This window comes from Triticum aestivum, chromosome 6D (genome assembly GCF_018294505.1).
Source record: "Triticum aestivum cultivar Chinese Spring chromosome 6D, IWGSC CS RefSeq v2.1, whole genome shotgun sequence".
Lineage (NCBI taxonomy): Eukaryota > Viridiplantae > Streptophyta > Magnoliopsida > Poales > Poaceae > Triticum > Triticum aestivum.
Window position 1 is genome coordinate 136086329 of NC_057811.1, and position 72089 is coordinate 136158417.

Below are 72089 nucleotides of genomic sequence, written 5' to 3' on the forward strand. Positions count from 1 at the left end.
CTAACCCGGCGCAGCAGCAAAGTTACTGACGTTTGTTGAAGAATTTTTGACCAGTCAAAATATGAACCATGCGCGTGATGCCCCTCGGGAATGATTGCCTTTGAAACTTTTTTAAATCTCAACCAACAAACTCCTTCATCCGGTTCTTCTTCTTTTATTGGACGAATCGCGAGCTCATTGATCCCTGAAAGTGTTCCCTTCAAAAACTCAACACCAACGTGTGCAGGCCCCACGGTAGGCGCCAACTGCCGTGGAATTGTCATGGCAGATGTCCTAGTGTGAGGACTTAGTCGTGAGGCTAACGCATCTATGCGGTAGCTTGAAGGGGTTAGTTGAAATCGAGAGACGCGAGGCGGATCAACACACAAGACAAGGATTTAGATAGCTTCGGGCCCCGAAAAACATCATCCGGTAACAACCCTACATGTTGTTTGTGGCTAGGTCTCATTATCATCACGAGGGAGTCGCCGTAAACCGGCTCTCCTAGTTGTGTCTAACCCTTAAGATCATTTCTCCTCTTGCTTGTCCCTCTTTAGGGAGCCCTGCCCCTCCTTATATAAGTTAGAGGGGCGGGTTACATGTGGAGTCCTATTAGGATTAAGACTAGTCTACCTTCTAATACAAACCGGATACAAGTTCGGGTCTTAACTCCTTGTAACGTAAATATTCCTCACGCCTTTCCTCTTAAACTGGCCCACTATTAACATAAACCGGCCTTCTGGGCCTTGGGCCTTATCATCCGTCTGTCCCGCCCGTCGGGTTACCAGTGAGCGGCCAACCTCCGGGCAGCTTACAAATGAAACGCCAAGTATCAGCCGGGTCTCTGGTGAGTCGCCAAGTCCGGCCGGGTTATACTTCCGGCCAGGTTACGCCGCGGGATATATCGCCGACAACACCTATACTCCCGCGTGGATCCTGGGTGTGCTTCATGCAAGAACACAATTTTGACATCACATTGTGTTGTGGCATTAACACGTCAGATGTCCTAGGTGTAAGGACTTAGTCGTGAGACCAACGCATCTATGTAGTAGCTTGAGAGGGGTTGATTGGGATGAGAGACGCAGGGCGGATCAACGCACAAGACAAGGGTTTAGACAGCTTCGGGCCCCGGGAAACATCATCCGGTAATAACCCTACATGTTGTTTGTGGCTAGGTCTCATTATGCTTATGAGAGAGTCGCCGATAAGCCGGCTCTTTGTGTCTAGCCCTAGAGATTGTTTCTTGTTTCCCCCCTCTCTTTGGGGTGCCCTGCCCCTCCTTATATAAGTTAGAGGGGCGGGTTACATGTGGAGTCCTAGTAGGACTAGGACTAGTCTATCTTCTCTTACAAGTTAATTACAAGTCCGGGTCTTGCTTCCTCGTAGAGGAAATATTAGTCGTCCCTTTCTTCTTAAGCCGGCCCATCATAAACCTGAGCCGGCCTTCTGGGCCTTGGGCCTAGTCTTCTACCTGACCCGCCGTCGGGGTCATCCGTGAGTCGTCAGGCTCGTGAGTCGTCTGACAGTGAGCCGCCAGACCCGTGAGTCGTCTGACAGTGAGCCGCCAGACCCGTGAGTCGCCAGTCCTCTGACGGGTCACGGTGAAGCGCCAAGTCCGGCCGGGTCATACTTCCGGCCGGGTCATTCCGCGGGGTATATCCCCGACATTAGCCCCCAGTTTAATTTGGATTTATCCATGTTAAACTAATCTGCAATATAAACACAAGAACAAATTTGACAGGTTGTGTTCCGGGTTAAATATTCTTTGTAAGCCGGCACTTAATCATCTTTAAGTCATTGTCATCTTCCTTCTTGATATCTATCCATAATCTCATAGCAAATCTCTTTAGCAGATATGTTCAAATTTTGCCAATGCAAAAAATCCAGATACTTCCTTTGAAAAATCCGGGTCAACAGGCCAGCTTCAGAATCAATTTGCTGACATTGGTCTCTTGTTGAGAAATATTGTAAGAGATAATCCACTTGAGTCCGCTTTCAATGCTCTGACTTGACAAAAATATTGGTCTTCAAATATTCAACTTATATTCAGCCGGCTTAAAGATATAAAACTTGCCGGTTTATGAGTACCAAAATTGCCGGGTTATAAATAGATGATGCCAAGTCATAATTGTCGCCGACGCCGGTTTATGATTTTTGCAGACACCAGGTCAATTTGATTTACTCACAACTGAGAATTTGAAGATATTTCTCCCTTATATCCATATTACCTGTAGCCCCCAAGGGCCGGTTTAATCAGCATGAATAAGCCGGGATTTATCACCATGGCTTTAAATAAAATCCAGTTGTGTAGCCCCCATGAGTCGGCTATAGTCATAATAGTGTAGCTGGGTCATCCTAGAATTGTCTTGAATTGTTGCCAGGAGCAATTGGTAGCCCCCAAGGGCCGGCTCATTACGATGTGATGATTCGGGTCTTCAATGAAGTGAGCAAAAAATGACTTTGCATTAGCCCCCAAGTGCCATGGTGCATGCTGGCAGTGACATGGGACTTGCATATTTGATGTAATCTCAACTTGAATAATGTAGCCCCCAAGTGCCGGGTTGTAAGCCTGCAGCGACTCGGGACTATTCCTTTCATTGTAGAATAAATCATATCCATTGATAAAATAATAGCCATTGCGCCAAAGCGACTTTGAAAACTTCAATCATAATATTAGTTACTGATAACCATAATAAAAATCCAGCCATGCTGGCTATTAAACATTTGAATAACCCGGTTTGAAACCTCAATCATTCAATATCATAGTGAAAATCCAGCCAAGTTTGGCTATTTAAAGATTCAAATACCTTATCTGTTGACAAGTAAATCCGGAGTTTAAATACCCGGCGACTCTTGGCCGATGGCGATTTATTACGCCTCCATTGTAAGCCGGAAATTTTATAACCCGGCGGCTCATAGCCTTTGAGAAAACCAAGAATTGACAACCCCTTTGAGACACCAATTTCAATCTTTGATGATGGGCTTGAACTTAATCATTTATGTAAGTCATAGCCCTGTAAATCCTGCACAGAGTTTAAACAACATATGCCCTGGCGACTTAACGTTAAAAGCCAGGGCGGGTAACCACCCAAATGTAGTCTTATCCTGCACACAAGTAGATCACAAGATCCCTTGGCGGTTTACCGCAGGGCGGGTCATAATATCTCACATATAACCACTGTGATATTGATTTTGTACTGCCGGTTTACATGACCTGTGCAGTAAGGGTGATAATCCGATCCTTAGAAGCCAATGCTTCCACATAGATGATGATTGTCATAAGCTGGCGATTTATCATCTAAAATCAAGCCGGGTTAAATAGCAACCACTCATATACACTTTAGATATGATAAAAGAGCTTCAAATAAAATCCAAAAATTGTTTGCAAAAAGAGACTTCGAAAAATTTTGAGGCTTCTGATTCGAATACGATCAGAAAACCATCCCAAAGGGGTTAAGCTAAGATTCGAATACGATCATATAGCCCCCAGTGGCTTTGGCGTTGCCGATCAAGAGGGTACCGACAGCTATGTTCTCTTTGGTTCGAATACGACCTATGTTTGAACAGGAAGCCCCCAAATGACCTTGAGAGTTGTTTAACGACGCTAGCTGATTTGAATATGATCCACGTCGGTTCCCAAAGGGGGTTGAGCTATGGTTCAAATATGACCAAGAAACTCCCCAATGAGCTCGGCAGTGTGCCGATCAAAAGGGTATCGACAGCTATGTTCTCTTTGGTTCGAATACGATCTATGTTTGAACAGGAAGCCCCCTAGTGATCATGATAATATTTAACGACTCTGATTCGAATACGATTAGGGTCACGCCCAAAGGGTTAAGCTAAATTCGAATACGATCAGCTCCCAGTGGTCATTAAAGCAGGGTACCTATATTTGAGTTGTGCCTTGAAACAGACTCTCTTTGGTCCCTTTAATTTTTCCTGAGAACTCGAACTTTGCGAGAGATAAATTCTTTTTGAACCGGAAAAAACCGGATATTGAAAGTTTCAAAGCTTTGTGATAAACAAATTTACCTTAAACCGGATTTTGAACCGGATTTGAGAGCTTCAAAACTTTGTGGCAGATAAATTTCCCTTGAACCGGATTTTAAACCGGATATTTAAGAGCTTCGGCGCTTCGTGGGAGATGTCAAGTCTCTTGAGCTGGATCTAAACCGGAATCCTTCTTTTTAAGCCGGAAATTTTCTGACGGCCTTTAAACTTTCACCAATATGGCGGCAGCCTCCGGGACCGGGTTATTTTTCCCTCCAATGACCCGGAGTTCTTGAATGCATTGAAATCAACCAATGATGCCGAGTCATATCATTGTAGCCCCCGAGTCTCAAGACGACTCGAGGAGTTGGCTTTGAGATTCTCCATATTGACCATGACATAAGGTGTATATCATTAGTGTCGATAGCGCGATGTGAATCCACAGAAAATTGAGGTGACTGCGGCGGGTTATAAATGACCCCGTATGAGCCGTGTCAGCAACTCGGACAATGGTTCCTTCCAACTGGATGTTTTGAAGTTAACCAAACTGTAGTGACGGCGACTTGTGTGCATGCCCATTGAGCCGTCCAGTGCCGACGGCGGCTGATAACACATGGCAATTTTCCTCCAAGCTGTTGGAAGAAAACCGGGCTTCCCAAGTAGTGACCTGCTCATATTCAATAATCCGCTCATGCAGACAAATGCAGTCCTGGTGTGTCGATGTAGACCAGGCCGCGAGAGGCGGACGGAAAAAACGACCTTAGCATCAGAGGTGGCTCAGACAGATGAACCGGCCGCGGTGTTGTAAACCGGCGCGGTCGGGCGAGTTAACCACGTCGTTTTGATGTAGTGAACAATTGTCCTGCATCAACAATATTGCAGACCAAGACAAAGATAAACTGCTCTTTTGATAAAAAATAATATGTACCAATAAAATATTTTTTAGATGGATATCACCTGATATGCCAGGTCGGAAATAATCCGCCATGAAATTAATGATTGCTAGGTGAAGTTGAAGTCGCTCACGGGTGAGCCGGCCGCGGCGTGGTAAACCGGTGCCGACGGGTGAGTCGACCGTGCCGTTGTAAGCCGGCGCGGACAACGAGTCGGCCACGACGTTGTAAGCCGGCGCGGTCGCGAGAGACGGCCACGGCGTTGTAAGCCGGCGCGGACAGCGAGTCGGCCACGACGTTGTAAGCCGGCGCGGACAGCGAGTCGGCCACGACGTTGTAAGCCGGCGCGGACAGCGAGTCGGCCACGACGTTGTAAGCCGGCGCGGTCGCGAGAGACGGCCACGGCGTTGTAAGCCGGTGCGGGAATCCGTTGAGTAAGGACAACCACCTATGCCAAATAATGTTTGGCGTGTCTCCATCTCCGCGGTATAATACCACTTTGTGATGGATAATTTTCCTGCATATAAAAGACAACAGGGCAAAGTAGCTCTGCTCGGATGAATTAATATGTGCTTAAAAATAAGGTGAATGGCACCTGGTTTTTGTCGGAGGTTGATCCAGTTGTGATAACAAGCCGACCATAAAAATCACCCGGTAGGTACAGTCAGCCGCGGCATTGCAAACGGTGCAGACCGAAAAATCAATCACAAGCACAGTAAGCCGTGCGGACGGCGAGTCAATCGCGGGCATGGTCCCGGTTAGTTGATGTAACCGGGTCATAAGGACGGCGACTTGTGCACGTTCGTTCAGTGGGCAGTATGGCGCGGACGAAACGCCGGTACAAGAACATTGCCAGTGCGCTCTATACCCGCAGTATAACGCCTCATCTGATTTTGTTCGGACGACTGATGATCCGTTCAACGCGACAGAAGCGGCTCAACATAGTAGGTGCAGCTTGACACAGCAGAAGCGGCTCAACGCGGTCCTGGCCGCGGTTTACAAATTTCCGGTTCAAGGCCGTGCCGGTCTAAGCACGCGCACGCGCAGGCATGCTCCATATCCGCAGTGTAACAATACTTTTGCAATGAATAATTTACCTACATGTAAAACACCACATGGCAGTGTAGTGGCGCTCACAGGAAAAAATATATACTGATAAAATATATAGGAAGAATAACACCTGATTTATTTAGGCGATTGCTCCATATGTAGACCCGGCGCCTCATAGTATTTGACCAGATAGAGAGTGCGGCAATGCTCCGAAGCGCGGGCGGGTCACTCGGCGGCGGTTTGGCCATGATCAAGGCAGTGCAGGCCCGCAGCAGAGGCAGAGGCGGCGTGATCAAAGGATCAAGTACTTGGCAGGCCATGATCAACTCTTCCTTTGTAGGAACTCCGCCAGTAAGGAGGATCGCTCCGTCCGTGCCGGAGACCGGCGGGTCAAGATGGCCATCAAACGCCACACAAAGTGGACTCTGGCGAAAAAATCTTCTTGCCCTATTCCCTAGTATTTCCATCTCCAGTAGATTTGAATAAGCTTTTTCCTGCATCGCGGCCGGTCATCGAAATAAATAGCAGCCGGTCCCGCTTGATGCAAAGGGCTTCACGTGAGTAGCAATCCTAGTCCGAACAGGGCAGTGCTTTTTCAATTAATACAGCCTTGATGCCTGTGCTTATCAAGCAGTACTACTAGCAGTACTATGGTCAATTGAATAGTCTTCGGTGGCGATTTTTTCCATCAGGAGGGCGCAGATATTCCTTTCAATCGCTGCCTGTCTTTGTGCAGGGAGCAACTTCACAATAACGTGGCGACTTGGAACGGCAGCACGGGCGGCCGATGACATCAGTCCGTGGCCGATTGGTTTGAGACAGACTCAACTTGGACTAGTACTTCCCTCTGGTCTGACGGTTCAACCTCGTCTTCCCAAAAAATTTCTTAATCAGAATCTCGTACCTGCTGCTCCAAGGTTTAATCATAATTCTGATTTCCCAACTATAAATTTGCCGGCTCTGTCCATAGTTGTCCGATGGCTCACACGGTTGTTCCATGCTGGCTTCTTTCATCTCATCAATTACGAGCTTCTCGATCCCTGAAAGAAATCCCTCCAAGAACTAAACACCACCGTGCACAAGCCCCACGGTGGGCGCCAACTGTCGTGGAATTAACACGTCAGATGTCCTAGGTGTAAGGACTTAGTCGTGAGGCCAACGCATCTATGTAGCAGCTTGAGAGGGGTTGATTGGGATGAGAGACGCAGGGCGGATCAACGCACAAGACAAGGGTTTAGACAGCTTCGGGCCCCAGGAAACATCATCCGGTAATAACCCTACATGTTGTTTGTGGCTAGGTCTCATTATGCTTATGAGAGAGTCGCCGATAAGCCGGCTCTTTGTGTCTAGCCCTAGAGATTGTTTCTTGTTTCCCCCCTCTCTTTGGGGTGCCCTGCCCCTCCTTATATAAGTTAGAGGGGCGGGTTACATGTGGAGTCCTAGTAGGACTAGGACTAGTCTATCTTCTCTTACAAGTTAATTACAAATCCGGGTCTTGCTTCCTCGTAGAGGAAATATTCGTCGTCCCTTTCTTCTTAAGCCGGCCCATCATAAACGTGAGCCGGCCTTCTGGGCCTTGGGCCTAGTCTTCTACCTGACCCGCCGTCGGGGTCATCCGTGAGTCATCAGGCTCGTGAGTCCTCTGACAGTGAGCCGCCAGACCCGTGAGTCGCCAGTCCTCTGACGGGTCACGGTGAAGCGCCAAGTCCGGCCGGGTCATACTTCCGGCCGGGTTGTTCCGCGGGGTATATCCCCGACACATTGGGAGCACGGGTTAGTACTAGGTCTAGGTGGGAGCATGGGTTAGTTCAAGATGGAGCACATGTTAGTGTGTTGGGAGCACACATGTTAGTACTAGTTGGGAGTGTAAGTTGGGAAGCACAAGTCTACTAGGAGTACGGGTTAGCTCACGGTGTGAGCACAAGTTAGTGTAGTTGCAATCACAAATTTGTCCAGAAAAACGTTCTTTGAGGCCTTTCAACACGGAATCTAGTTTCAGAGACCTTGATGCGAGGAACGCAATGATAAAAATGATTCATGATTTGGATGCATGATTCAATATATATATATATATATATATATATATATATTATTTAAAATAAATCAGTTGAAAACCCACAAAACATACCCACCCATTGATCCCCGTGCCTCAAAAGAAACCCCACCAAACTCACAGTTTGCGACAAATGGCTACCGGATGTGTGCCACTTGTCACCATCAGAGGAAATGAAAGTGATCTTTGCAGGGCCAAGGGGTACCCTTTAACTAGTGATTTTGGAGTGCCATGTTATTTTTGTTTCCCATGGAAACACGTGGGACTAAATCAACGGTCCAAGCTTTGGTTGTTTATAGGAAAACTCTTCAATGCAGTGAATTGGTCACAACACGAGTAGCCGCTTCCATTGCACACCGCACGCTATTGTGGCTTGCTTCCTCTTTTTATTCTTTAAAAGATGTGGCCATGAGACTCGTTCTCTCTCCTTCACAAAGTGATGCCACGTCGCCGCCCAACCTCAGTCTCGTCGCAACATCCCTCCACCATGATCTTCCTCCTTTCCTCATGTCTCTCTCCTGTCTCTCGGTCCATCCCTTGCCAAGATCGGCCACCAGGTAGCTGCCATGATACCGCTGCAGCCTGCAAGGGAGGCATGTCGAGTGTTGCAGACCGGCCATCGGGGGACTCAGGGTGCTTCCAGGACAGCCATTTGTGTTGCAAGGGTGCAACCACATGATGATGGAATTGACAAGCACTGCTGCTACAAGGGGGCACCACCGTTTGTGCTATGAATGCGGTGGCCACCGTGAGTTACGAGCAACTAGCACTAGATGCAATGTCGCTCGTGTTGCAGAGTGCCTGGTGCTTCGCTCATCGGGACTAAATGGAAGCGAGCACGTGCTGCAAGGACTTAGCTGAGATGCAATGTCTTGCATATTGCGGAGCACCTGGTGCTCCGCACATTGGACTACAACATTACTGGTGTTGCGCTCATCGGATCATAATATTTTTTATCATGGGTGAGATGGATTTCCCTAATAACATCACGTAAGTCAAGGAGTGCATGAATGCACTGATAGATCAAGGGTTTGTGATGCCAAAACACTATTCGGGGCCTTAGCCATCAGAAGTATTGCTTGGATATAAGAGCAACCATGGCTGCCAAGCTCCAGGACAATGGAATCCATCAAGTTTCCATTGAGCCATTTATCACGCCAAAAAATGTGTTGAAGCCATTACCTAGAGTAACACGTGCACCAACGTTGAAGATAAGATTGTTGACTTCCTCCAGGTATACACCAAGACTTGTCTCTAGCGTAATGAGCGATCCATGCTCATCGAATTCTTATGACGGTGTACATGATGACTAGGTTGGTTACAATGGGAGTATCATAGGTAGTATCATGCATGCCAACTAGGCATTTTTGCTGAAGTGGCACACAATTAAATGAGGAAAGAGAGGATTGAGTATCATATAAAATGATATACTAGTATGTGTCATGCATGGTAATAAATGAGATCATCATGATACCAGCCTATTGCACTATGCACCATGGAGGTAGTACCATGATACTCCCCGCTGCGACCAGCCTAAGCCGAGGCCACCCCTTTCCTTGGGGATTGCAACGATTTGCCACTTTGACAGGGTAGTGACCACTAGCAACTGTGTTAGAACCTAGGCATGACAAATCTTATTCATTATTTTTACGACCCATGGGAGAGGTTTAGGAGACATGACGTGGAAGATGGGAACTGCCATAGGATAGTCTGAACTAGGATAAGACGACCACTTTATGCCTGCATGACAACCCTCAAAGAGGCGAGCTTATCTCTAATTGGGTCAAGCAAGTGTTGGAAGTTATATTTCTTTGCCTTCTTGCAACTACATGGAAGGCTTACATACTTGGTAAGAGATCAAACTGGTTGTTAAATAAATTGCAACATTCTTAGACAATGCAGTGAGTGTGAAAGACTGAGCTCTTCTCAAGATTGCAACCCAACTCATAGGTGCCTTTGAAATTTTAAAAATCTTAACTTATTATTTACAAATAAGTAAACGCACACTTTATTTGCAGCTATCTCACCAATCAAATGTATTAAATAACATATTACACATATCATCCAAATAAGTACTCATAGAAAGAAACATCTATATTTGTCTTAGTGGAATCACAAGGCAATGAAAAATACTTAAGGAAGCCACACATCCAAACTGCCATCGATAGTGTAAGTGCCCACTGGAACATATAAGGCGTCATCATTGCATGTAGTCAAAGTTTCATGGATCCATCGCCAAAAATAGAACTCTGGTTTGATCACCTTGCACTTCATGTCATACAAAGTTTATTTTGGGTACCTACAAGCAACGAGATCCACACGAGAATGAGCAAAAACAAGAAAATAGGTGCACTAACGCATAACAATTCACTGTAATTGCTAAATCCATTGCTTGTCACCTATGACTGGCCAAACGATGGAGCAGGAATGGATGTTAAGTAGGTTCAACTCATTAAAGATATATAAACAAGACTTGGTTTCAAATATTTCAAGCCATGTATTAGTATTCCTAACTGGTTATACTCCATTTACCAGTAAGAAAATGAGTGACCAGTGGTACACATGATTTTTTTAGCAGATGAAACAATAGATAAAATATATTCAAAATGACTTTGAATAGAAAAAATTCACACATGAGACCCCTCCATGAGATTTATACACAAGATCAACATAATTTTATATTTTTCATGGAGATATACCATCGCCTTTCACCTTTTCTTATACCATTTTATTACCAACAACTGTTGTTCTAATGTATCGATTAGTACCACCATACTAGCCTAACAATATAACTTAACACACTAAATTCATATATGGTTTCATATAGGTCATTGCGATGCATATGTTGGAACACTATTTTTACATATAGCCAGCAAATTTAAATGCATACCATGATTATGTTATGTCTTGGGGGGGGGATAATAATGATAAACAATCATGTGTGCACAATTCTTAAGAAATTTTTAGCTATGCAAAGTCATTGCAAGATTATACATAAAGATATTCATGGTTGTTACCTAATTTGATATGAGTCAACTTAGTAGAGTGAATTACTTACCAAAGAGTGTATACTTCGTTCATCGCAAATGAATTTTCAATCACGTGCACATAAATACTAGGAATTTCCACATTTACCATATCTTGGCTGTCTAAGGTATGAACAAGGAACTTTTCGTATTGATTGTGCATAGCAACAAAAATATGAATAGAACGATTGGATGGCAGATCACGTTAAAAATTTCTAAGTTTTCTACCAACCTCAAGTACTGGGTTTCACCTACAAACATGATGCAAATTTATCTATTTCTGGTTGACACTCTAAATACTATGTGTAGTGGCATCACTAGGTGGGGTTAATATAGTGTTGTTACAATATTGCTAAGAGGGAATGAGATACATGTTAATTGCGTTCTGTACCTTTATATTTTTTAGATCAATGTGCATGTCTCATGCTCTTAAGTCATGATAGTGTTCAATAGTTGCCTTGACACCCTCCTAACATTCAAATACATTGAAAAGTATTAGCATATTCATATAGTTAAATAGTAAATACCAAGAAAGAAAATTTAAACCCAACAAATTGTACTGAAGTAACAACCTGGAGAGAGATGATTGGTTTGTAACCAAGTTCCTGAGTAGCTTTGTTGCAACTAAATGTTCGATTCAACGTAAGATACTTAATATTTGTGAGTGTTAGCATACGAGGTTGACACATTCCGTAGTGAGAGAATAGTTTACTGTAGCCCCAGTCTAGCACATATGCTATTGGCACCAGAAGATAGGAAGGTATTCTTATTTTGGGCCCACTGCATCATAATATGATAAGTTAGATATATAATTTATTACAATATGTGTGTGATAAAAAATAGTTATCTTCCTCTCTAGCAGGAAACTACATCAATCGACCTTACCTAAATTGTATATAGCTTATTAAACCTAAACTATGAGGCATGATATATAGATAAAATTATGGTTCATATACTAAGTGCTTGTGACTATTTACTGAAAAATGCAAACCAATATGCATAGTAGAAACAACTCACAATAAATAATTTCCTAGGACAACCTTTCATTTATGATGTATTCAGTCTTTTATACAAGGGGAATCACATTGATAATAAGTGTAACAAGCAAGGAACCAAGGTGTTTTATGGATAAAATAAAACACACTACATGTTAATAATCCTAGTTAGATTAAATATCCATAAAGTTCTCTGTAGACTAGTGCACATATAGGAACATGTACATTCACATGTGAAGGACAATGCACCTTGAGACCAATGTGACCTTTTAAATTTAAACCACATTCATGTTTTCCAATAATATGGAATTCCTTGCAAAATTTTATGGCACAAATTTTACGGCTCGGAGAGTACATGTATGTACCAACAAATACAAGTGGGTTTTCCTTTTTATTCAGAAAGAAGATAAAATTCGAAGCATGAAATGTACCAAATTTTGATTCTTGAAAGATTAAAGAAAGATCACCTTTTGTATCCAAGTTCTTCCAAAACCATATATTTAAAGTCCCATAAATTCATTGGCTCTGTATTCGTTATAAAGTAAGCCTAGGAAAGATAAATGATGTTACCAACATCATAATGATAATCATTAAATAATTTGGAAGTTCAAAAGATAAAATACACACTTTGCCTCCAATTCTCCTTGCACCCTCTTTTGTAGAGAGATTTCTCTCAGCACAAATGTGACCGTGCACAACGTTCTCAACATACACAAAATCATCATCATTCTTGCCATCACCAATAATGAACTACAAGAATGTATAGGTTAGGCACTTCAAAGTTGATGGCAACAAGTTCCATTTTTAATTTAGTTGCTTATTCAAGGATATACCATCGTATGACATAGATGCATTAATATTTAGCACATGCCACAAGTTCACAAGTTTGGTTGGTTGGCTCTAGAGTTGGAGTCGGTGCACACGGTCATACTTTATTGGGACATTTACATGTATGCCTTTAACTCGAACCCACTACTCATATTTACCCCTAAATTTTTGTTGTGCTCAAATTTGCCCCTAAAAAAGCATTTTAGGTCACTAGAATGCCCTTTCGTCTGGCCAAAGTCGTTTGACCATTACTTTGAAAATTCATATGAACTCATAAGAATGCAAATAAGATATCAATTTATAAAAATATCACCTATACGCGCATGTCATTTACGTTCATCACCTATAAAACATTTATTTGCATTAACCCTGATTTTTTTAGTGTTCTCATGAATGCAAATTACATGCACATATAGTTGATGCTTCTCTGAACATTTTGATACGATATTTGCATTTTTCTGAGTTGGTATGAATTTGTTATGAATTTTCAAAGTAACTGCCAAATGACTTTGACCAGGTGGAAGGGCATTCGGGCGACCTAAAATGCTCTTTTAGGGGAAAATTTGAGCACATCAAAAAATTAGGGGTAAATTTGAGCTGGGGGTTTGAGTTAGAGGCACAAATGTAAATGTCCCTTTATTGGTTTAACTTCGTATTTGCATGGAAAGTAATAACCAACGTTGGCTTTACGGAGCCGCACCCATGTCCAACACATTAATAACATGGGAGGGTGTAAGACACAACCTAATAATTTAATACAATGATTTTATGAGAAAAAACATATCCGATTTAAAACATTGCTTTTTAAGATGAATATATGTGATTACCATAGTCGGCTATATAAATTCTGGATCTAGCATTAGTCCAATATTTCAAATGTGCGCATGTTTTCATTATCTTATTGTATCATATCAGATTTCACATCTTAATAAAGTCAACTTGATACTCTCAATTATCTTAGCAAAGGTCAATGGAGGTCTATTTGGTTATCATACGATCATTATTTAACTGAATTAATTCATCATGAAGAGTGCGATGATCCATAATGTAAATATATAAAATCATCTCAAAATGTGATCACTGCGACATCATGTTGGTGGTGGGGGGGGGGGGGGGGGGGGGGTTAAAGCCTATTAGTAGTAAAATAAATATATACACTTTTTATGATATGATTATATATGCACGTTATATATACATAAACATACCATCGTTGCTGCATAAGCAGCTAAATATGGCACCAATATACCCCCAGGACCAAAAATGGAACTGGGACGTATACAACAAGTGAGAAGGCCACCGTTTGTGTTGGCCCTCATCACTAGCTTCTCAGCTTCTGCCTTAGTATGTAAGTATGCGTCGGGAAACTAATAGCAAACAAACAATAATATAGTTAGACAAAGCACAGACTTCATACCACATACATATGCCAACTTGTGTAAGCAAGAAAAAAGTGCTAATGAAATAACAAAATTTTGGATGGGCCATATAACCATTCTCAATGGTACATACATATGGATTGCATAAAATGAGGAATGATAAAATTTAAAATGAGATACAATGCGAAAGGTATGACTTTACTCTATATATATTATGCATACCAATTTCTTTGATTACTACTTTACCTCACAATAGTCGTTACATATATGATCTACAATCTATGGAGCAAATTCTTGTATATATAATAGATATATAGACAATCTATGACTTTTTAAGGTAGATAAAAACATTATGAATAAAGAAAATATCAACAGAAAATGTTCATTTATTTGAAATGAAAGTGTTCTTACATAAAATAGATACTATTAGAAAAACAATCATACATACATGTGAACATGAAAAGTTCTTAGCTGAACATCCTTTAAAAGCACATAGAATATCTCAAACAGGTGAATATGTGGAAACAAAATTATAAATAAATAAGCCATATAGACCGATGAATAGAATTGCCTAGAAATTTTGTGTAAATAACATCCCTGGAATTTTTGCAATGATACCAAATTGTGTTGGTGGAACAAATAAAAAACTAATAAATGAAATAAAAATAATAAAATGGACCAAATAATATTGGAAAAGGAAATTAAGAAAGAAAGAGAAAAATAGGGGAGAAGGGAAAGGGAAAAATTTACGAAAAGCGGTCCAACTAATCTAATTCACCTCCCCTTCCTCTGTATTCACAATATCATCGATAATAAAGTGTTATCCTTGCCACAAAAAATTGTAATGGAACAATCAAGCAACAAACTTCTTTGTCCCCCTTCCTACACACACCCATCTCTTTCTCAGCACGAGGCTAACCCCTATTTGTTCTATGTCCCTTGCTAGAGATGCACTCTATTTTTCTCTATCTTACCTAAGAAAGTAACTCTTCGTCTAAGAAGGCATATCACTCACAATTTACAATAGAACTTGCTTCTTAGAAAATATGGAATAGACTTTTGTATCTTTATGAGAGAGGCATTTTGCCACAAAGTGCATTGGGTCCCTGAATTTTGACAACTAATAATCATGTTTTATAGTTGAAATTTTGGAAAATAAATCAAATGTACATCTAGGTATGATCTACGTGCTTGTAATTTTTTTTGTTAATAAATGGTTTCTTTGTGGGCTGCACAAAAAAAACCAAATATATGGAACTGTAATTGTAATACCACATTCTATTACAGACCCACACATATTTGTGTTTTAGTGTGTTGCCCTCAAATAAAGATATTACTTTATGAAACTTTACATGTGCGTCGAGAGGGTATATATGTACTTGTGAAATAAATTTACAATTTTTCAAAAAAATCATCTGCAATTGCCAAATTATTTTCACTTATTTACTAGGTTATAATCAGGTTATAGCCATATACTTATCAAATCATAGCAACTTGGTTACCAAGTTACTGAATGTTATTTTCCATCCATGTAAGACTGGCATGATACTATTTAGTTATATGATACCGCCTTTTATATGTTGGTATCACCCAAATACTTATTCTCTAGCTCTACATGACATTACAATGCCTAAAAACATGAAAATTGTTACCTGGTAACCAGACAAAATTATTGTGGTAAATGTACGTTTCTAACATGGCAACCACTATACTATAATGTGGCAACAGTGGCACTAAGTTTTTTGTTGGCATGTGAAGTTGGCTCGCTAATCGGATTAACGGTTTGTGAGGTAAGTCATTTTAACAATTCAAAAATGCAATTAATGTGGCGATGTAAGCATGAGGTGAAAGATTCTTGCATACATGCATGTACACGGGGGAGGTGTTTTGGCTCCCGGGAGCATTTGCACCCGGATGAATAGTAATGCAAAAAAAAAGTAGTAAAATGTTTTCAAAAAATCCTGAATTTTTCTGTGGATGTTTTATTAGTGTCACAAGCATGCTTGACAATTTTCATGCAAAAACGGAGTAGTAGTGTTTCGTTGGTGAAAAAAATAAATTAGGAGTGACATTTTGAGATAACATTTGGTGTTCAATTTGTTTTTTTTTTCTAAAACTTCGCAGGTAGCATTTGGATGTGACTACGAATACGCAAGAATTTTGCTGGGGTTTTCTATGCCATTTCAAAAATCATTTTCGAGCCAGCACGTGCTCCCGGGAGCCAAATTGGATTTCCGCATGTACACTCTCTATAGCAGGATTTCCATTAGAAATGACCATCACACGAAGACTAATTTACATATCTACCCCACTTGGAATTTATAAAAAAAATCTCGTTAATGCACAAGAAGAGTAATAGGCATGAGTGTTTCTTACCTTTTCAGCACCACTAATCCACCACTGATGATTTAATGGTATGCCGGAAATTTAAATGACAAACTTGGTGCGGTATGTGTATGATTCAATATTAAGATGGTGATGTTCAATCGAACGCAGATCCTCTAACTTAAATCACTTGACTTTGTTTCGCTGACATGTGGGTCAGCCTGTTGTGGGACTCACATGTCAGTCACTACAAAGGCAGGTGAGTCCTGTTCAATCAACATGTGAAATTTCAAGTTCAAACACAAATTCATTTATGAGGTTAGAAAGAAAAATGAATAGTGATGTTTACTGTTCGGTACTATCATTGCCGAATTTCTTTTTTCGCACCTCGTAGCGAGCATCCCCGGGAAAAGAAAACTGCGCAGCGAGCAAGGTACTAAAACTGATTGATGCATTTGATTTTGCGGGTAACCTTATCTGGATATGGCGTTGATTCATCCACGTCAAAGAGGCCGTGCACTCCATCGAATACAACACAGCTCGAACTAGTGTATATGAGCCTTTTAACCTTGCATGTGGTACAAGCTTCGATGACATTCTTCGTCCCTGTGCACGGGGAAGGAGAAATGTCTAAGTAAATTGAGATTGCATAAATCATTTGTATGTCCACAGACGACAGTATAATCTGTCCTAGTTTATTGAGTCGGCGGGCTAGCATTCCAAACTACGGAGTAAAAGGACTGGTTTTTTTGGCCCAGAAAAAAGATACTACACGTCCTTTTAGGCGGTTAATTTGACTTACCCTCGACGCTGACCTTGTAGTGAAGCTGGAAGTCGTTCTTGCTAGGATCAGGCGCAGCCGTATGGAAAACAGTTTCTACCCCTTCGAAAGCTGCAGAGTATAATATTATATAAATTAAACCTTCTAATTAAGCATGCTACTTTGGATCACAATGGTCAATCTGTTTCGCCCATACACTAAGTGCCAGGGCCGGTCCTGAGATTTTGGGGGCCCGGGGCAAGACAAAAAATTGGGGCCCCCCTAATATATATAACCAGTAATACTTTAATGCAACCAATTTTGATACTATTTTCGTTCAATACTTTCTACATATTATTCTAAAAGTTTCTTCTAGAATCCCGCTGGCCATCCGGAACCTAGTAGTAAGGCCATGATTCGTGTCAAGAGATCAGTCATTCTTCTGTAGGCGAAACATGTTAGACATCCGTTTATCTTGAGAAACATTCGAATAACTAGGCTACAGAACGACTAAGCAAGTCAAGGAGAACAATATATATAAGATCTTGTCTCTTAAAATAAAGTCCTGCGTGGCTGCGTCCATGTACTCGAGCTGCCGGCGGCCAGCGACTTTTGATCTAAAATTCGGGACCAGGGAACAGAGAATAGGGCAGTGGATTAGGGATGCGATCTCACGTCGCAAGAGTTACGCCGTGATTGCGTGCGTACATCAATGTGGGCCTAGTTTTGTTTACTTGAGCTAATTCGTTTCGGGAGAAGAAAGTAATGAATTCCTGATTGCGTACTTGCGCCTAGGCTGCTACCTCTTTCCTTTGTTTGAGCTAATTTCATTTCAGGAAATGATATGGGCCTATGGGCTATATTCGTACCACATCTGGGAGGGGGCCCCTGGATTTCGGGGGCCCGGGGCAGCCGCCCCCCCTGCCCCCCCATCCGGGCCGGGCCTGTAAGTGCATGCGCGTGCATCATCCGGACAAGGAGTTTTTCAGCCTATTGTATAGTATTCACTCCGGTCCTTTTTAGTGCACATATATAAGTTTTGTCCGAAGTTAATCTACATTTACTTTGACCAAGCTTATAGAAAAAAATACCAGCATTCACAATGCCAAATCAATATTGTTAGATTCATTATGAAATATAGTTTCATAGTATATATATTTGGTATTCTAGATGTTAGTATTTTTTAACATAAATTTGATCAAACTTTACAAAGTTTGACTTGATAAAATCTAATATGCAGAGTAAAAAGGACCGAAGGGTGTACTACAGCTCATACGGTCAGATGTCCGGATACAAATTATTTACATTTCATTTTAGTAAAGATAGTCATGAAGGCCTGCCCTAAAAAACAAAAGGCTGTACCAAGGATTTAACTAGTAATTATGCACGTGTCTTGAAGAGCTTACCTCATCGCCTCCCACTCCCGCTACTCTCCCTTATTCTTCTAGGAAGCAACTTCAGTGACTTTGAAGTCACGCTGCGCCTTAGCCCCCAACATCCACCATTCATTCCACATCCAACGCTCAGAATTTATTGGGAAGCATCCCCTAGTTTGTTTGATGCTTTGAAAATTTCAATGGTATGCTATAGAAAAAGAAATTGTACACTGAATGTTTGATGCTTTCAAAATTTCAATGTTACATTATTCATTTTTTCCTTCCTTGGTTGGTTCAGACTTTCAGTGTTTTATTCTTTTAAAATTTCGATGATACGCTACAGATTATACACTGAAGGTTAAATGATTGCAAATTTCAATGTTATGTCATTCATTTTTTTTCCTTGTCTACTGAGATTAGTTTTTTGCATTTTGCAACCATTTCAGTTTTTCGTTTCATACTATGTTCAGGGATCAAATATTTTCTAGGTTGGAGTGTCCAGTGCATCCTTGCAAGCTGAAAACTATTAAGTCTGGGTATTTTTTGCCTTGCGTGAATACTGAGGATTGGATGTGAAATGAGTGGTGGATGTTGGGGGCTAAGGCGCTGCATGACTTCACTTCATAGAGTCATTGAAGCTGCGTTAAGAGCAATTCTAGCAGAGCCCGCATCCGTCCCGGACCCGCAAAATAACCGCCAAAATGCGGGTGCGGGCCAGAAAGCCTGCCGGACCAGACCCCGCATCCCACCCCGGCCCGCAAAAAATTTTAGGGGGCGCGGCAAATTTCCGGCCCCAACCCGGGAAAATGCGGGTTTTCCCCTCGCGGCTGCGGTGCCCTGCATCACAGAGAAGCAGTTGGCGGGAGGGATATTTCAGCCCGCGCTCTTTTCCCCCTTCCTTCCGCCGCCGCCCGCCCTTGCTTCCGCCCGCCCGCCGCCGGCGATTCCGGCCATATCTGCGGGCGGAATCGCTCCGCGGGGCCGCCCCACACCCTCCCGCGCCGAGCCGCTGCACCGCCCCTCCGGATCCGGCGAGAAGAGCCGCCCCCAGTCGCCGCCGCTGCTAGTATCGACCACCGCCGAGCGCACCACCGGTTAGTCCCCTTTTTGTGATTTTCGCGAGCTGTGTAGTAGATTGACGCGCCGGCGTGCGTGTAGATGGAGTTGACCCCGTGCGAGAAGTTCTTGCTATCCGATTCGTCCGATTCAGACGACTCGGGTGTGGAGACCATGCTTGCGAACTTTCGGCAGCAAACATTGGTCATGGCGCTTGCCGTGAAGGAGCATGAAGACGAGTACCGAAAGAGGAGGCGAGGATCTACTGTCGGGCGTCTGTGCATTCCGCGGAATCGCCATCTTGGAAACGAGATGTTGATGCAAGATTATTTTTCGGAGAATCCTACATATCCTGCACACCTCTTCCGCAGAAGGTACCGAATGCGCCGATCCCTTTTGTGAAAATTGTTGAAGCTTGCGAGGCAAATTGCTGGTATTTCACTCAGAGAAGGAATGCCGCTGGCTTAAAGGGATTTAGTGCATATCAAAAAGTCTCTGCAGCTATGCGGGTGGTTGCATATGGCGTCCCCGCTGACTATGCCGATGAGTATCTTCGCATTGGTGAAGATAGCACAATTGAGTCTGTGCGTAGATTTGCGAAAGTGATCGTCCGTGTCTTTGGTCCCGAGTATCTTCGGGCACCAAATGAAGATGACACAAAGAAATTGATGGCAGCTAATGAGAGGAGAGGTTGGCCTGGTATGCTAGGTAGCATTGATTGTATGCATTGGAATTGGAAAAATTGCCCCAAGGCTTGGCAAGGAATGTATTATGGCAAGTCTCGTGATGCAACAATTGTGCTAGAGGCCGTAGCATCCGAGGATTTATAGATTTGGCATTGCTTTTTTGGTATGCCCGACATACTCAATGATATCAATGTGTTGCAACGCTCTCATTTGTTTGCTAGGCTTGCTAGTGGTGATGCTCCTGCTTGCAACTACATTATCAATGGGCATGAATACACAAAGGGGTACTATCTAGCAGATGGTATATATCCTCCTTGGTGCACATTTGTCAAGAGAATCAAAGAACCCAAAAAAACAATGTGAATTTGCAAGGGTGCAAGAGGCAGCCCGAAAAGACATTGAAAGAGCATTCGGTGTTTTGCAATCTAGGTTTGCCATTGTCCAAAGTCCTGCTCGTTTTTGGGATATAAGAAAACCCTGAAGAACATCATGACTTGCTGTGTTATCCTACACAATATGATTCTTGAAGATGAGAGAGGAATGGACTTAGAATTCTTTTACGATAATGTGGGTAGCCGTGTCAAACCAGCTAGAGACCCAAACCGTATTAGAGCTTTTCTTCAGACATACAAGGAGATTGAAAATGCAGACACACACTTTCAACTTCAGGAAGATCTCATTGATCACCATTGGCAAAGGGCTGGACAATGACTAATTTTTGTATTCATTTGTATTTGTATTCATGACAAGTTTTTATTGCATTATTTTTAGTTTGCTACGGTGATATGAATAATTATTTGTAATGCGGATGATTATTGTTCTATGTTTGATTTGAATATTTCAGTTTGTTTTTTATTGTTGAATTATGTTGGATTTGAGATTTGCGGGGATGCAGCGGCGCAAAGAGCATAACCCGCATAGCCGACCCGTAAAAAAACATATTCCGCGAATATACTTTTTTACGGGTCGGTTTGGGAGGTCTGCATCTGTGCCAGCTCGTGCCGGCCCGCAAAAACTGTTTTGCGCGAACTGCATACACGTTTTGCTGGCCGGCGTTTTGCGGGGTCTGCTAGAGTTGCTGTCCATAAGATTTGTCCGACTTGGAAATCCAAGCTATGCCGTGTGCTAGTTTGGCGCTAGTCACTTTGCACCGGTTGCGGTCCCGCAGGCTGCAGCGGCGCTTTCATTTCTCCACTCAAAAGATGGGTCACGTCCTTCATTCTTAGCTTCTTGACACGGCAAGGTCTTGATGATCTGATGGTGATGTGACGACGTTGGATATAGATGGTTAAATGACCATATAAGATCATTTGGATTTATCAAAATCATGCTTTTATAAGTGGTGGTAGACTAGTCATCATCAATCCCTGCACCAACACGTACTGACTAAAGATTTCTAGAAGTGCGTAGAAAAATATGTTTTCAGTACTAGCGTTTATTTCTACCAGATTGTTATTAGATTTAAAACACTAAAAAAATTGATGTCAGATTTGTAGGCATTAAATCTAACTTTTCTATAGTAATTTATATTGACGCGGTATGATAAATTTAATGTGCAAGCACAACAATTTTCTGATGAGAAAATGAAGTGAGACAGATTTATCATGCTCGGCAACTAAATATGCCATCCTCAAAGAACATACGTGAAAAATGTTAGATTTGTCATGGTCAATAATCAATAATGCTAGACCTACATAATCTTTCTAGGTAAACTTACGCCCTTTCCTTTCTAAACTAATGAGCCCCCTGAGTTTCACGGCGTGGGCCTGGGCCTAAAGTTTCTTCCAACCAAATTAGGCCAAGTCAGTCAGGACGTAAGTTACGAAAAGAATTTGCGTAGGTGTAGCAAAGCCCGTCAATAATCATAATCTACACTACTTATACAAGATCAAACATAATCTTTTCTAAACGCACCCCACAAAATATACACGGACTAATTACCACCGTAAGATTAGGCCCACTAAACTCGATCTAACGGTTAGTCTTAATCTGATCCGTTTTCTGTGTGCAATTAGCAATTTAGGTTGACTGACCATACTCCACCCGCGGAGAAAAATATTCCACGTCTCGCGTCCGCAACTCCTGCAATCACACGTAAAAAAAACTCCTACAATCATGCACGCCATCCAAACTGCCATCGGTTAACCTCTCTCCCTTAATTAGCGCCCACCTCAACGGATCCGGCTTGCCTGCTCCCTCTCCATGCTCCCATCCGTGCTCCCACTTCATCCTACGGCTGTTCTTTTCCCTTTTTCTTTTCTAATCTAATCATCTCCCCCCCTGATTTTCAGGGGGTGGGGCCGGGCCTTATTTTCTTCCAATCAAATCAAGCCACGTATGCGGGAGCACGGATGGGAGCATGGGAAGGGAGCAGGCAAGTCTCGTCCCACCTCAACAAATCCATCCACGTACGAAGCCTCCACATCACAGAAAAGAGAAAATCCCCAAAAGCATGAAGGCCGCACTGCCAGCGGGACGCCGCCGCCGGGACGCGCGAGCCACCGTCGTGGACATGCGAGGGCCGAGGAGGAGCTGTGCCTTCTTCCAGGCACCAACGCGCGCGTCGCCCGATGCGCCGCGAGTTTCGGCCACAATGCCTCATCTCGCCGCGCCCAATCTCCTCTCGGGGTCCGAGTGATTCCTTAAATTCTTGCGTGTATAATTTCTGGTTTTTTATTATCAACGAAAGAAATCTGCAATCTCTTGTATCCCGCCTAGGTGTCTCAAACCCGAACCTCTTGGCATTATCCTATTTGTCATTACAACACTGACAAGAGATTCAAACACTCAGTTTCATGATGCATCTATGGGTGAGTTTTGAATTTTGTTCAATTTGCTCCACGGTGATAGCAAGGAAGTCCAGTGTCACCTTTCTTTCTCTATTCAGGTGTGCTCACTTCGGTTGTCTGTTGTACTATTTTGTCTACGTGTTGGTAATTGTTATCTCTGTAGTACTTCATCTGTGTGCATTTTGGTAGGAATATTTCATGTGTGATTGCTACAAGTTCCACTGAAAATCAAAAGTCTCCAATATTATTGCCACTTTACTGCCAGGGATTTACATTATTTCCCTTGTACATATTTGTGCTACAGATGTTAAAAATTAGTGATATTCATGCTATTTTACAGGACTCCTGGCACTGTGATGCATGAGTGTTGGCAACTATAATTCAGTCAGCGTTTACTATGAAAGAATGAACTACAAGATTTTTTTTGTAGTCGTAGGACTTCTTTTGTTACAAGAGTAACTAGCAAGTGTTAGTTTTGAGTTATGTTGTTATGATATAGGAGCCATATGCAAGGGTCTTGAAGTCGACTCTGATATTTTCAGGGTTATAGTGGTAACAAGTGATTTTACCACTTTGATGTTAAATAAGTGTATTTCCTCTTGACTGTCATAGTGCCGTGTAAAAAAAACATGAGCTGTCGAAATTCATAGTTATAATTACTTCTGATTTGGCTCAACGGTATAAACAAATTAACTTGGTTTACACAATCATTTTTAAGAGTACAAGCATGTTTTCTGCCTTGGGATGAATGTAACAAATATGTGGTCGCCTAATATTAAGAGAAACATAGGCATACATAAGAAGTTTCATCGCCATGTGAATCTTTTGATCATGGGCGTGCTATTCCAGAGTAAACCATGATGTTATCCTTTAGCTTCTTTACCAAAATATGGTAATGTCTTTTTGGTTTCCAGAATTTGGTTGTTTACTATAAAAAAGAAAATGAGTGCATTGTTGGCTACTATAGATGGTTTATATGTTTATATAATTTAGAGGGGAGTTTGATTGTCAAGAGAAGAGTGGTATGGCATTATGATGATCTACTACCTCATATAGCTTGTTGATGTTATATTTGTTTTTCAGAAAAGTCCTAAACTGTGTATATATTTCTGAGTTTGCATCAAAAATCTGATATGCAGGCATGTTCGCTCGTCCATGTCAACGAATTTCCGATGTTCCATACTACTCTGCTACCTTGTAAGCCAAAGTATGTTTTTGGTTTCAGCACCAGCGACGTCTTTTGTAGAGAAGAACTCACATTAATTCTCTAATACCTGGATATTGAGACAAACCTTTGATATCTTTGTTATCGTTTTCACTCATGTTTGAGCTGGCAAGATCTTTCCTTGCATGCTTACACTATTATTGGGTGGAAATGGTTGGCTCATTTAACTAGCTATCATGCACTCATTGTATGTGATTTGATAGGTTTCTCTATTGTATGAATGAGCTGGTTAAAGAGGTGCAGAGAATAAAATCTTAATGAGCGGTTCGGGACATTGTTGGGTGTCCCGTCTCCTTTGAAGACTTTTCAAAGGAGATGGGACAATGTTGTACAAGTAAATTTATTGGACTTGCTTCGTTTCTCTATTCCCTTCCCGATGTATTTTTACACATAATCAACTTGGAATGGATGATATCTCACACTCAAATTTGAAGTTACTCTTCCTTGCATATTTTATTTGAAGCTACTCTAACAAATTCATAACATGGTTGGGCATTGTTGTCCAATGCATTATGTTCCATTTTCTCCACCATTATATGTGCTTTATTTGTGGTAGTATTCCTTTTACCAATTGTTTATTTATTTACATTATATTAATTTTCTTCTTGTAGTATCTTCTCTCAGCTATATTGGACTGCATGCCCACCATTGTTCTTCCTTTGAAAAACTTTTCATTGTTGCTCAACATACATGATGATAGCGGGCCAAATATGGTGCCTAGCTTTATCTTCAAGTGTTGTGAGTGTCTTTAGTTGGATCTTCAAATTCACATTTGGCGTGGTTTACTTATAAGGGTGTGTTTTGTGGAGTAGTAGACGTATCTTTGGAAGAGCATTGGTCGAGACGTACATTGCACGTGCAAACTTACTAGTATAGTGGAGTAAAACCCGATAATGCCAGAGCTACCGAAATTACTAATTGAGAAGTACTCCTTTCAAAGATCACTCTCACCTCTCTAGGTTGTGACAAGTGGCGCTACACGTGCGTCACTTGTTGGGGTTTTTCATTTTTTTCATAGATCCATTTATTCAAAACGTATTATCTCTTAAACTATGCGTCCAAATCTCGAATTGTTTTCACTGTTGGATTCCTTGCGTCGAGGTCTTCAAAACTAGATCCCATGTTGATAGATTTTGATGATTTTTTCACAAAAAAGACAAAAGACGAAGCGGGAGCACGTTTTTTCCCTTTCCGAAATCCGTTTCCGAGAGGCACGGTCATGCCTCTTGCGGAACAAATCCGTACCTCTGGCGGAAGCAAAAGCGTGCCTCTCACGGAAAAAACGTATTTATTTTCGTTTCCGAGAGGCATGGCCGTGCCTCTCGTGGAAGCAAAAACATGCCTCTCACGAAAGGGAAAAAGAAAGAGAAAACACATGATTTTTTTATTTCCGATAGGCACGGCCATGCCTCTCATGGAAGCAAAACCATGCCTATCACGAAGAAGAAAAAGAAGTGAAAACACGTTTCTTTTTTCCATTTTCAAGAGGCACGACTGTGCCTCTTGCGAAAGCAAAACCGTGCCTATCACAAAAGAAAAAAAGAGTGAAAAAGCAATTTTTTTCGTTTCCGAGAGGCACGGCCGTGCTTCTCGCTGTCTCTCGCGGAAGCAAAAGCATGCCTCTCGTGGAAGCAAAACCGCGCCTCTTAAGGAAGGAATAAAAAGAGTTTTTTTTGCGCAAATTTTTTTCTTTCGAAAAGCTAAGAAATACCGATGGAAACCCGAAAAGACCATCTAAAAAGCAGAAAACGCGTGAGAAAAAAATTAAAAATTACGAAGGGAGCGTTCAGGGCGCGACACGCGACGGTGGCTGAGAGCGCGCCACTTCCACCGCAAGTGATCATTGTGAGGCTCCCGAAGGAGCGCTCGTCAACTAGTTGCTCTCCAGAGCTTAGTGGCCCCTAAGAGCATCTCCAGCCACGCCCCCAACAGGCTCTCCCCAGGCGTTTTTGCCGCGCCGGCGCCGAAAAAATGGCCCAGTTGCGCCCCCAGAAGCCTGTTTTTCGCCGGCTCGGGCCGAAACTGGTGCCGGCGGACGCAGGCCGAACCCGGCGCCCTGGGGGGCGCCTGGGGCGCCGGCACAAGCAAAAAGGGCGCGTGGGTCCGCTCTGTCGGCGAGTCGAGCGCCTCTTCCCGCTTTTCCCCCACTTCCCTCCCATTCTCTCCCTTCCTCCCGCCAATCTCCCTCCCGCTCGCCTCCCAGTCGGCCGCCATGCCGCCGAAGAAGTACGTCGTCCCCCGCGCCGCGGCAACGGCGACCACCTCCGTCGCCCAGCCGAAGCAGAGGAAGCCGAGGGCGCCGCCGTCCAAGCCATCGGGCATGTCAAACGCCGACTGGAGGGTGGAAGTTTAGCGACGGGAGGCTATCACCGCCGACCGAAGGAACAGGGCGATCGCCAAGAAGGCCCGTGACAACGCGGCGCGTGCGGCTGCGGCTTCGGCGGAGCAAGCAGAGGCCGAGGCGGCTCGCTCGGGGATGATGAATCCGCCCGGCGGCCACGCCCAGTACGCGCCCTGGGGCCAGCAAGGCGTCGGCTCTCCGTCGCCGCAGCCATGGGGATCGCCCTCACCGGGGTACGCCGACGGGGACGCTGTGACGCCCGGATAATTATACTACAGTAAACCTACGCTAGTGATGACACGTCACCTCTGTTAGTGTTGATAATCTTGCGTTAGTTCAAAACCGGATCAAAATTCAAAGTTCAAAATCAAGCAAACAATAAAAGTTTTCAAATACTAAAACTAAAATGTTCAATAAATAGTAGATAAATCAGAGGCTATGATAAAATAGTAAAGAACATTATTGAAATTTGATAGGTGACTTAAACATCCTCAAACAGTGGCTGAAAACATTAATTAATAACCTTTTTATTAATACAAAATAAATATGAAATGATATTTACCCCAAACTAGTTTTTGGTGGTAAGGTATATTGTGCTGTGATTTGTGGGCCAGCTATCATATTTTAGAAAACTCACTTGGTGCCCAGACAATTAGCCAAAACAGAAAAGGAAAAAATAAGACAAAGTAAAACAACAAGAAAAGAAAATGACCCCCTGGACCAGACGGCCCAGCTCGCAGCCAGGCCGGCCCACCTGGCCCATCCGCCGAACCGGCCCGTTCCCCCCCCCCCGGTCGCTCTCTCCCCTTCCCTGTTCCCCCGACCAGGGTCGGAACAGGCGCGCGTCCCCGCCGGACTCCCCTCGCCGGCGTCGAGGAGGGGATAAGATCGCCAGCGCCCCCGCCTCCACTGACCCCTCCCCTCGACGCCTCGGCCTCCTCCCCACCTACCTCCACCAACTCCTCTCTGCATCTCGGCCGCTCTCTCTCTCTCTCTGGTCCTCCCCTCGCCCGAGCGAGATCGCCGCCGAAGCCTCGTAGGCGTGGCCCCGACCACCGTTCGTCGAGCCGCCGATGTCCCCGAGCTCCCTCTACGTCGTCCTCGTCGACCCCGCGCTTCAGGACGAGCTGGGGTGCCCTACAGCGGCCGGGTCAAGCTTTTCCCCAACCTCGGTCGCCGCCGCCCGCCGCGATTCATCCCGCCTCCCCTCTGCGCTCCCGTTCACTCGAGGGCCTCCGTGTGCCGCGCCGTAAGCCTCCACCCCTTCCTCTGGTTCCTCCTCATACACCGTAGAAGGCTCGCGGTGCCGCCGTCGCCATTGCCGCATGCGGCCTCGTCCGCGAGCTCGTTGCGCTCACCCCGTCCATCTCCGAGCCAAGCGGTGGCCTCCGTCGAGTTGCCGGAGGTCCGTAGAGCCCGCTAGCGTCGTTTGTTAGCTAGAACGCACCCCGTAGCGTGGTTTTCGGAGATGCCCGTAGTCCGGCGCCGCCCGCGGTCGTCGTTGAGCTCCACTCCGGCCACCCCCGCTCCTGGGATCACTCTAGATCGACGCGGGACGATCTACTCGTTCGAACGCCACCGAAAACGCGCGGAATGGTGCCCTGTGCTGGAGATCCGAGCAACTCCGGCGAACTTCCGCCGCTGGAATGGTCGCCGGCGTGATTCCGGCGACGTCACCGACGTGGCACCCACGTGGCACCGCCTGGGCCACTGACTGGTGGACCCAGGTCCCCCATTGACTTGTTGACCGCAGTCAACGAGCTGACTGGGCGGCCCCCAGCCACTGACATGCGGGCCCCCCTTCTGTTAATTAGTCTAACAATTGTTTTATAAATAAAAATAATTAGATTAACTAATCACTCACTGACATATGGGGCCCACCCCTCTAATTAGACTGTTAGTTTAGTTTAAATTACTGTTAGACTAACAGAGGCTGACATGTGGGTCCCACTGGACCCACCTGTCTGGTTTGACCGGTCAGCCGACCTGTTGACCTGCTGACGTCAGCATTACCTCATGCTGACGTCATAATTCATTTTTGCTAAATTCAAATAATTCCAGAAATTCAAATAAAACTTTGAAAATTCATATCTTTTAAACCGTAACTCGGATGAAAATGTTTTCTATATGAAAGTTGCTCAGAACGACGAGACGAATCCGAATACGCAGTCCGTTCGTCCACCACACCTCCCTAACCTATCGAACTCGCAACATTCCCCCTCCGTTTCATCTGTCCAAAAATGCCTAACTCCGGGAAAACTTTCCGGATATTATCCCCCTTCGCCAGTATCGTGTAGCACTGCGTTAGAACACTCCTATCGCTGCGCTTTGCCATGTTATGTCTCGTCGTGCTTATGTTTGCATTATATTTACTGTTTCTTCCCCCTCTTCTCTCCGGTAGACTACGAGACTGACGCTGCTGCTGCCCAGTTCGACTACGGAGTCGACGATCCCTCCTACTTGCCAGAGCAATCAGGCAAGCCCCCCCCCTTGATCACCAGATATCGCCTATTCTTCTCTATACTGCTTGCATTAGAGTAGTGTAGCATGTTACTGCTTTCGGTTAATCCTATTCTGTTGCATAGCCTGTCATTGTTGCTACAGCTGTTTCCCTTACCTGCTATCCTACTGCTTAGTATAGGATGCTAGTTTCCCATCAGTGGCCCTACACTCTTGTTCGTCTGCCATGCTATACTACTGGGCCGTGATCACTTCGGGAGGTGATCACGGGTATATCCTATATACATTATATACATGACACATGTGGTGACTAAAGTCGGGTCGGCTCGAGGAGTACCCGCAAGTGATGCTGATGAGGGGGCTGAAAGGACAGGTGGCTCCACCCCGGTAGAGGTGGGCTTGGGTTCCTGACGGCCCCCGACTGTTACTTGTGGCGGAGCAACAGGGCAGGTTGAGACCACCTAGGAGAGAGGTGGGCCTGGCCCTGGTCGGCGTTCGCGGATACTTAACACGCTTAACGAGATCTTGGTATTTGATCTGAGTCCGGCCATTTGGTCTATACGCACTAACCATCTACGCGGGAGTAGTTATGGGTATCCCGGCGTTGTGGTATCAGCCGAAGCCTTCTTGACGTCAGCGACTGAGTGGCGCGCGCCGGATTGGACTGGAACGCCACTAGGCTAGGTCTGCTTCCGGCCGCGTACGCAACGTGCAGGTGTGCATAGGGCGATGGGCCCAGACCCCTGCGCGCTTAGGATTAGACCGGCGTGTTGACCGCTCTGTTGTGCTTAGGTGGGGTTGCGACGCGTTGATCTTACGAGGCCGGGCATGACCCAGAAAAGTGTGTCCAGCCAAATGGGATCGAGCGTGTTGGGTTATGTGGTGCACCCCTGCAGGGAAGTTTATCTATTCGAATAGCCGTGTCCCTCGGTAAAAGGACGACCCGGAGTTGTACCTTGACCTTATGACAACTAGAACTGGATACTGAATAAAATACACCCTTCCAAGTGCCAGATATAACCCGGTGATCGCTCTCTAACAAGGCGACGAGGAGGGGATCGCCGGGTAGGATTATGCTATGGATGCTACTTGGAGGACTTCAATCTACTCTCTCCTACATGCTGCAAGATGGAGATGGCCAGAAGCGTAGTCTTCGATAGGACTAGCTATCCCCCTCTTATTCTGGCATTCTGCAGTTCAGTCCATTGATATGCCCCTTTACACATATACCCATGCATATGTAGTGTAGCTCCTTGCTTGCGAGTACTTTGGATGAGTACTCACGGTTGCTTTTCTCCCTCTTTTCCCCCTTTCCCTTCTATACCTGGTTGTCGCAACCAGATGCTGGAGCCCAGGAGCCAGACGCCACTGTCGACGACGACTCTTACTACACTGGAGGTGCCTACTACTACGTGCAGGCCGCTGACGGCGACCAGGAGTAGTTTAGGAGGATCCCAGGCAGGAGGCCTGCGCCTCTTTCGATCCGTATCCCAGTTTGTGCTAGCCTTCTTAAGGCAACTTGTTTAACTTATGTCTGTACTCAGATATTGTTGCTTCCGCTGACTCGTCTATGATCGAGCACTTGTATTCGAGCCCTCGAGGCCCTTGGCTTGTATTATGATGCTTGTATGACTTATTTATGTTTTAGAGTTGTGTTGTGATATCTTCCCGTGAGTCCCTGATCTTGATCGTACACGTTTGCGTGCATGATTAGTGTACAATTGAATCAGGGGCGTCACAAGGACGAAGAGGAGGAGGAGGAGGAGGAGGAGGAGCAGGCGACTGTTCCGGCGAGGAGGCGCAAGAAGATGAAGCGGGCGGCCAGGTTCGGCGAGCCGCGCATCAAGTGGGCGTCTAAGGAGGAGGAATGCCTCGCCGAAGCATGGAAAATCATCTGCCTCGACCCGACCACCGGCACGAACCAGAGCATCGAGACGTACTGGGAGCGCATCAAGGCCGAGTTCGACGAACGCAAGCTCGTCGACCTCTACTTTAAAGGCGTCTACATGCAGCACATGGCGAAGGCGATGTCGAACCATTGGGGCCGTATCCAGGGGGCGTGCAACAAATTGTTGGAAATATGCCCTAGAGGCAATAATAAATAGGTTATTATTATATTTCCTTGTTCATGATAATCGTTTATTATCCATGCTAGAATTGTATTGATAGGAAACTCAGATACATGTGTGGATACATAGACAACACCATGTCCCTAGTAAGCCTCTAGTTGACTAGCTCGTTGATCAATAGATGGTTACGGTTTCCTGACCATGGACATTGGATGTCGTTGATAACGGGATCACATCATTAGGAGAATGATGTGATGGACAAGACCCAATCCTAAGCCTAGCACAAGATCGTGTAGTTCGTTTGCTCAGAGCTTTTCTAATGTCAAGTATCACTTCCTTAGACCATGAGATTGTGCAACTCCCGGATACCGTAGGAATGCTTTGGGTGTGCCAAACGTCACAACGTAACTGGGTGGCTATAAAGGTGCACTACGGGTATCTCCGAAAGTGTCTGTTGGGTTGGCACGAATCGAGACTGGGATTTGTCACTCCGTGTAAACGGAGAGGTATCTCTGGGCCCACTCGGTAGGACATCATCATAATGTGCACAATGTGACCAAGGAGTTGATCACGGGATGATGTGAGTTACGGAACGAGTAAAGAGACTTGCCGGTAACGAGATTGAACAAGGTATAGGGATACCGACGATCGAATCTCGGGCAAGTAACATACCGATGGACAAAGGGAATTGCATACGGGATTGATTGAATCCCCGACATCGTGGTTCATCCGATGAGATCATCGTGGAACATGTGGGAGCCAACATGGGTATCCAGATCCCGCTGTTGGTTATTGACCGGAGAACGTCTCGGTCATGTCTGCATGGTTCCCGAACCCGTAGGGTCTACACGCTTAAGGTTCGATGACGCTAGGGTTATAGGGAAAGTATGTACGTGGTTACCGAATGTTGTTCGGAGTCCCGGATGAGATCCCGGACGTCACGAGGAGTTCCGGAATGGTCCGGAGGTAAAGATTTATATATGGGAAGTCCTGTTTTGGTCACCGGAAAAGTTTCGGGTGAAATCGGTAATGTACCGGGACCACCGGGAGGGTCCCGGGGGTCCACCAAGTGGGGCCACCAGCCCCAGAAGGCTGCGTGGGCCAAGTGTGGGAGGGGACCAGCCCCAGGTGGGCTGGTGCGCCCCCCCACCAAGGCCCAAGGCGCATGGGAGAGTGGGAGGGGGCAAACCCTAGGTCCAGATGGGCCTTAGGGCCCATCTAGTGGGGCGCCCCCCCTCTCCTCCCCGTGGCCGCCCCCCTTGATGGGATCTAGGGCTGGCCGCCTCCTCTTGGGGTGGAAACCCTAAGGGGGCGCAGCCCCCTTCCCCCCTATATATACTTGAGGTTTGGGCTGCCATACACACATGAGAACGTCTCCTTTTTGGCGCAGCCCTACCCCTCTTCCTCCTCCTCCTCTCCCGCGGTGCTTGGCGAAGCCCTGCGGGATTGCCACGCTCCTCCACCACCACCATGCCGTCGTGTTGCTGCTGGATGGAGTCTTCCCCAACCTCTCCCTCTCTCCTTGCTGGATCAAGGCGTGGGAGACGTCACCGGGCTGCACGTGTGTTGAACGCGGAGGCACCGTTCTTTCGGTGCTTAGATCGGAATCAACCGCGATCTGAATCGCTACGAGTACGACTCCCTCATCCGCGTTCTTGCAACGCTTCCGCATCGCGATCTACAAGGGTATGTAGATTCACTCCCCTTCCCCTCGTTGCTAGATTACTCCATAGATTGATCTTGGTGATGCGTAGAAAATTTTGAATTTCTGCTACGTTCCCCAACAGTGGCATCATGAGCTAGGTCTATGCGTAGTTTCTATGCACGAGTAGAACACAAAGTAGTTGTGGGCGTCGATGTTGTCAATTCTTCTTGCCGCTACTAGTCTTATCTTGTTTCGGCGGCATTGTGGGATGAAGCGGCCCGGACCGACCTTACACGTACGCTTACGTGAGACAGGTTCCACCGACTGACATGCACTAGTTGCATAAGGTGGCTAGCGGGTGTCTGTCTCTCCTACTTTAGTCGGAACGGATTCGATGAAAAGGGTCCTTATGAAGGGTAAATAGAAATTGGCAAATCACGTTGTGGTCATACGTAGGTAAGAAACGTTCTTGCTAGAAACCTACAAACCACGTAAAAACTTGCAACAACAATTAGAGGACGTCTAACTTGTTTTTGCAGCAAGTGCTATGTGATGTGATATGGCCAGAAGATGTGATGAATGATATATATGATGTATGAGATTGATCATATTCTTGTAATAGGAATCACGACTTGCATGTCGATGAGTATGACAACCGGCAGGAGCCATAGGAGTTGTCTTTATTTTTGTATGACCTGCGTGTCATTGAATAACGCCATGTAAATTACTTTACTTTATTGCTAAGCGCGTTAGCCATAGAAGTAGAAGTAATCGTTGGCGTGACAACTTCATGAAGACACAATGATGGAGATCATGATGATGGAGATCATGGTGTCATGCCGGTGACAAAGATGATCATGGTGCCCCGAAGATGGAGATCAAAGGAGCATGATGATATTGGCCATATCATGTCACTATTTGATTGCATGTGATGTTTATCATGTTTTTGCATCTTATTTGCTTAGAACGACGGTAGCAAGTAGGATGATCCCTTATAATAATTTCAAGAAAGTGTTCACCCTAACTGTGCACCGTTGCGAAGGTTCGTCGTTTCGAAGCACCACGTGATGATCGGGTGTGATAGATTCTTACGTTCGAATACAACGGGTGTTGACGAGCCTAGCATGTACAGACATGGCCTCGGCACACACGCAATACACTTAGGTTGACTTGACGAGCCTAGCATGTACAGACATGGCCTCGGAACACGGAGGACCGAAAGGTCGAGCATGAGTCGTATAGAAGATACGATCAACATGGAGATGTTCACCGATCTTGACTAGTCCGTCTCACGTGATGATCGGACACGGCCTAGTTAAACTCGGATCATGTTTCACTTAGATGACCAGAGGGATGTCTATCTGAGTGGGAGTTCATAATCAGATGAACTTCATTATCATGAACATAGTCAAATAGGTATTTGCAAATTATGTCATAGCTTGCGCTTTAGTTCTACTGGTTAAGATATGTTCCTAGAGAAAATTTAGTTGAAAGTTGGTAGTAGCAATTATGCGGACTGGGTCCGTAAACTGAGGATTGTCCTCATTGCTGCACAGAAGGCTTATGTCCTTAATGCACCGCTCGGTGTGCTGAACCTCAGCGTCGTCTGTAGATGTTACGAAACATCTGACATACACGTTTTGATAACTACGTGATAGTTCAGGTGCGGTTTAGAATTGTGGCACCAAAGACGTTTTGAAACGTCGCAGAACATGTGAGATGTTCCGAAGACTGAAATTGGGATTTCAGACTAGTGCCCACGTCAAGAGGTATGAGACCTCTGACAAGTTTCTTAAGCCTGCAAACTAAGGGAGAAAAGCTCAATCGTTGAGCATGTGCTCAGATTGTCTGAGTGCCACAATCGCTTGAATCGAGTGGGAGTTAATCTCCCAGATGAGATAGTGATAGTTCTCCATAGTCACTGCCACCAAGCTAGTAGAGCTTCGTGATGAACTATAACATATCAAGGATAGTTATGATGATCCTTGAGCTATTCGCGATGTTTGACACCGCGAGAGTAGAAATCAAGAAGGAGCATCAATTGTTGATGGTTAGTAAAACCACTAGTTTAAGAAGGGCAAGGGCAAAAGGGATACTTCATGAAACAGCAAGTCGTTTGCTGCTCTAGTGAAGAATCCCAAGGTTGAACCCAAACCCGAGACTAAGTGCTTCTGTAATGAGAGGAACGGTCACTGAAGCAGTACTACCCTAGATACTTGGTAGATGAGAAGGCAGGCAAGGTCGACAGAAGTATATTGGATATACGTTATATGAATGTGTACTTTACTAGTACTCCTAGCAGCACCAGGGTATTAGATACCGGTTCGGTTGCTAAGTGTTAGTAACTCGAAATAAAAGCTGCGGAATAAGCGGAGACTAGCTAAAGGTGAGATGACGATGTGCGTTGGAAGTGTTTCCAAGGTTGATGTGATCAAGCATCGCATGCTCCCTCTACTATCGAGATTTGGTGTTTGCGTTGAGCATGATTGGATTATGTTTATCGCAAAACGGTTATTCATTTAAGGAGAATAATGGTTACTCTGTTTATTTGAATAATACCTTCAATGGTCTTGCACCTAAAATGAATCTCGATCGTAGTGATACACATGTTCATGCCAAAAGATATAAGATAGTAATGATAGTACCACATACTTGTGGCACTGCCACTTGAGTCATATTGGTATAGAACGCATGAAGAAGCTCCATGTAGATGGATCTTTGGACTCACTCGTTTTTGAAAAGATTGAGACATGCGAACCATGTCTATTGGTATATATGCATGAAGAAACTCCATGCAGATGGATCGTTTGGACTCACTTGATTTTGAATCACTTGAGACATGCAAATCATATCACATGGGCAAGATGACTGAAAGGCCTCGTTTTCAGTAAGATGGAACAAGAGAGCAACTTATTGGAAGTAATACATTTTGATGTATGCAGTCCAATGAGTGCTGAGGCATGCAGTGGATATCGTTATGTTCTTACTTCACAGATGATTTGAGTAGATGCTGAGTGTATTTACTTGATGAAACACTAGTCTGAATTATTGAAAGGTTCAAGTAATTTCAGAGTGAAGTTGAAGATCGTCGTGACAAGAGGATAAAATGTCTATGATATGATCATAGAGATATCTGAGTTACGAGTTTGGCACACAATTAAGACATTGTGGAAAGTGTTTCACAATTAATACCGCCTGGAACACCATAGTGTGATGGTGTGTCCGAACATCATAACTGCACCCTATTGGATATGGTGCATACCATGATGTTTCTTATCAAATTACCACTATCGTTTATGGGTTAGGCATTAGAGACAACCGCATTCACTTTAAAAGGGGCACCACGCAATTCCGTTGAGACGACACCGTTTAGAGAAACCTAAGTTGTCGTTTTCTTAAAAGTTTGGGGCTGCGATGCTTATGTGAAAAAGTTTCAGGCTGATAAGCTCGAACCCAAAGCGGATAAATGCATCTTCATAGAAAACCCAAAACAGTTGGGTATACCTCCTATTTCAGATCTGGAAGCAAAAGTAATTGCTTCTAGAAACAGTCCTTTCTCGAGGAAAAGTTTCTCTCGAAAGAATTGAGTGGGAGGATGGTGGAGACTTGATAAGGTTATTGAACCGTCACTTCAACTAGTGTGTAGCAGGGCACAGGAAGTTGTTCCTGTGGCACCTACACCAATTGAAGTGGAAGCTTATGATAGTGATCATGAAACTTCGGATCAAGTCACTACCAAACCTCGTAGGACGACGAGGATGCGTACTACTTCAGAGTAGTACGTGATCCTGTCTTGGAAGTCATGTTGCTAGACAACAATGAACCTACGAGCTATGGAGAAGCGATGGTGGGCCCATATTCCGACAAATGGTTAAGAGCCATGAAATCCGAGATAAATGGATCTTTGAGAAGAAGACGGACGTGGACGGTAATGTTACCGTCTATGAAGCTCGACTTGTGGCAAAGAGTATTTCCACAAGTTCAAGGAGTTGACTACGATGAGATTTTCTCATCCGTAGCGATGCTTAAGTCCGTCGGAATCATGTTAGCATTAGCTGCATTTATGAAATCTGGCAGATGGATGTCAAAACAAGTTTCCTTACCAGTTTTCGTAAGGAAAGGTTGTATGTGATACAATCAGAAAGGTTTTGTCGATCCTAAGGATGCTAAAAGGTATGCTAGCTCCAGCGATCCTTCCATGGATTAGAGCAAGCATCTCGGAGTCAGAATATACGCTTTGATGGGGTGATCAAAGTTTTTGGGTTTATACAAAGTTTGTTAGAAACTTGTATTTACAATAAAGTGAGTGGGAGCGATACAACATTTCTGATAAGTATATGTGAATGACATATTGTTGATCCGAAATGATGTAAAATTTCTGGAAAGCATAAAGGGTTGTTTGAAAGGAGTTTTTCAAAGGAAGACCTGGATAAAGCTGCTTACATATTGGGCATCAAGATCTATAGAGATAGATCAAGACGCCTGATGATACTTTCAAAAGAACGCACACCTTGACATGATTTTGAAAGAGTTCAAAATAGATCAGCAAAGAAGGAGTTCTTGGCTGTGTTACAAGGTGTGAGTATTGAGTAAGACTCAAGACCTGACCACAGCAGAAGAGAGAGAAAGGACGAAGGTCGTCCCCTATGCTTTAGACGTAGGCTCTACAGTATGCTATGCTGTGTACCGCACATGAAGTGTGCCTTGCCATGAGTTGGTCAAGGGGTACAATAGTGATCCGGGAATGGATCACATGACAGCGGTCGAACTTATCCTTAGTACCTAGTGGACTAAGGAATTTTCTCGATTATGGAGGTGAAAAGGAGTTCGTCGTAAAGGGTTACGTCGATGCGAACTTTGACACTAATCCGGATGACTCTGAGTAGTAAACCGGATTCGTATAGTAGAGCAATTATTTGAAATGGCTCCAAATAGCGCGTGGTAGCATCCACAAGATGACATAGATATTCGTAAAGCACACACGGATCTGAAAGGTTCAGACCCGTTGACTAATAACCTCTCTCACAAGCATAACATGATCAAACCAGAACTCATTGAGTGTTAATCACATAGAGATGTGAGCTAGATTGTTGACTCTAGTAAACTCTTGGGTGTTGGTCACATGGTGATGTGACCTGTCAGTGTTAATCACATGGTGATGTGAACTAGATTATTGACTCTAGTGCAAGTGGGAGACTGTTGGAAATATGCCCTAGAGGCAATAATAAATAGGTTATTATTATATTTCCTTGTTCATGATAATCGTTTATTATCCATGCTAGAATTGTATTGATAGGAAACTCAGATACATGTGTGGATACATAGACAACACCATGTCCCTAGTAAGCCTCTAGTTGACTAGCTCGTTGATCAATAGATGGTTACGGTTTCCTGACCATGGACATTGGATGTCGTTGATAACGGGATCACATCATTAGGAGAATGATGTGATGGACAAGACCCAATCCTAAGCCTAGCACAAGATCGTGTAGTTCGTTTGCTCAGAGCTTTTCTAATGTCAAGTATCACTTCCTTAGACCATGAGATTGTGCAACTCCCGGATACCGTAGGAATGCTTTGGGTGTGCCAAACGTCACAACGTAACTGGGTGGCTATAAAGGTGCACTACGGGTATCTCCGAAAGTGTCTGTTGGGTTGGCACGAATCGAGACTGGGATTTGTCACTCCGTGTAAACGGAGAGGTATCTCTGGGCCCACTCGGTAGGACATCATCATAATGTGCACAGTGTGACCAAGGAGTTGATCACGGGATGATGTGAGTTACGGAACGAGTAAAGAGACTTGCCGGTAACGAGATTGAACAAGGTATCGGGATACCGACGATCGAATCTCGGGCAAGTAACATACCGATGGACAAAGGGAATTGCATACGGGATTGATTGAATCCCCGACATCGTGGTTCATCCGATGAGATCATCGTGGAACATGTGGGAGCCAACATGGGTATCCAGATCCCGCTGTTGGTTATTGACCGGAGAACGTCTCGGTCATGTCTGCATGGTTCCCGAACCCGTAGGGTCTACACGCTTAAGGTTCGATGACGCTAGGGTTATAGGGAAAGTATGTACGTGGTTACCGAATGTTGTTCAGAGTCCCGGATGAGATCCCGGACGTCACGAGGAGTTCCGGAATGGTCCGGAGGTAAAGATTTATATATGGGAAGTCATGTTTTGGTCACCGGAAAAGTTTCGGGTGAAATCGGTAATGTACCGGGACCACCGGGAGGGTCCCGGGGGTCCACCAAGTGGGGCCACCAGCCCCAGAAGGCTGCGTGGGCCAAGTGTGGGAGGGGACCAGCCCCAGGTGGGCTGGTGCGCCCCCCCACCAAGGCCCAAGGCGCATGGGAGAGTGGGAGGGGGCAAACCCTAGGTCCAGATGGGCCTTAGGGCCCATCTAGTGGGGCGCCTCCCCCTCTCCTCCCCTTGGCCGCCCCCCTTGATGGGATCTAGGGCTGGCCGCCTCCTTTGGGGGTGGAAACCCTAAAGGGGGCGCAGCCCCCTTCCCCCCTATATATACTTGAGGTTTGGGCTGCCATACAGACATGAGAACGTCTCCTTTTGGCGCAGCCCTACCCCTCTTCTTCCTCCTCCTCTCCCGCGGTGCTTGGCGAAGCCCTGCGGGATTGCCACGCTCCTCCACCACCACCATGCCGTCGTGTTGCTGCTGGATGGAGTCTTCCCCAACCTCTCCCTCTCTCCTTGCTGGATCAAGGCATGGGAGACGTCACCGGGCTGCACGTGTGTTGAACGCGGAGGCACCGTTCTTTCGGTGCTTAGATCGGAATCAACCGCGATCTGAATCGCTACGAGTACGACTCCCTCATCCGCGTTCTTGCAACGCTTCCGCATCGCGATCTACAAGGGTATGTAGATTCACTCCCCTTCCCCTCGTTGCTAGATTACTCCATAGATTGATCTTGGTGTTGCGTAGAAAATTTTGAATTTCTGCTACGTTCCCCAACACAAATGGCATGGGATCGTCGAGGAGGTCGCAACTCGCCCGGAGAGCGGCGCCAGCGTTGAGGATCAGGTATGGCACGCCGGTCTCCCGCCTCTCTTCGCCGTGTGCGCCCGCCAACTGTTTGTTCTTCCGCGCAGTTGCTGCGCATGTTCGCCTTGTATCGGCAGGGCAACAACGACGCCGAGTTCAAGTACCTCCACGTTTACAAGCGCATTGACATGTGCGAGAAGTGGGCGGAAGTCCGGCGCACCCTCGACAAGGCCAAGGAGACGTACAAGCCGGACGCGCCGACGCCGTGCGCGTCAGAGGGGCGGCCGGACGGCAACAAAGGGGCCAAGAAGGGGAAACACGCCGACGCCGCTACCGCGCGAGTGCAGGAGTCCATCGAGCATTGCCTCGCCGACGCACAGGCCCGGGCCGTCCTGCGTGAAGAGAAAACCGCAGCGCGGTGGTCGTCGCTGATGACGAACGGCGCCATCAAGCTCGACCTGCTCCAGACCAACGTCGCCGCGAAGAAGAGGAACACCGACCTGGCTTTTCTGATGGCGGGGCGGACATGCTCCAGAGCACCGACGAGAAGCTCAAGGCGTGGTACATGGCGGAGCGCGGCCTCATCCTGAACCAGCTGCCGACAACGGCGACGCCAACTCCCGCGCCCACGCCCACGCCGATGCCCACGCCCACGCCAAGCCCGAGTGATGACGCCTCCACGACGCCCAGCAGCACCGAAGCCGCGCCGACACCGCCTAGCACCGAAGCAGCTCCGACACCGCCCAGCCCGCGCACGTCGACTCCACCAACGCCAGAGGCCGACCCCGCTGAGTGATGCGTTGCGCACGCCAACTTGTGGCGCTCTATTTTTTGTACGCCAGACTACATCCGATCGCCGAACTGTGACTTGCGATCGCCGGACCTGTGGCGTCTTTTGTGAGCGGGAACGACCAAGTTCGAATTTTCCGCATCCTAGGGGCGGCGCCTGGGGGCATGACTGGGAGCTAGGTCGCCCCAGGGGCCGAACGACTGAAGATGCTCTAACAGAAAGTATGGGAGGGGTGACATGTGTGCTCATGCTATTCTAATTGCCTTTACTAGTGGGCCCGCCTCTTGATTTAACCCCAGGCCTTCATTTCTATTCAGTCCGTAAAAATCTGTAAACCGTCTGTATGCGTATATAGGATTAATAAAAGAAACAAAAAAAGTTGGCTTCTAAGGCCTTGTACAATGGGAGGTGCTTAGGGGAGGTGTTTAGAGAAATAAACCAGATTTTTTTAAGCACCGGTGCTTATTTGTACAGGATAGACGCTTAACTAAGCGTCTCTTCGATAGAAATAGGCACCGGTGCTTCAGAAAATCTCGGTTTCTTTTTTTAAGCACCGCTCTAAGCATCTCTCATTGTACAAGGCCTAACTGAAACAAGCGGCAGTAGACAAAGCACGAACTACGTACCTTGGGTAAGCTGGGCTAGGTCGCAGACGTCGGCGGAGGTGTACACAGCAAGGCCGTCCCGGAGGGCAGCGCCGAGGATCCCCTCCTCCTCGGCAGGTTCAAGAGTGGCCGCAGGGGCGAGGTCGATGATCCGCACCCGCCACTCGCCGGAGCAGAGCAGCGCCGCCACCAAGTGCCTCGCCATGAACCCCCGCCCGCCGGTCACTGCGCACAACCTTGCCTCCCGCCGGTCACAGACGCCGATGGGTGATGCCATCTCGACCGACGGCCGGTTCAACGCCACTAGCGTGTAGGGACTTGCTCGCCGTATGTAGGTACGTACTACACCCTTATCACACGTGCCAGTAGTGGTGCTATGCAATTGCAAGCACTGGCTACCTTCATTTAAATAGGCTTTGCCGATAGATGCACGATCAATAGCACTGTGATTGAAACTAATAGATGTACTCAATGTGAATTGAACGTGGCACAGTGGTGCGACCGTGCGCGTCCTTGCATGAACAGCTCTCCCTAGCTCAAGCTCTGCTGTGCTACAGCAGTCGGTAGAAGGATGGCTTTAGCTTATGCGTATACAGCTTTGGGATATCCGCCAAGTAAAGTCTGGTCATTAGCATGTTCAGCATTTTCAACTAGGATTGAATATTTATATAAATAAAAGACGTAATGAAGGATAATAGCCGCTCAGTCACTTACCCATTGGTTTTCGCAAAAGTTAATTTTAACAAACTTCGACCAAGTTTAATATACACAAATTATCTATATCTATAGGAAAAAGCTTACCTTCTACCGGCCGATCGCGCTCACCCGTCTATTAAAATACCATATAAAATATATTTCATGATGAACCTAATGCTACGGTATTGGTTTAGCATTCTAGATGTTGATAAAAAAAAATCTGTAATCTTGATCAAAATAATATGAAGTTTGACTTCATAATTTTTTTAATGCGCACTATATTGTTGTTGTGGAGAAGGCTCTCAGAAGCAAAAGCAACAAGAGCGGCGTCACAGAAAAAGCATCCACGGCTTCATGATGGATGGTCATCTGTCTATTGGGTTGTCCTTAGGGCCTTTAAAAAAAAGGAGGATGTACCCCCGGCCTCTATATCTGGACGATGCATGCAGCCATATTATTAATTGTCCTTAGGGCCTGACTTGTCTTTGAGGGTTTGGTGGTGTCTGTGGTCTTCAGTTGAGGTACTTTGGTTGGGGTTTTCTTTGCCATGTAGAAATATTAGGGTCGGTGGTCGTTGCGCGCTGCATATGGGTAGTCCGCATGTCGTTGGTTTGTATTGATTTTTGCCTGGTTTTTCGTTAATTAACTTGGCAATTCTCTTCCATTTAATTAATAATCGATGATGCAAATCTTTTGCCTTCGTTTCAAAAAAATGGAAGGGGGAAGTATAAGGATAAGAAGCCAATCATAATACGGTTCCATTGAGGGAAAGACGATAGGTTGGACGTGTTAAGCAGGCAAAGAATAAGCCTCGTGGCAAATTAGGAAGCAGGGACTAAGCTAGAAAAGAAATTCCACCGATGATTAGTACTACTAATTTAGTGAAGCATTCTAAAAATTTGTAGTTGTCTTCTAACACCGGCCCTAATGCTTGAGCTCCATCCCTGCCGGGAAGGAAAGAGGTTGTGTCGTGAAAGAGGTTGTGTCGAAGGATTGCTTATCCTTTTAGGTTACATAAATCGCTCGCGCAACTGGGAGCATCTACCTGTGGATTTTCGAAAGAGGTTGTATCGTGAAAGGCAATGAGTCAGTATCAAGAGTTTCAGGAATTTCATATTTTCCCAAAGATCATGGTTGTTTAACTTCACATTTTGACAAATTTATTGAGTTCTTTATTATTTAATTTAAGCTAAAATGGCAAGCCGCTGAAATGATGCTACATGTCTTTCATCGTTCGGTTGAACCACGAAAGCCGTTTGCGATAGGATCAAAGGAGTAATAAAAACAATAATCTCTATTCCTAATGTAGGAGTTCGTAAGTAGTTCGTTCGTTCCTTCGCTGCTCCCCTGCCATCGATCGATGGGATCCCCCATCCACTCGACCCCCCTCCCACCAATTTTGCCCCACCGTTTTTTTTACCAATTTTTTTTGCACAATTTTTTCTGATCGCGCAATTCATGGACGCTGATTTTATCTCAACTTGCATGCGGACCCACCAAATCGGTTACCTTCCTCGTTTATCTCTACTATATACCTACATTCATGGAAGGAATCAATCACGATCGACTGACGGTAATCGATCTCTATATCCAAAAATACGGGTTATAGTTATTTTCCTTTTCCCCATGATGAATCCATCCAATACCCGATCGTCTCGCTACGCAACCAATCCCCCGAGCAAACCGGAGAAAGCATATTCCCTTCCCATCTCGTTTATTCTCCTGTGGCGGCGTGCCGGCATGACAGGTCGAGCGGCGCCAATCCAGCATCGGCGACGTGCTTATGGTGACGTCAAAGGCTGGACGTGGGGTATCCATTCATCCTCTCTTCCTGAGCATACATCATCTCTCTCCTCTCGGCCGTCTCTTCGAAATGGCGCACGGCGGCGACGATGCAATAGAGCGATAAGGCTCGTCAAGGGTGTTGCTGTGGCACCAATGCACGTACGTCATTGCTCTAACGGAGGCGGCAGGGAGTTGAGGGGATAAGGGTGGTGCAGCGCTTGATCCGAGAAGGCCAATGGTAGGCGGGCCGACGCCGCATTGGAGACAGACGAGAGAGAGAGAGAGAGAGAGAGAGAGAAAGAGAGAGACTACATGTTATGGGTGTGTGGCCGAACCAGAGCTTTCGTTTCAGATTTAGGAAATTCTTGGAATTGGAATTGGTTTAAAGGAGACCAGACAAAAGTAACGACTACGCGCAACGAAATTATCGAGTGAGTATCCTTTAAAAACGCACATAATCCAGTGGCTCGTCAACTCCGGTGAGTCTCCTTTGACTTCTTCTTTAATTCTCCAATGAGCCATACAACCTAACCGTACCGTACTACAGTATCAAGCTACAGAAATTATTGAGTTAGATGAATTTCCGTACTACAGTGTTAGGCTGCAGAAATTTTCCAGTTAGATGGAATTAATTAGGGGAGACAATTTCTTGTTTACCCCAAAAAATATGTATTTTAAATTAGGCATGCCACACTAATTCTCTTGTTTGGGTTTAATTTGCAACAGCTGTATGTTTGTGTTTGTGTAGTCATGAAGAGGAAGACAATGCATTTATAAACTACTAATAATAGAACTGTAATTTCTTTGCATTATTAACTGAGACATTGCTGCTAGCATTGGCACCATCTATCTCTCGACCATCGTCGCATGTGCCTGCTTCTCGGTCAAATTTGATTAACGTGACGAATTGCAAATGTGTGTTTATTATGGCCCGTGGGAACATCAAACAGAATAATATTTTGTTCTTATATTTCACCATAGTTCATGTTTACATAGTTTTGAGAGGCACTTAACTTAAGTTTTCTTTTCGACTAACTAATTGTCAAGAAAGGAGATCATAAGAATATTTCGGTGTCTAAGGAGACACGACGATTGCATGTGAAGGAAGGAGCAGCATAGATGATCAGTTTGTTGCTACATGAATGGAGACCACATGCCAATACACAATTCTCAATTAGAGAAATTGTTTAATTACTCTATTTTTTTATTCATGATATGCATGAATTCGCAAAAAATGAAAGGTGCGCGTGCATGCCACACACAGATATATCAGTTGTTGCAAGTTAAGGTCATCCTCCAACTCTCTCTAAAACAAATCTGTCAACTTAATTAATCGATCATGTCGAAATGTAGACGCAATAACTAGACGATGCAAAGTTCCTGTTTAGTTTTTCAATTTCAGTAGAAGGTTAGTGTTAATCTAGAACAAAATCTGATCTGATTGGTGCTATATATTTGCTAGGACTAAATAAGCTGTGTACACACCTAATGCCCTTCCTGATGTTTTTAACTGTCGAGATTACACTTTTTGGCTCGGGGGGCGTCACGGGTGGGCCACGCCTCCTCCCCCTTGATGGTGGTGGTGGATCGATAAGATCACGGAGGAAGGGGGTCAGGGCGGAGAGCGTGGCGGTGGGCGGGGAACTCCTCCTTGCGGTCCGTGGGGAATACTGTGTGAAGAAGATAGGGCACCATGGTGAAGGTAAAGTGGGTGTCACCCGGTTTTAAAGGAAAAGGCTCCAGCGAGAACTATCACACTACGGCGAGAACTGAGTAGGAAGGGAAGGGCCCGACAGGAAAAGGGAAGGGCGCGTCGTGGGATGGGCTTTTTTTGTGTTGGTAACATGGCGGATAGTTTGAACAACCACATTTCTCCCCCACATATGGTCTTGGTTTGGGGGAAACACATTCTCCAGAAGGTGTAATTTTGGGGAGCCAGCTGGACTCCCATTTGATGTCCGAACATGCGTCGATGTATTAATAAGAAGTGCGTTTCGTCCTTGGAGACGACCTTAATCATTTGTGTGACTCATTTATTTGTATGGTAGCCCGTAGCATGTAGGGACTAAAAGGCTCAGAGAATAGGGCAGCTGATGCACCACTATCTAGATTACATGAGCCAGATGAACTCAATGCCATTACTTCCTGTCAACCACAATGGCTCACTGATATTGTTGCAGGGTACAGCAAAGACACATTCACCCAGAATTTATTATCTGAATTGGCAGTCCTGAACACTCACAAGAATAGCAAATATTCATTGCATAATGGGGTCATTTGATATAGAGGAAGAGTATGGGTTGGTGCAAACTTCTAAATGAAAAAAAAACATCTTGCAAGCACTTCACTCGCCATATGTAGATACGTACTACACCCTTATCACACGTGCCAGTAGTGGTGCTATGCAATTGTATGCACTGGCTACCTTCATTTAAATAGGCTTTGCCGATAGATGCACGATCAATAGCACTGTGATTGAAACTAATAGATGTACTCAATGTGAATTGAACGTGGCACAGTGGTGCGACCGTGCGCGTCCTTGCATGAACAGCTCTCCCTAGCTCAAGCTCTGCTGTGCTACAGCAGTCGGTAGAAGGATGGTTTTAGCTTATGCGTATACAGCTTTGGGATATCCGCCAAGTAAAGTCTGGTCATTAGCATGTTCAGCATTTTCAACTAGGATTGAATATTTATATAAATAAAAGACGTAATGAAGGATAATAGCCGCTCAGTCACTTGCCCATTGGTTTTCGCAACAGTTAATTTTAACAAACTTTGACCAAGTTTAATGTACACAAATTATCTATATCGGTATTGGTTTAGCATTCTAGATGATGATAATTTTTTTTCTGTAATCTTGATCAAAATAATATGAAGTTTGACTTCATAATTTTTTTTAATGCGCACTATATTGTTATTGTGGAGAAGGCTCTCAGAAGCAAAAGCAACAAAAGCGGCGCCACAGAAAAGGCATCCACGGCTTCCTGATGGATGGCCATCTGTCTATTGGGTTGTCCTTAGGGCCTTTTAAAAAAAAAGGAGGATGTACCCTCGACCTCTGCATCTGGACGATGCATGCAGCATATCATTAATTGTCCTTAGGGCCTGACTTGTCTTTGAGGGTTTGGCGGTGTCTGTGGTCTTCGGTTGAGGTACTTTGGTTGGGGTTTTCTTTGCGTTGTAGAAATGTGAGGGTCGGTGGTCGTTGCGCGTTGGGTATGGGTAGTCCGCATGTGGTTGGTTTGTATCGATTTTTGCCTTTTTTTCATTAATTAACTTGGCAATTCTCTTCCATTTAATTAATAATCGATGATGCAAATCTTTTGCCTCCGTTTCAAAAATAAAATTGGAAGGGGGAAGCATAAGGATAAGAAGCCAATCATGATACAGTTCCATTGAGGGAAAGACGATAGGTTGGGCGTGTTAAGCAGGCAAAGAATAAGCCTCGTGGCAAATTAGGAAGCAGGGACTAAGCTTGAAAAGAAATTCCACCGATGATTAGTACTACTAATTTAATGAAGCAGTCTAAAAATTTGTAGTTAAAAGGGATTTTGTGTGATGAAAGAGGTTGTGTCGAGGGATTGCTTATCCTTTTAGGTTACATAAATCGCTCGCGCAATTGGGAGCATCTACCTGTGGATTTTCGAAAGAGGTTGTATCGTGAAAGACAATGCGTCGGTATCAAGAATTTCAGGAATTTCATATTTTCCCAAAGATCGTGGTTGTTTAACTTCACATTTTGACAAATTTATTGAGTTCTCTACTATTTTATTTAAGCTAAAATGGCAAGGCGCTGAAATGATGCTACATGTCTTTCATCGTTCGGTTGAACCACGAAAGACGTTTGGGATATGACCAAGGGAGTAAAAATAATAATACAAGTTAAAGCTAACAGTCTGCTCCTTCTATTTCCCTTTACTCTGTATATAAAATTTGTCTTAAGTCAAACTTCATAAACTTTGATCAAGTTTATAAAAATATATATGAACATTCACAATATAAAATCAATGTCATTAGATATATCATGGAATTAATTTTGTATATCTTCTGTATTCTAGATGCTGATATTTTTTAATATAAAGTTGGTCAAATTTTACAAAGTTTGACTCCAGTCAAATTTTATATATGGAGTAAAAAGACAAAAAAGGGTTCCCGCTTTATAGTATAAAGCAACCATCAACGCGTTACATCCGAGCAGACCGATACGAACACATGCCACCACCACACATAACACGCACCCCAGGCAAGATACAAAGGTGCCGGGCACCGTCACACCACCCCACCAACTATCAAGCTAACTAAAGATGAGCGAAGAAGACCGCTTGGAGCCAACAGAGATCTCCAACATGAACAATCTACAACAGAGAGGTGAGACAGAAAACGACGAGGCTAGGACTCCAAAACGGTGCCTCCCGGAAGGGTAAGATCAAGGATAGCCGCCACCGCCCAATCCCACGGATCAAATATTCACTCGGAGCAAGACGAAAGGAGTGGGAACGCCAGAACGGAGCCTTCGGGAAGCATACAACGTCAACAGACGCCGTCACCATCGCCTAGTATAAGGATTGGGCAAGTGATGTGCCCCAGCGATCACATCCCTCCGTCGCACCCTAACTCCGCTGACCACCCGCAACCAAGCCACCAACATCGCCATGGCCGCCCGCCCGCACTTGAGATGTACGCTCCGCACACGAACGTCGCACCCCCCACCGCCAGAGCCGCCGCACTGCATTAGGACACCCCAAGACCATCCAAAGTGACCGGCTTTGGTCCAATAGGATGCCCCGACCGACAAAACCGCAACCCACGTCACGCTTTGAACATCGTCGAAGCTGCAACATCGTGCAAGCGACCGGGGAAAAGCAGGGGGAGGAGGGACACACACGTTCACGACAGGCACACCCGTGTGCCAGCGACGACAACCCTAGCTAATGCGCAGCCCATCCCTCCAGCCATCTCCCCCACCGGACACCCCCCTGTGCCGTCCCACCATGGCGGCTGATGCAGCTCCATGGAAGGCCACCAACGAACGCCCGTCCACCGGCAAGGGGGCCCCAAAGACTGCCGCCCACCACCAAGAGTGCTCACCAGAGATGTCCACCCACGCCGCCCGCGGACCTCCAACCGCCTGAACCGGCTGGAGCGCAGCCAGCATGTCCTCCAAGACCACCGCTGCTTCGCCGCCACCCCTACCAGCTGCACACCGAGGTAAGGGCGGCTGCCCACAACGCAGGTCGCCCCGTTCCACAACCCTAGAGTAGGATGGGCCTAGAGCAGCCGCCGCCTTCGTCCCCAGAGCGTGCACCACAAGATCTAGCTAGAGAAGCCCGATCCAAGACGCCCAGCAACCGCCACATCGCATGCACCCGCCCAGCCACCACCGTGATGCCACCAGGCGTCCTCGACGCCGCCTCAGAGTAACGCCTCCATGCCGCTAGCCCCCGCCGTGGGCCAGCATCGCCAGACGAAGCGGCCGCCCCGCGCCTGTTGGGGAACGTAGCATGCAATTTCAAAAAAATTCCTACGCTCGCGCAAGATCTATCTAGGAGATGCATAGCAACGAGAGGGGGAGAGTGTGTCCACGTACGCTCGTAGACCGAAAGCGGAAGCGTTAGCTTAACGCGGTTGATGTAGTCGAACGTCTTCTCGATTCAACCGATCAAGCACCGAACGTACGACACCTCCGAGTTCTGCACAGGTTCAGCTCGATGACGTCCCTCGAACTCTTGATCCAGCAAAGTGTCCAGGAGAGTTTCGTCAGCACGACGACGTGGTGATGGTGATGGTGATGTGATCCGCGCAGGGCTTCGCCTAAGCACTATGACAATATGACTGGAGGAGTAAACGATGGAGGGGGCACCGCACACGGCTAAGAAACAATTGATGTGGTTTGGGGTGCCCCTTGCCCCCGTATATAAAGGAGGAGAGGGGAGGAGGCCAGCCCTAGGGGGCGCGCCAAGTGGTGGGAAACCCACTAGGACTCCAAGTCCTAGTCGCCCCCCCTTCCTTCTTTCGGAGGGGGAAAGGGGGAAGGAGAGGGAGAGGGAGAAGGAAACGGGGGCCGCGTCCCCTCCCCTTGTCCTCGGACTCCCCATGGGGAGGCGCGCGCCACCTCCTCGTGGGCAGCCCTGCCTCTCCCCCATGGCCCATATGGCCCATTACTTCCCCCGGGGGGTTCCGGTAACCTCCGGTACTCTGATAAATTCCCGAAACACTCCGGAACCATTCTGGTGTCCAAATACTATCGTCCAATATATCAATCTTTACCTCTCGACCATTTCGAGACTACTCGTCATGTCTGTGATCTCATCCGGGACTCCGAATAATCTTCGGTCACCAAAATGCATAACTCATAATACAAATCAACATCGAACGTTTAAGCGTGCGGACCCTACGGGTTCGAGAACTATGTAGACATGACCGAGACACATCTCTGACCATTAACCAACAGCGGAACCTGGATGCTCATATTAGTTCCTACATATTCTACGTAGATCTTTATCGGTCAAACCGTAATGACAACATACGTAATTCCCTTTGTCATCGGTATGTTACTTGCCCGAGATTCGATCGTCGGTATCTTCATACCTAGTTCAATCTCGTTACCGGCAAGTCTCTTTACTCGTTCTGTAATGCATCATCCCGTAACTAACTCATTAGTTACATTGCTTGCAAGGCTTATCATGATGTGCATTACCAAGAGGGCCTAGAGATACCTCTCCGATACTCAGAGTGACAAATCCTAATCTCGATCTATGCCAACCCAACAAACACCTTCGGAGACACCTGTAGAGCATCTTTATAATCACCCAGTTACATTGTGACGTTTGATAGCACACAAGGTATTCCTCCAGTATTTGGGAGTTGCATAATCTCATAGTCAAAGGAATATGTATAAGTCATGAAGAAAGCAATAGCAATAAAACTTAATGATCATTACGATAAGCTAACGGATGGGTTTTGTCCATCACATCATTCTCCTAATGATGTGATCCCGTTCATCAAATGACAAAACATGTCTATGGTTAGGAAACTTAACCATCTTTGATTAACGAGCTAGTCTAGTAGAGGCTTACTAGGGACACAGTGTTTTGTCCATGTATCCACACAGGTATCAAGTTTCCGGTTAATACAATTCTAGCATGAATAATAAACATTTATCATGATATAAGGAAATATAAAATAACAACTTTATTATTGCCTCTAGGGCATATTTCCTTCAGTCTCCCACTTGCACTAGAGTCAATAATCTAGTTCACATCGCCATGTGATTTAACACCAATAGTTCACATCTTTATGTGATTAACACCCATAGTTCACATAGCCATGTGACCAACACCCAAAGGGTTTACTAGAGTCAATAATCTAGTTCACACCGCTATGTGATTAAGACCCAAAGAGTACTAAGGTGTGATCTTGTTTTGCTTGTGAGAGAAGTTTAGTCAACGGGTCTGCCACATTCAGATCCGTATGTATTTTGCAAATTTCTATGTCTACAATGCTCTGCACGGAGCTACTCTAGCTAATTGCTCCCACTTTCAATATGTATCCAGATCGAGACTCAGAGTCATCCGGATCGGTGTCAAAGCTTGCATACGTAACTCTTTGCGACGAACTCTTTATCACCTCCATAACCGAGAAATATTTCCTTAGTCCTCTAAGGATAACTTTGACCGCTGCCCAGTGATCATCTCCTGGATCACTATTGTACCCCCTTGCCAAACTCATGGCAAGGTACACAATAGGTCTGGTATACGGCATAACATACTTTATAGAACCTATGGCTGAGGCATAGGGAATGACTTTCATTCTCTTTCTATTTTCTGCCATGGTCGGGTTTTTGAGTCTTACTCAACTTCATACCTTGCAACACAGGCAAGAATTCCTTCTTTGACTATTCCATTTTGAACTACTTCAAAATCTTGTCAAGGTATGTACTCATTGAAATTTTTTGTCAAGCGTCTTGATCTATCTCTATAGATCTTGATGCCCAATATGTAAGCAGCTTCGCCGAGGTTTTCCATTGAAAAACTTTTATTCAAGTATCCTTTTATGCTATTCCGAAATTCTATATCATTTCCAATCAATAATATGTCATCCACATATTATATCAAAAATGCTACAGAGCTCCCACTCACTTTCTTGTAAATACAGGCTTCTCCAAAAGTCTGTATAAAACCATATGCTTTGATCGCCTCATCAAAGCATATATTCCAACTCCGAGATGCTTGCACCAGTCCATAAATGATCGCTGCAGCTTGCACACTTTGTCAGCACCTTTAGAATCGACAAAACCTTCTGGTTGCATCATATACAACTATTCTTTAAGAAATCCATTAAGAAGTGCAGTTTTGACATCCATTTGCCAGATTTCATAATCATAAAATGCAGAAATTTCTTACATGATTCGGACAGACTTAAGCATCGCTACGGGTGAGAAGGTCTCATCGTAGTCAACTCCTTGAACTTGTCGAAAACCTTTCGCGACAAGTCGAGCTTTATGGACAGTAACATTACCATCAGCGTCAGTCTTCTTCTTGAAGATCCATTTATTCTCTATGGCTTGCCGATCATAGGGAAAATCAACCGAAGTCCATACTTTGTTCTCATACATGGATCCTATCTTAGATTTCATGGCCTTAAGCCATTTTGCGGAATCTAGGCTCATCATCGCTTCCTCATAGTTAGTAGGTTCGTCATGGTCTAGTAACATGACCTCCAGAACAGGATTACCGTACCACTCTGGTGTGGAACGTGCTCTGGTTGACCTACGAGGTTCGGTAGTAACTTGATCCAGAGTTTCATGATCATTATCATTAGCTTCCTCTCTAGCTGGTGTAGGCATCACATGAACGGTTTTCTATGATGAGCTATTTTCCAATTCGAGAGAAGGTACAATTACCTCATCAAGTTTTACTTTCCTCCCACTCACTTCTTTCGAGAGAAACTCCTTCTCTAGAAAGGATCCATTCTTAGCAACAAAGATCTTGCCTTTGGATCTGTGATAGAAGGTGTACCCAACAGTCTCTTTTGGGCATCCTATGAAGACGCACTTCTCCGATTTGGGTTCGAGCTTATCAGGATGAAGTTTTTTCACATAAGCATCGCGACCCCAAATTTTAAGAAACGACAGCTTAGGTTTCTTGCCAAACCATAGTTCATACGGTGTCGTCTCAACGGATTTAAGCGGTGGCCTATTTAAACTGAATGCAGCTGTCTCTAATGCATAACCTCAAAACGACAGTGGTAAATCGGTAAGAGACATCATCGAACGTACCATATCTAATAAAGTACGGTTACGACATCCGAACACATCATTACGTTGTGGTGTTCCAGGTGGGTGAAACTATTCCAAATTGTTTTTAATGAAGGCCAAACATGTAACTCAAATATTCGACTCCGTGATCAGATCGTAGAAACTTTATTTTCTAGTTACGATGATTCTCCACTTCACTATGAAATTCTTCGAACTTTTCAAATATTTCAGACTAGTGTTTCATTAAGTAGATATACCCATATCTACTCAAATCATCTGTGAAGGTCAGAAAATAACGATACCCGCCGCGTGCCTCAACACTCATCGGACCGCATACACCGGTATGTATTATTTCCAATAAGTCATTGGCTCGCTTCATTGTTCCGGAGAACGGAGTTTTAGTCATCTTGCCCATGAGTCATGGTTCGCAAGTATCAAATGATTCATAATTAAGTGATTCCAAAAATCCATCTGCATGGAGTTTCTTCATGTGCTTTACACCAATATGACCTAAACGACAGTGCCACAAGTATGTTGCACTATCATTATTAACATTGCATCTTTTGGCATCAATATTATGAATATGTGTATCACTACAATCGAGATTCAATAAACCATTCACCTTGGGTGTATGACCACAAAAGGTTTTATTCATGTAAACAAAACAACAATTATTCTCTAACTTCCATGAATAACCGTATTGCAATAAACATGATCTAATCATATTCATGCTTAACGCAAACACCAAATAACATTTATTTTATGTTCAACACTAATCCCGAAGGTAGAGGGAGTGTGCGATGGTGATCATATCAATCTTGGAATCACTTCCAACACACATCGTCACTTCGCTCTTAACTAGTCTCTGTTCATTCTGCAACTCCTATTTCAGGTTACTAATCTCAGCAACTGAACCGGTATCAAATACCCAGGGGTTGCTATGAACACTAGTAAATTACACATCAATAACATGTATATCATATATACCTTTGTTCACTTTGACATCCTTCTTATCCGCCAAGTTTTTGGGGCAGTTCCGCTTCCAGTGACAATTTCCTTTGTAGTAGAAGCACTCAGTTTCAGGCTTGGGTCTAGCTTTGGGCTTCTTCATGGGAGTGGCAACTTGCTTGCCATTCTTCTTGAAGTTCCCTTTCTTTCCCTTGCCCTTTTACTGGAAACTAGTGGTCTTGTCAACCATCAACACTTGATGCTCTTTCTTGATTTCTACGTTCGCCGATTCCAGCATCGCGAAGAGCTCGGGAATCGTTTTCGTCATCCCTTGCATATTATAGTTCATCACAAAGTTCTAGTAGCTTGGTGATAGTGACTAGAGAACTCTGTCAATCACTATCTTATCTGAAAGAATAACTCCCACTTGATTCAAGCGATTGTAGTACCCAGACATTCTGACTACATGCTCACTGGCTGAGCTATTCTCCTCCATCTTGTAGGCAAAGTAATTGTCAGAGGTCTCATACCTCTCGACATGGGCATGAGTCTGAAATACCAATTTTAACTCTTGGAACATCTCATATGTTTCGTGGCGTTCAAAACGTTTTTGAATTCCCGATTCTAAGCCGTAAAGCATGGCGCACTAAACTATCAAGTAGTCATAATACCGAGCTTGTCAAACGTTCATAACATCTGCATCTGCTCCTGCAATAGGTCTATCACATAACGGTGCATCAAGGATATAATTCTTCTGTGCAGCAATGAGGATAATCCTCAGATCATGGACCCAGTCCACATCATTGCTACTATCAACTTTCAACTTAGTTCTCTCTAGGAACATATCAAAAACATAGGGGAGCTACAACGCGAGCTATTGATCTACAACATAATTTGCAAATACTATTAGGACTAAGTTCATGATAAATTAAAATTCAATTAATCAAATTACTTAAGAACTCCCACTTAGATAGACATCCCTCAAGTCATCTAAATGATACGTGATCCAAATCAACTAAACCATGTCCGATCATCACGTGAGATGGAGTAGTCATCAATGGTGAACATATCTATGTTGATCATGTCTACTATATGATTCATATTTGACCTTTCAGTCTCCAGTGTTCCGAGGCCATGTCTGTACATGCTAGGCTCGTCAAGTTTAACCCGAGTATTTCGCATGTGCAAAACTGTCTTGCACCCGTTGTATGTGAACGTAGAGCCTATCACACCCGATCATCACGTGGTGTCTCAGCACGAAGAACTGTCGCAACGGTGCATACTCAGGGAGAACACTTATACCTTGAAATTTAGTTAAGGTATCATCTTATAATGCTACCGTCGTACTAAGCAAAATAAGATGCATAAAAGATAAACATCACATGCAATCAAAATATGTGTCATGATATGGCCATCATCATCTTGTGCCTTTGATCTCCATCTCCAAAGCACCGTCATGATCTCCATCGTCGCCGGCTTGACACCTCGATCTCCATCGTAGTGTCGTGGTCGTCTCGCCAACTATTGCTTCTACAACTATCGCTAACGCATAGTGATAAAGTAAAGCAATTACATGGCGTTTGCATTTCATACAATAAAGCGACAACCATAAGGCTCCTGCCAGTTGCCGATAACTTTTACAAAACATGATCATCTCATACAATAACGTATATCACATCATGTCTTGACCATATCATATCACAAAATGCCCTGCAAAAACAAGTTAGACGTCCTCTACTTTGTTGTTGCAAGTTTTACGTGGCTGCTACGGGCTTCTAGTAAGAACCGTTCTTACCTACGCATCAAAACCACAACGGTGATTTATCAAGCTTGCTATTTTAACCTTCAAGAAGGACCGGCCACAGTCAAATTCGGTTAAACTAAAGTTGGAGAAACAGACACCCGCCAGCCACCTTTATGCAAAACTAGTTGCATGTCTGTCGGTGGAACCGGTCTCATGAACGTGGTCATGTAAGGTTGGTCCGGGCCGCTTCATCCAACAATACCGCAGAATGAAAATAAGATATTGGTGGTAAGCAGTATGACGATCACCGCCCACAACTCTTTGTGTTCTACTCGTGCATATCATCTACGCATAGACCTGGCTCGGATGCCACTGTTGGGGAACGTAGCATGCAATCTCAAAAAAATTGCTACGCTCACGCAAGATCTATCTAGGAGATGCATAGCAATGAGAGGGGGAGAGTGTGTCCGCGTACCCTTGTAGTCTGAAAGCGGAAGCGTTAGCTTAACGCGGATGATGTAGTTGAACGTCTTCTCAATTCAACCAATCAAGCACCGAACGTACGGCACCTCCGAGTTCTGCACACGTTCAGCTCGATGACGTCCCTCGAACTCTTGATCCGGCAAAGTGTCGAGGGAGAGTTTCATCAGCACGACGCGTGGTGACAGTGATGGTGATGTGACTCGCGCAGGGCTTCGCCTAAGCACTACGACAAGATGACCGGAGGAGTAAACGGTGGAGGGGGGCACCGCACACGGCTAAGAAACAATTGATGTGCTTTGGGGTGCCCCCTGCCCCCGTATATAAAGGAGGAGAGGGGAGGAGGCCGGCCCTAGGGGCGCGCCAAGTGGGGGGAAACCCACTAGGACTCCTAGTCATAGTCGGCCCTCCCCTTCCTTCTTTCGGATGGGGAAAGGGGGAAGGAGAGGGAGAGGGGAAGGAAAGGGGGGCCGCGCCCCCTCCCCTTGTCCAATTCGGACTCCGCATGGGGGCGCGCGCCACCTCCTCGTGGGCAGCCCTGCCTCTCCCCTATGGCCCATTACTTCCCCCGGGGGGTTCCGGTAACCCCCGGTACTCCGATAAATTCCCGAAACGCTCCGGAACCATTCTGGTGTCCGAATACTATCGTCCAATATATCAATCTTTACCTCTCTACCATTTCGAGACTCCTCGTCATGTCCATGCTTTCATCCGGGACTCCGAACAATCTTCAGTCACTAAAACACATAACTCATAATACAAATCGTCATCGAATGTTTAAGCGTGCGGACCCTATGGGTTCGAGAACTATGTAGACATGACCGAGACACATCTCTGATCAATAACCAACAACGGAACCTGGATGCTCATATTGGTTCCTACATATTCTACGAAGATCTTTATCGGTCAAACCGTAATGACAACATACGTAATTCCCTTTGTCATCGGTATGTTACTTGCCTGAGATTCGATCGTCGGTATCTTCATACCTAGTTCAATCTCGTTAGCGGCAAGTCTCTTTACTCGTTTTGTCATGTGCATTACCGAGAGGGCCCAGAGACACCTCTTCGATACTCGGAGTGACAAATCCTAATCTTGATCTATGCCAACCCAACAAATACCTTCAGAGATACCTGTAGAGCATCTTTATAATCACCCAGTTACGTTGTGACGTTTGATAGCACATAAGGTATTCCTCCGGTATTCAGGAGTTGCATAATCTCATAGTCAAAGGAATATGTATAAGTCATGGAGAAAGCAATAGCAATAAAACTTAACGATCATTATGCTAAGCTAACGGATGGGTCTTGTCCATCATATCATTCTCCTAATGATGTGATCCCGTTCATCAAATGACAACACATGTCTATGGTTAGGAAACTTAACCATCTTTGATTAACGAGCTAATCTAGTAGAGGCTTACTAGGGACATTGTGTTTTGTCTATGTATCCACACATGTATCAAGTTTCCGGCTAATACAATTCTAGCATGAATAATAAACATTTATCATAATATAAGAAAATATAAAATAACAATTTTATTATTGCCTCTAGGGCATATTTCCTTCAGCGCCAGTAGTGGATCTCGAACGGAAGGGAGAAGGATGTCAAGAATAGAATAGTTTCTTATTAATTAAGCTAATGAGGATTAAGTTAATTGTTAGATAGGTTGCTTGGTTAGCAACCTTGTACTTACTTGGCTCTCAAGGTAACTATGTAATTCCTTGGCTCTCAAGTAACCATGTGTTTACTTGACCGCCAAGCACCATGTGTACTTCCGCCTGGGTATAAATACCCAATTTCTGTTATCAATAAAGACTGATGGATCATCTTTCATTTAAACTCTCTCGTTCTTTACTTTCTACTTTAAACACGTTATCATGCACTTTGCTCTCCGATCGAGCGATTTAAACGCACACAGGGGAAGAGATGACGCAAGAGGGACCGCCTCACAGATAGGGCGTCAAGAAGAATGGATAAATAGCAAATCAATGATTCCGTTGGAATCAACATCTCGGAGCAGCACAGAAGAATCGAATCAATACAACCAAAGGAGATTTTAATCTAATTGATATGATACATCATGTGCCAATGCGATTTACCTAATCTTTGTTCTTGACTACTAGGAATTGTCGCTGTCGGCACGACAAGACAGTCGAATGGCCTTCACGGCGCAGCACTCCAGACTAGAGCAGGGGCATCAGCCTTCATCGATTCACAAATCATTTCCAAACGGCAACAGAAAAGGAGGAACAGAGAAGGATAAGAAGAAAGGAACTGAAGAAAACACAAGATCATCAAAGACTCAAGTCCCCAAGGAGACTAAACGAACATCCAGGGTCACTCCTTTCTGTAGGCGATCAAGTGAATACAGAAGTCTTGATCTAATTGCTACTCTATAATAACAAGCGTTGTGTGCGCTGCGCATGCAAAGGCTGCTTTCAGGGACGCTGCAGCACGGAGGCCTCAACCGCAATAGAGCGGCTCCAGAAGATGGCCTGCGCGCGCTGTGGAGACCGGGCAGGACCTTCGTCGCCGCACCGGCACGAGGCACCAGAGCCCTCTTGTCCGACATCAAGAGTCGACACGACGCACGACGCACGATGCCTCACTTCCACGGCAGCGGGCCTTCAGGCACGACCGTGGCGTCTCCCGGCGCCCGACGTGCGGCAAGCCGCAGGCGACACCGCTCCAACAACACCCTCCGACACACAGCAGTGGCCGACGCGGCAGGCCCTCCGGCCGGTGGCGGAGTCTAATCCCTAGCCACACGGCAGAAATTGGGGATTTCTTATCTCTTTGATGAATTTCTAATTTAACCCTCAGGTTATGTGATGATCCCATATAACTCGTTATAAGTTTTGTGTTCAGCCATCAGGTTAACAAAACTTTACGGTTTACCCCCAGTTCATCCCAAATTATATATACAACATACTTATACACCATTTTACAATGGGTAAAATTTGATTTGAAGACCTCATGTCTTCATACATTTGCATAAGTTTGTGAATTATTTTTTCCACATATATGTATTACCACATTAATATTATTGCAGAAGTGCGTTTTGCTTATATTCGAGACCCTATTTCTCCAAACTTCAAGATATCATCTATGTCTTCACCGTAAAATTTACCTATGACATGTGATCCTAGGACAACAACTTTTTACACGGAAATATTTTTTCCCTTGCAAACCTTAAGAATTATAAAGTGTCATACTCAATGTGACTAGCCCAAATTTTATTTGTGAATCGCAAGGTATGGTGGCATCTACTGCACCATTTGCAGATTATCCACCATTACTGTGAGGTCTACGTCTTGTCATTTGATAAGATGACTACCTTCAAAGTGCTCTTCCAAATATTCATATTAGATGTGACTACCTCAAGATATCATAAGGTAATACTGGCATCTACTGCGAATTCTGCAAACTATCCAATATTACTGACAGGTCTACATCATGTCACTTTGGCAGATGATTACCTTCAAAGTGATTTTCTTAAATATATCATAACATAAGGTAATAGAGATATGAACATATACTGACAAAAGTCAGACTATGTTTTCTATTACTGCGAGATCTACACCGCATTCGGTGATTATCTTCAAAAAGTTATCTATATAATTCGTGGCATGCACATAAGATCCTGATAGCATCAGCTACATTTATAAAATTTGCTCCTCAGAAGCATTTGTTGTTGTTACCTAAAACGATTTACTCTCGAAGTAAATATTATTTATGCGCAATCAGTATTTACCAAAATGGTATTCTTGCTCTAATTCAAGCCTCACTCTGCTTGAATATGTCATAGTAATTTACGCAAATATTTGCATACCCTGGTGATTACCTTCTATTACATTGGTAAAATACATGGAAGTGAAGCCTATGTCACTATTTTTGATTATAGTGCCGTCCGTCCATCAAGATGGATACCATAATTTATAGCAACGATTGAGTGTCTCAACACTTTTACAAGGTCTACATCACAGTGTGGTTATACTTTCATAGTGACTAACCAATGTTAAACATGCAAATCCTATACGTTTTGGCAGTGACTCTAAAGTCACACACTTCCTCAAGAATGAAGTCCAAAATATTAACAACGATTTCATCACATGCGTTGTATCGAAGGATACACCTAGGTTCACCAAGGATCACCTTGGCCATGGTTGTTCTCAAACAAATCATTTTCATTGCTTACATTTACGAATGCACTAAATTCATGATTAGGTGGGAGTATTTATTTTAAGATGATTCATGACATCAGTCATTGTATCCACCTGTGGCATTATTGCCACTTAACTCCACCGCCAGGATAATGTGTCATGGCTATTCTCTTAATAGCTAAGTATGTCCATACGCATTTTATCTGTCACCAATTTCACTTAGTTCTAAACTAGGTACATAATGGATGAATATTTATTCACCTTAAATATTTCCCTTAAGAGAAGCATGTTGCCATGAGCACATTGCGAATGATCACACCTTAGTTTTTAAAGACCTCAAGTCTACCGCAGCTCACAATTCCGTCACTTAATCAACTTCAAGTTGAGATCCCGTGATCAAATATTTTCTTATGCAGATCCAGTTAAAAATCCCTTAATACACTTTACATCCTTTTATGATGGTAGTACCACTTTTATGATGAAGACACATGAAATTTCTTAAAATCATTAGATTCACCCAACTGGTGCTATTTCATTGTTTGAAATTCTTGCTGGTACTGAGAATACTAAGCAAGTAATTGGTACAAAATAGAATACTGAGGAATTCAAAGTAAAGTGGAGGTTAAAAGACAACCAAAGACAGAATTACCTCTTAATAGAGAATGATCAGTTCCAAATGATCACAAAGACAACTCTCAAGTTTGTCAAATATGTGGTTACATAAATCCTACCTATGATTACCAAACCCTCAATCATACGGTCAAACCACACCACAAATTTATTGAAAAGGGAAATAAATTCCATGGGATAAATTTTAAATTTTACAAACATATAACAAGTAAATTTTCTGTAGATGATTGTTCTCGGGATCTTCATCAGAAGGAGAACCAAAATCTAGTGCAGTAAATGGAGGATGAACTCATTTGCCCTCACTAATATCGGAAACCTCAGTCATTTGATTTGGGGATGATTAGAAAATTATTGACAATTCTGTTGGCCACAACTTAACAAGTTGCAAAATATCCCAAATCATCAGATTTTATGCGCACCGCATGTGCCATAGGGGAAATCAGTTTTAAGGCACTCTCACCTTAAGATTCTAAATGAGCCACTCATTCTTCCTTGAGCACATTCAGAAGATATATGTGGATTAATTAATCATTATGTGGGATTATTTAGACACTTCATGGTACTCATAGAAACATTTATAACATGATTTCAAGAGTGTCTCTTGTCACACACAACCATGAATGATCTTACTAAATTAATCGCTCAACTTATCAAAGTAAGAGCAAATTATCCTAAACACAAGATAGACCCACTCGAGTGGACAATGTTGTTGAACTCATTTCACGAGCAATAGTACCTTATGCACATACGCATAATGGTTTAGTTAAATATCTTATCAAAGATAGTGAAATTAGTTACATGACCAACCTTAAAGAACTGTAATTTACTTGCCTCTTGCTAGACCCATACGGCCTTACACACCGTAAGTATGATCTAATTCATACCAACTGCATATCATACTACTTTCCCCTTGTAGTAACTACGTGGAAATCACCAAAGTATTTCCCATCTACGATAATTTGGTTACATACCGATATCACCACTCCAGCATACATCAATGGGCATTCACAGAAAATTAGGGATCTATGTGAGGAATAACAATTTATCCGTCAATCAAAATTATGCATAGCCCATTTGCTGATTGCATTGCAATAAGGATATTTTTTGGCATTAGGGGGAGATAAGTAGCACAAAAAATGCCGAGAAATAAATTAGAAATGTTTTGACATTCAATCCTTATATCCACATACTCAAAGAATCTGAACTAGAAGTTTAGAGAATCATATATTTGCAACACATTGCAAATCTGCCACATACATTTACTGATGACAAGGTGTTACTAAATTCTATATTCCTGCAGTAAAATGTCAGAAAGAGTGGAGGTACCCAATAAACCACTCTTCTCCCCAAATGAGAGCAAGAGGGGGAGAAAATCTGACAACACGAGATATAACTTCTCATATGCTTCCGCGGAAACAGAGGAAATCAAATCCTCAGCCAGTAAATGTAATTCGGCATCAAGCTGAAAGACACCTCCATTTGTTGTAGGAAATCACAAGGAGTTAAGAAGGAGTAAATATATTATCCACAAACTTCAATGATTCCACTAGAATCATATAAACTAAAGACTACATTTGTCGACAGATATTTCTTATCAAATTGCTAAAACCTTTCGGGCCCTGAACCAAAAACCATGGTAGAGTGCCTCTTGCACTCATATTGGTTCACATAAAAGGAAGCAAGTAATGAAGAATAGCACTCGCTCTGCAAACGAGTGGTATTTACCGCAGTAATGCCTACTCCTCATAAGCATCTTCCGTATGGAATACTAAAAACTTCTCATTCATAGACAAAGTCAATGAGGTGGTGAGAAAGCGAGGCTTGTAGCAAAAGGGTTCACGCAGAGACCTGACATCGATTATGATGTAACATACCCTCTTGGTATGAGTGGAACTATGTTTTGATACTAAATATCATTGGCAATAATAATAATAATAATATCCATGCAGTTGATGGATGAAGTGGCTACATACTCATATGAGTCGCTCATTTCGGAAATCTCTATTGAAGTCCCTGAAGGGCTTATACTTCCGAATCCAAAAGCAAATCGCAACAAGTTTTGTGTAATACTTCATAAGTCACTCTATGACTTGAAATAGTCGAAAATCATATGGTACTACCGACTAAATGAGTTCTTCTTCAAAAGGATTACTCGAATAATGATGATTGTTTATGTGTTTAATTCAAGAAATCAGAAATTTGATTTGCTTACATCACCTCAGTGTATATCGATGATTTTGTCATCAATATCTCTAAAAGATCTAAAAATACATAAAATCATCTCAAGACGGAAAATTTGGATTCAAACAAATTTAGCTTAAGCTTACAACTTGAGCATTCTCTCAAGAATACATATCAGTCTACATATATATCCAATACATATACGAGAAGTTCAATGTGGATATATCATACCAATAAAAGACATGTAATATGGTCATACTAGCCCTGATAGGGTACAAATCCATTCATAACTAGGGGTGATAATGAAGTGATATTAGGACCTGAAGTTCTATATCTCACTAATGTCAAAGCACTCATCTAATTGCAAACTACGTCAGGCCTGACACTATATTTGCTATCTTTGTTCAGAGTGTAACCCCCAACAAAAGGTATATGGCCGATATAAGAAATATTAGCTTATATCTCAAGATCACAATAAATCTTGGATATTTCCATCAGGAAATACAAGATATGACCATGATATGATATAATGATATTGGCTCTTTCTTTGATCCCAACAATGCCATATCAATGACTGAATTTGTGGGAATAGCCTTCATATGGAAGTCATCTAAATGGGCTTTAATGGCTATTTCTAGTTATCATTCTGACATGCTTTATTTAAAGCATTGAAAAATATGCATGACTTAGCAGAATGATTAACCACACTCAAAATCATGTGGTTGAGATTCATCAGAATCACATAACTTGATTTATCAAGATGCTACCACTTGTGTTACTCAATACCGACAGGTTATATGAAGAGCAATATCATAAAGCACATTGCTCGAAAATTACTTATCCTCACAAATTATAGAAAGTGAGGAAACAATATCAAACAAAATACTTTGAAAATCCAACATATTATTCACAATGTAATGATCATGTCAATGAAATTGGTATGAGACATCCTCTGGATTTCCAAAGTTCAGGGGGAGTAATCTCTCAAACTATAACCTGTTTACAATCATCAGATTGCATATATTGTACTCTTTTTCCCTTTATGAGTTTTCCCTAATGGTTTCTCATAAAAGGTTTTTAATGAGACAATATGAACACAAGTGCGTGTATATGCCATATCATTTTCTCCTTATATTTTCCCCACTGGGTTTTAAAGGATTTTTCAATGGCATATCAGATCACACTCTTTTCCCTTATGAGTTTTCTCTCAAAGTTTCTCATAATGGTTTTTAATGAGGCAATATCTTCTCAAAGATCATATGTCATACTTTCTATTTTCCCTATCGAGGTTTTTTAAGAAAGTACTCAAGACATATTAATTGTTCTCTAAACTCACCAATGAGTTTTCTCCTTCTTCAAAGGTTTTTCTCATATGAGTTATCAAGAGACAATAATCATTATATGTTGCATCATTTTCTCCTTATTATTTTTCCCACTAGGTTTAAGGAGTTTTAGCAACATATTTACATTATTCTCCTCATATTTTTCCCATGGGGTTTTTGGAGGAGACATTCAAGATTATTCAAAGAATTTTTCAAGATGATGGATATACCCAAGAAGAGGTGTTGTACAAGGGGGAGTGTTAAGAATAGAATAGTTGCTTATTAATTAAGCTAATTAGGATTAAGTTAATTGTTAGATAGGTTGCTTGGTTATCAAGCAACCTTGTACTTCCTTGGCTCTCAAGGCAACTATGTAATTCCTTGGCTCTCAAGTAACTATGTGTTTACTTGACTAGCAAGCACCATGTGTACTTCCGCCTGGGTATAAATACCCAATTTCTATCATCAATAAAGACTGATGGATCATATTTCATTCAAACTCTCTCGTTCTTTACTTTCTACTTTAAACAAAGGAGACCTCGCCGCCGCCCTTCCCGGTTAGGCTTCGCTTAGCAACGCTGCTGGGCTGCAACGAGAGAGGAGGGTTGGGGAAGGAGGTGAGGGGAGGCGACTGTTGGGGAACACAGTAATTTCAAAAAAATTCCTACGCACACGCAAGATCATGGTGATGCATAGCAACGAGAGGGGAGAGTGTCGTCCACATACCCTTGTAGACCATTAAGCGGAAGCATTATGACAACGCGGTTGATGTAGTCGTACGTCTTCACGATCGACCGATCCTCAGTACCGAACGTACGGCACCTCCGCGTTCAGCACACGTTCAGCTCGTGACGTCCCGCGAACTCACGATCCAGTAGAGTTCGAGGGATAGTTTCGTCAGCACAACGGCGTGGTGACGATGTTGATGAAGCTATCGTCGCAGGGCTTCACCTAAGCACCGCTACGATATGACCGAGGTGGATTATGGTGGAGGGGGGCACCGCACACAGCTAGAAGAGATCAATGATCAACTTGTGTGTCTATGGGGTGCCCCCTGCCCCAGTATATAAAGGGGTGGAGGAGGAGAGGGTCGGCCAAGGGAGAGGCGCGCCCAAGGGGGGGCAATCCTACTCCAAGTAGGTTTGTCCCCCACCTTTCCTATTCCAAGAAGGAGAAGGGGGAAGGAGGAGGTGGAGAGAAGGAAGGAGAGGGGGGCCGCCGCCCCTTCCCCTTGTCCAATTCGGATTGGGGCAAGGGGGGTCGCGCGCCACATCCTGGCTGCTCTCTATCTTCTCCACTAAGGCCCATAAGGCCCAATAGCTTCCCGGGGGGTTCCGGTAACCCCCGGTACTCCGGTATATGTCCGAAACCTCCCGGAACCCTTCCGGTGTCCGAACATAGTCGTCCAATATATCGATCTTTACGTCTCGACCATTTCGAGACTCCTTGTCATGTCCGTGATCACATCTGGGACTCCGAACTACCTTCGGTACATCAAAACACAAAAACTCATAATACCGATCGGCACAGAACCTTAAGCGTGCGGACACTACGGGTTCGAGAACTATGTAGACATGACCGAGACACGTCTCCGGTCAATAACCAATAGCGGAACCTAGATGCTCATATTGGTTCCTACATATTCTACGGAGATCTTTATCGGTCAAACCGCATAACAACATACGTTGTTCCCTTTGTCATCGGTACGTTACTTGCCCGAGATTCGATCGTCGGTATCTCAATACCTAGTTCAATCTCGTTACCGGCAAGTCTCTTTACTCGTTCCGTAATGCATCATCCTGCAACTAACTCATTAGTCACATTGCTTACAAGGCTTATAGTGATGTGCATTACCGAGAGGGCCCAGAGATACCTCTCTGACAATCGGAGTGACAAATCCTAATCTTGATCTATGCCAACTCAACAAGTACCATCGGAGACACCTGTAGAGCACCTTGATAATCACCCAGTTACGTTGTGACATTTGGTAGCACATAAAGTGTTCCTCCGGTATTCGGGAGTTGCATAATCTCATAGTCATAGGAACATGTATAAGTCATGAAGAAAGCAATAGCAACATACTAAAAGATCAAGTGCTAAGCTAACGGAATGGGTCAAGTCAATCACATCATTCTCTAATGATGTGATCCCGTTAATCAAATGACAACTCATGTCTATGGCTAGGAAACTTAACCATCTTTGATTCGATGAGCTAGTCAAGTAGAGGCATACTAGTGACACTCTGTTTGTCTATGTATCCACACATGTATTAAGTTTCCGGTTAATACAATTCTAGCATGAATAATAAACATTTATCATGAAATAAGGAAATAAATAATAACTTTATTATTGCCTCTAGGGCATATTTCTTTCAGTCTCCCACTTGCACTAGAGTCAATAATCTAGTTCACATCGCCATGTGATTTAACACCAACAGTTCACATCACCATGTGATTAATATCCACAGTTCACATCGTCATGTGACCAACACCCAAAGGGTTTACTAGAGTCAATAATCTAGTTCACATCGTCATGTGATTAACACCCAAAGAGTTCTAAGGTGTGATCATGTTTTGCTTGTGAGAGAATTTTAGTCAATGGGTCTGCCAAATTCAGATCCGTATGTATTTTGCAAATTTCTATGTCAAAAATGCTCCGCAAGGAGCTACTATAGCTAATTGCTCCCACTTTTAATATATATCCAGATTGAGACTTAGAGTCATCTGAATCAGTGTCAAAACTTGTATCGACGTAACCCTTTACGACGAACATTTTGGCACCTCCATAATCGAGAAACATATCCTTATTCCACTAAGGATAATTTTGACCGCTGTCTAGTGATCTACTCCTAGATCACTATTGTACTCCCTTGCCAAACTCAATGTAGTGTATACAATAGATCTGGTACACAACATAGCATACTTTATAGAACCTATGACTGAGGCATAGGGAATGACTTTTCATTTTTTCTTCTATTTTCTACCGTGGTCGGGTTTTGAGTCTTCACTCAACCTCACACCTTAAAACACAGGCAAGAACTCCTTCTTTGACTGTTCCATTTTGAACTACTTCAAAATCTTTGTCAAGGTACGTACTCATTGAAAAAACTTATCAAGCGTCTTGATCTATCTCTATAGATCTTGATGCTCAATATGTAAGCAGCTTCACCGAGGTCTTTCTTTGAAAAACTCCTTTCAAATACTCCTTTATGCTTTCCAGAAAATTCTACATTATTTCCGATCAACAATATGTCATTCACATATACTTATCAGAAATGTTGTAGTGCTACCATTCACTTTCTTGTAAATACAGGCTTCACCGTAAGTCTGTATAAAACTTATATGCTTTGATCGACTCATCAAAGCATATATTCCAACTCTGAGATGCTTGCACCAGTCCATAGATGGATCACTGGAGCTTGCACATTTTGTTAGCACCTATAGTATCGACAAAACCTTCTGGTCGCATCATATACAACTCTTCTTTAAGAAATCCATTAAGGAATGTAGTTTTGACATCTATTTGCCAGATTTCATAAAATGTGGCAATTTACTAACATGATTCGGACAGACTTAAGCATCACTACGAGTGAGAAAATCTCATACACCTTGAACTTTGTCAAAAACCTTTTTCGACAAGTCTAGCTTTGTAGATAGTAACACTACTATCAGCGTCTGTCTTCCTCTTGAAGATCCATTTATTTTCTATGGCTTGCCGATCATCGGGCAAGTCAACCAAAGTCCACACTTTGTTCTCATACATGGATCCTATCTCAGATTTCATGGCCTCAAGCCATTTCGCGGAATCTGGGCTCATCATCGCTTCCTCATAGTTCGTAGGTTCGTCCTGGTCAAGTAACATGACCTCCAGAATAGGATTACCGTACCACTCTGGTGCGGATCTCACTCTGGTTGACCTACGAGGTTCGGTAGTAACTTGGTATGAAGTTACATGATCATCATCATTAGCTTCCTCTCTAATTGGTGTAGGAGTCACAGGAACAGATTTCTGTGATGAACTACTTTCCAATAAGGGAGCAGGTACATTTACTCATCAAGTTCTACTTTCCTCCCACTCACTTCTTTCGAGAGAAACTCCTTCTCTAGAAAGGATCCATTCTTAGCAACAAATGTCTTGCCTTCGGATCAGTGATAGAAGGTGTACCCAACTGTCTCCTTTGGGTATCCTATGAAGACACAATTCTCCGATTTGGGTTTGAGCTTCTCAGGATGAAAACTTTTTCACATAAGCATCGCAACCCCAAACTTTAAGAAATGATAGTTTAGGTTTCTTGCTAAACCACAGTTCATACGGTGTCGTCTCAACGGATTTAGATGGTGCCCTATTTAACGTGAATGCAGCTGTCTCTAATGCATAACCCCAAAACGATAGTGGTAAATTGGTAAGAGACATCATAGATTGCACCATGTCTAATAAAGTACGGTTATGATGTTCGGACACACCATTACGCTGTGGTGTTCCAGGTGGCGTGAGTTGCGAAACTATTCCGCATTGTTTCAAATGAAGACCAAACTCGTAACTCAAATATTCTCCTCCACGATCAGATCGTAGAAACCTTATTTTCTTGTTACGATGATTTTCCACTTCACTCTGAAATTATTTGAACTTTTCAAATGTTTTAGATTTATGTTTCATTAAGTAGATATACCCATATCTGATCAAATCATCTGTGAAGGTCAGAAAATAACGATACCCGCCGCGAGCCTCAACACTCATCAGATTGCATACATCAGTATGTATTATTTCCAACAAGTCTGTTGCTCGCTCCATTGTTCCGGAGAACGGAGTCTTAGTCATCTTGCCCATGAGGCATGATTCGCAAGCATCAACTGATTCATAATCAAGTGATTCCAAAAGCCCATCAGCATGGATTTTCTTCTTGAGCTTTACACCAATATGACCTAAACGGCAGTGCCACAAATAAGTTGCACTATCATTATTAACTTTGCATCTTTTGCCTTCAATTTTATGAATATGCGTATCACTACGATCGAGATTCAATAAACCATTCACCTTGGGTGTATGACCATTGAAGGTTTTATTCATGTAAACAGAACAACAATTATTCTTTGACTTTAAATGAATAACCATATTGCAATAAACATGATCAAATCATATTCATGCTTAACGCAAACACCAAATAACATTTATTTAGGTTCAACACTAATCCCGAAAGTATAGGGAGTGTGCGATGATGATCATATCAATCTTGGAACCACTTCCAACACACATCATCACTTCACCCTTAACTAGTCTATGTTCATTCTGCAACTCCCGTTTCGAGTTACTAATCTTAGAAACTGAACTAGTATCAAATACTGAGAGGTTGTTGTAAACACTAGTAAAGTACACATCAAGAACATGTATATCAAATATACCATTGTTCACTTTGCCATCCTTCTTATCCGCCAAATACTTGGGGCAGTTCTGCTTCCAGTGGCCAGTCCCTTTGAAGTAGAAGCACTTAGTATCAGGCTTAGGTCCAAACTTGGGCTTCTTCACTTGAGCAGCAACTTGCTTGCCATTCTTCTTGAAGTTCCCCTTCTTCCCTTTGCCCTTTTCTTGAAACTAGTGGTCTTGTCAACCATCAACACTTGATGCTTTTCTTGATTTCTACCTTCGTCGATTTCAGCATCACGAAGAGCTTGGGAATCGTTTCCGTTATCCCTTGCATATTATAGTTCATCACGAAGTTCTAGTAACTTGGTGATAGTGACTAGAGAACTCTGTCAATCACTATCTTATCTGGAAGATTAACTCCCGCTTAATTCAAGTGATTGTAGTACTCAGACATTCCGAGCACATGCTCACTAGCTGAGCTATTCTCCTCCATCTTGTAGGCGTAGTACTGTCAGAGGTCTCATACCTCTCGACATAGGCATAAGTATGAAATACCAATTTCAACTCTTGGAACATCTTATATGCTCTGTGGCGTTCAAAACATTTTTGAAGTCCCGGTTCTAAGCCGTAAAGCATGGTGCACTAAACTATCAAGTAGTCATCATACCGAGCTTTGCCAAAACGTTCATACCGTCCGCATCTGCTCCTGCAATAGGTCCGTCACCTAGCTGTGCATCAAGGACATAATTCTTCTGTGCAGCAATGAGAATAATCCTCAGATCACGGATCCAATCCGCATCATTGCTACTATCAACTTTCAACTTAGTTTTCTTTAGGAACATATCAAAAATAAATCAGGGGAGCTAAACGCGAGCTATTGATCTACAACATAGAAATGCTAATACTACCTTGACTAAGTTCATGATAAATTAAAATTCAATTAATCATATTACTTAAGAACTCCCACTTAGATAGACATCCCTCTAATCATCTAAGTGATCACGTGATCCATATCAACTAAACCATGTCCGATCATCACGTGAGATGGAGTAGTTTTCAATTGTGAACATCACTATGTTGATCATATCTACTATATGATTCACGCTCGACCTTTCGGTCTCAGTGTTCCGAGGCCATATCTGTATATGCTAGGCTCGTCAAGTTTAAACCGAGTATTCTGCGTGTGCAAAACTGGCTTGCACCCGTTGTATGTGAACGTAGAGCTTGTCACACCCGATCATCACGCGGTGTCTCGGCACGACGAACTTTCGCAACGGTGCATACTCAGGTAAAACACTTGTACCTTGCAATTTAGTGAGAGATCATCTTATAATGCTACCGTCGAACTAAGCAAAAAAAGATGCATAAAGGATAAACATCACATGTAATCAATATAAGTGATATGATATGGCCATCATCATCTTGTGCCTTTGATCTCCATCTCCAAAGCACCGTCATGATCACCATCGTCACCGGCGCGACACCTTGATCTCCATCGTAGCATCGTTGTCGTCTCGCCAACTATTGCTTCTACGACTATCGCTACCGCTTAGTGATAAAGTAAAGCAATTACAGGGCAATTGCACTACATACAATAAAGCGACAACCATATGGCTCCTGCCAGTTGCCGATAACTCTATTACAAAACATGATCATTTCATACAATAAAATATAGCATCATGTCTTGACCATATCACATCACAACATGCCCTGCAAAAACAAGTTAGACGTCCTCTACTTTGTTGTTGCAAGTTTTACGTGGCTGCTACGGGCTGAGCAAGAACCATTCATACCTACACATCGAAACCACAACGATAGTTCATCAAGTTAGTGATGTTTTAACCTTCTCAAGGACCGGGCGTAGCCACACTCGGTTCAACTAAAGTTGGAGAAACTGACACCCGCCAGCCACCTGTGTGCAAAGCACGTTGGTAGAACCAGGAAGCTTCATCCAACAATACCGCCGAACCAAAGTATGACATGCTCGTAAGCAGTATGGCTTGTATTGACCACAACTCACTTATGTTCTACTCGTGCATATAACATCTACGCATAAACCTGGCTCTGATACCACTGTTGGGGAACGTAGTAATTTCAAAAAAATTCCTACGCACACGCAAGATCATGGTGATGCATAGCAACGAGAGGGGAGAGTGTCGTCCACATACCCTTGTAGACCGTTACGCGGAAGC

At 43.9% G+C, this 72089-nt stretch overlaps 1 protein-coding gene across 1 annotated transcript; it reads right to left on the reverse strand.

Annotated features, from left to right (window-relative positions):
• Positions 1–9972: 9972 nt before the first annotated feature.
• Positions 9973–41722, reverse strand: LOC123141346 (3beta-hydroxysteroid-dehydrogenase/decarboxylase). The gene is made up of 9 exons (XM_044560521.1): positions 41350–41722; positions 17318–17407; positions 16988–17121; positions 14020–14178; positions 12614–12736; positions 12454–12533; positions 11564–11771; positions 11383–11460; positions 9973–10264 (listed from the first exon to the last, which is right to left on the reverse strand). The coding sequence occupies exons 1-8, from the start codon at positions 41603–41605 to the stop codon at positions 11413–11415; spliced, it is 1098 nt and encodes a 365-aa protein (XP_044416456.1). The 5' UTR covers positions 41606–41722; the 3' UTR covers positions 9973–10264; positions 11383–11412.
• Between the last annotated feature and the right edge of the window lie 30367 nt (positions 41723–72089).

Bases quoted from the DNA above. Each gene is read 5' to 3' on its own strand.
- LOC123141346 (XM_044560521.1), bottom strand. From the start codon at position 41,605: ATGGCATCACCCATCGGCGTCTGTGACCGGCGGGAGGCAAGGTTGTGC. The intron at 14,179-16,987 runs GTTACCCGCAAA...GTTTGCTATTAG, and splicing joins CAACGCCATATCCAGATAAG to TTTCCCGACGCATACTTACA. The intron at 12,534-12,613 runs GTGTGTATTTTA...TATCTTTCCTAG, and splicing joins CAAGGAGAATTGGAGGCAAA to GCTTACTTTATAACGAATAC.